The sequence below is a fragment of the Pinus tabuliformis genome, chromosome 4_2 (genome assembly GCF_031772625.1).
Source record: "Pinus tabuliformis cultivar Carrire ecotype Pingquan chromosome 4_2, CPIR1, whole genome shotgun sequence".
Lineage (NCBI taxonomy): Eukaryota > Viridiplantae > Streptophyta > Pinopsida > Pinales > Pinaceae > Pinus > Pinus tabuliformis.
This window is the reverse complement of record NC_142304.1, coordinates 359566936-359639024: the sequence shown is the minus strand read 5'-3', so window position 1 is coordinate 359639024 and position 72089 is coordinate 359566936. Positions and strand designations below refer to the sequence as shown.

General features: G+C 35.2%; 1 protein-coding gene and 1 pseudogene across 1 annotated transcript; both read left to right on the top strand.

The window, feature by feature from the left end:
- Window positions 1–28360: 28360 nt before the first annotated feature.
- On the top strand, window positions 28361–30212 carry LOC149169428 (peroxidase 49-like). Its single transcript, XM_089427093.1, has 4 exons — window positions 28361–28775; window positions 28866–29057; window positions 29204–29369; window positions 29495–30212. The coding sequence occupies exons 1-4, from the start codon at window positions 28518–28520 to the stop codon at window positions 29908–29910; spliced, it is 1032 nt and encodes a 343-aa protein (XP_089283219.1). The 5' UTR covers window positions 28361–28517; the 3' UTR covers window positions 29911–30212.
- A 23812-nt stretch (window positions 30213–54024) lies between these two features.
- On the top strand, window positions 54025–61131 carry LOC149169427 (peroxidase 15 pseudogene; annotated as a pseudogene).
- Window positions 61132–72089: the final 10958 nt, after the last annotated feature.

Here is a 72089-nt window from a genome sequence, read left to right as displayed (position 1 = left end):
TCAATGCACATTGTTAATCCAATCACCTTAAGTTAATGTACCATCATACATTGAGTTACATCAAATCAGAAATCATCATCTACACTAAAATCAACATCTAATGCACGCAATTAAATAAGATTACAAAACATCTACAATAAAATCAATGAATCTAATGTAAGTAATCAAATAATATTAGAAATCAACATCTACACTAAAATCAATGCATCTAGTGCAAGCAATCAAATAAGATTAGAAATCAGCTTCTACACTGAAATCAATCCATATAATGCAAACAATTAAATACGATTAGAAATCAACATCTACACTAAAATCAATGCATCTAGTGCAAAAAGTCAAATAGGATTAGAAATCACCATCTACACTAAAATCAATGAATCTAGTGCAATATATCAAATAGGATTAGAAATCACAATCTATACTGAAATCAATGCATCTAGTGCAAGCAATCAAATAGAATTAGAAATCACCATCTACACCGAAATCAATGCATATAGTGCAAACAATCAAATAGAATTCGAAATCAACATATACACTAAAATCAATGTATTTAGTGCAATAAACCAAATAGAATTTGAAAACATCTACATTGAAATTAATGCATCTAGTGCAAGAAATCAAACAGGATTAGAAATCACTATCTACCATGAATTAAAATAATTTAGTGCAAGAAATATTATTCCCTCTCTCCCCCCTCCATATATATCTATATCTCCCTCCATCTCACCTTCTTTGTCTCTCTATCTCACCCCAAAACATACACATTCTCTCCATCTCTTCCTTTTCACTCACCCTCTCTCTCTAGCTCCACTTTTCTCTTTGTATGTATTTCTTCTTATCTCCCTCTCTCCCCTTCCAAATCCATCTCTTTGTCCTCCCTCTCTCCTCCTCTCTCTCCCTCCCTCTATCCTCCTCTCTCTCTCAAGTCATCTCTCTCCCTTTCTCTCCCAACTCCCTCTCTCTCTCTTTTCCCTCCAACCTTGTCACTATCTCCCTCCCTCTCTCATTCTCTCTCCTTTTCCTCTCTCCTTCTCTCTCCCCCCCCCTCTCCCCCCTCCATCTTTGTGTCTCCCTCTCTCTCTTACCTTTCTCTCCCTCTCTCACTCCTCTCCTCTCTCTATTCATTCCTCCTCTCCCATGTCCTTCCGTTTGTCTCCTTCAATGCCAGAAATCAAATAGCATTAGAAATCACCATATACAAAGAAATCAATGCATCTAGTGCAAGAATTATTCTTACATCTATCCCCCCTCCATCTATATCTATATCTCCCTTCATCTCTCCTTCTTTGTCTATCTAACTCACCTCCCCTCCCCAAACACACATGCTTACTCCCTCGATATCTATATATCTCTTCCTCTCTCTATCTCTCTCTTCTTCCCTCTCTTCTTCCCTCTCTTCGCCTTCCATCTATATATTTATCTCTCTTTGTATATCTTCTGTCTCTCTATATCACCCCCAAAACATACACACTCTTTCTCCATATTTATCTATCTCTCCCTCCCTCTTCCTCTCCCTATCTCTCTTTATTCCCCTTCTCTCCCTCTCTCCCCCCTTCTATCTCTCTTCCCACTTGCTCTCCTCTCTTCCTCTCTCTCTCCATCTCCCTTATCACTCTCTCTCTCTTTCTCCACCTTTATCACTTCGTGTCTTTCTTCTTACCTCCCTCTTTCTCTCCCTTCCTCTCTCCTTCTCTCTCTCACATCCAAGCTCTCTTCATTCCTCTCTCTCTCTTTCTCTCCTCCCTCCCTTTGTCTCTCCCCCTTATCTCTCTGTCTTTGTCTCTCTCTCTCTCTCTCTCTCTCCCTCCACCCTCCAACTCTGTCACTATCTCTCCTTCTTTCCCCTCTTCTCTCTTTCTATCCTTCTTTATCTCTCTATCTCACCCTAAACATATACAGTCTCTGCACATCTCGCCCTTGTCAATATCTCTCTCTCTGTCTCAACTTTTAGAAAAACTCTATGTGATTCCTCTTCCCTCTCTCTCTTTCCTTCCAACTCCATTTCTCTATCCCTCTCTTATCTTGTCTCTCATGTCCTCTCTCATCCTTCCTTTCTCTCCCTTTCTCTCCCTTCCTCTCACTCCCTCTATCTCTCCACCTCTATCACTTTGTCTTTGTTCCTCCCTCCCATATATAGAGTTAATATATATCATGATATATTAATATATATTATAGTATAACAAATTTAATATTATATTAATACTAAGTTATTAAATTTATAATATTAATATTATAATATACTAATATTAATATTAGATTTAATGATATTTTTTGCATACCATGATAACAAAATTTTCAAATATTACAACTTTGATGTGGAAATATTTATATCTTTAATGATTTTAATATATCCATAGGATATGGTTTTCCTTGATTCATTTTACAAATATTTAATTAAAAGAAATATCAAAAGATTTTGGAGCAAGATTTTCAATTCTTTGTGTTGAAATAACCTTTTTACTTTATTTTACGAAATAGTATTGAATTTAGTAAAGAGTAAAGATGTTTAAAATTGAACCTCTTTTGGAATTTTAATGTGGTAAATTTTTTTGTTGAAGGTAAATTTATGATCCATTCAAATTCAAAGTATATGATAAAATAACTATTAAACACATAAGATAATTGTATTACAATACAATTATCTTATTCCTTTAATAGTGATTTTATCATATACGTTGAATTTGAATAACTGTATAAAACATTTAAATTAATTATTTTTATTTTTAGATTTTTTAAAATTTTTATTTTGGCCCACATGAGGAAAATTTCAACTTTGATGATGGACGGACATGCTTAGACATCATACGGGGATGTAGAATGTGCCTCTCGGTGAAATAATGTAATATAAAGAAAATGTGCATTATATATTTAAAAAAGCTTAAAACACTTCGAACACATGTGAACTAAAGAAAAATAGTGCATACGACACATGGTTCAGCCCTATGATGTAGTTTTGCAAGTTGAAGATGGATGTGCATGTCACACTCATCATAAATCTCATAGCAAAATAACACAACGAACTGACACAATTAATGGGTAATACAACCAAGAAAATGACATGGATATTTGATCATCAAATGCTAAAGTGTATAAATAATAATAGAATAAATAAAACGCATTGGCACAAGTGTTAATCTTATAATATCCAGAGAAAAATTTGGTGGTCATAAGGATTATTTCCTGACAATGTCTCTTTATCCTTCCTTGTTCACAAGCCAAATGTGGGTGAAAATGTGTCAGGTGCAAAAATACTTCAACAAAATTGGTATGTCTTCTCCAAATACCTTTCAGAGGCAAGGTTGCTTTTGTTGACGTGCAGTGTTCTTGATAGAAGGTGATTATCAATAAGGGCTTTTGTTTTTCATCTTTTCCCCTATTTTTCATATATATATATATATATATATATATATATATAAGTTTATTATTATGTATATATTCTTTTATTTTTTGGTATTGGATTTTTTAGAATTTTAATTTAATTATTGATATTTATTAGGCGGATAGTAGGCATATAACTTCTATGAAATATTTTGTAATATTTTTATAAGTGAAAAATCAAAAGTTGAAATTTATCTTACAAATAATTATGCACAGTTATCATCTTTTGAACACGTGGTATGAGTGAGTCATGGTATTGTAACAAAGTTTATTTACAAAATAGATTAAATAGTTAAGAATCTTGCAACATGTTTTTTAAATATATATATATATATATATATATATATATATATATATATATATATATATATATATATATATATATATTATTTATAATTATTATTATTGATGATGATAATTAACGTCCACTAAAATTAGTTAATTGATTTTGCTGGGGGGGAGAGCGGGAGTTTCCTGGAAGTGCTAGGGTTAGCAGGGTTCATGGAAGTTTCCATGGAAGTGCGCAGAGGAGAGAGCTCCACTCCCTCCTATAGGCAGGCAATGGCTAGTCATGGAAAGAAACCAATAGAGAGTGTCAGAGGTCCTTCAAGTGAAGGGATAAGGAATATAGAAGAGGGAAAAGATTTAAACAAGACAAAGGAGAATAACAACAATAAGGAAAATGAGGAAGAACGCAAGGAACAGGGAGCAAATAACAAAGCACAAAAGGGGCCATGTAGACCCAAAGCTGAGGTCACTCCCAGAATAGTTTTAAATGATCCTTCTCTGTAGGTGTACAGGGACCACATGCGGACTTATATTAATCATTTGTAAATTCATGGGATTATGGCCCACTGAAAAGGCTTTACAGACATGGATTAAATATAACTGGAAACCAAAAGGAAGCATTGACCTACATCTTGGGTCTAAGGGTTTCTTTACGGTAGTCTTCACAAATATTGAGGACAAAGACAGGGTGTTTGAAGGAGGGCCCTACTTCTATGCAGCAGCAGGCCTTTACATGCGACTGTGGATGATGAATTTTTTCCTTGAGAGAGAAACATTCACTTATGTCCTAGTTTGGGTAAGACTCTACTCGCTACCCCTTGATTACTGGCAAACAGAATCGTTATCTGCTATAGGAAACAAATTAAGGCATTTTGTTAAAGCTTCTGAGGCCACCAAAAGGGTAAAGTATACTTCCTTCACAAGAATATGTGTGGAGATGGATCTCTCTGGAGCTCTACCAGATGAGGTCATTTTAGAAGTTTTTGATGAAGAATGGGTGCAAACAATAGACTATGAACATATTCCTTTCAGATGTTGGAAATTCCATGAGCATGGGCACCTATTTAGAGACTTCCCTCTCAGTAAAATAGAGGACAGAAGTAAAGCGAACACAATGAAAGATACTGAAGGCTTTCACAAAGTAGCACATAGAGGAAAAGGGGGCAAAAAGGAGCCAAAGCAACATCAAACAGAAGGACCACAGACTAATCTGAATAGGTTCCAAGTTCTCAAAGAAGAAGAAGAGATAACAAAGGTAGATCAGGTAATGGAAGGAAGCCCAGAGGAGAAGGAGAAAGAGGAAGACACAGTACAAATACAGGATATTAACAAATAGAAAGAGACTATGCTGAGCGATGCAGAACTAGAGATGGACCAAGAAATGACCCAGAGCGAGATGGAAATGGAGGATCATGAATTGCAGGAGATTCTTGACAGGGAACACCTAGATCTAGAAGGGTTCTTGAAATAGGGGACCATGAGTGGGGTAGACTCACTACTGCCAAACGAGTTTAATAGGGTACAATAGATGTTCCTATGGAAAACTCAGGCTAAAGGGCTGGACAAACAAAGGAAAAATGGAAGATAGGGCAACGAAGGTGTGAAAACCACGAAAATCACACCAAGACTAGCGCCCAGAAATCCAGGAAAGAAAAGAAGCAGGAAAAAGTAGAACGAGTTATTGATGGAATGTGGAAAGCTAATGATAGATTCAGGTAAGATGAAAGATCTAACCAGCTACTCCTTTACAAATCTTTAATAATGAAGTTTACATCTTGGAATATCAGAGGTCTAGGTAGCAAAAGAAAACAAAGAATTCTTAGTAATTGAATGAAACAAGAAGCTCTGGATATGATCTTTATCCAGGAAACTAAATGTTCCATTCAAAAAGTAAGAGAAATTCACAACAAATGGCTCAATCGATTTGAGTTTCTAGAAGTTAAAGTAGATAACACAGCAGGGGGTATACTCACTCTTTGGAACCCCCAAAACATTGGTATAATAGATGCTGAGGCTTCTAGAAATTATTTATCAATGGTTATATAGCCGGTGGGAGATAGGGAGACCTATCTGGTCACGAATGTATATGGTCGTCAAAGAATGGATGACAAAATAAGGTTTCTAGATTCTCTTATTTAGCTCAGAGACAGACATGTTGATGTACCATGGATATTGTGTGGGGACTTCAACATGATCAAATCACTTTCAGAGAAAAAAGGGGGAACCAGAACTTTAAGCAGAGACTCTACAACTTTTCAAACTTTTATAGATAATATGAAGCTTGTTGACACTGACATGAGTAATGGTCGCTTTACTTCAAACAATAAAAGAGGAGGAGAGTCTCAAGTAGCCTCAAGGTTAGACAGATTCATAATCTCAAAGGATCTTATGCTCACCTACAAGGAAATGATAGCGATAATTCTACCCTTTGCAGGCTCGGACCATTGGCCTGTTCAACTGGAGGTTTAGAGCATTGGTACCCCCAAGAACAAACCTTTTAGATTTGAGAATATCTAGCTCACCCACCTGGACTTCATCAGCAACATTTCAAAATGGTGGACAGAAGACCTGCATATTCAGGGTACAAATATGTTCCTACTACACAAAAGACTTAGGCACATCAAGCCCAGACTTAAAGATTGGAACAAGATTGAATTTGGTGATATTTTTACAACAAAAAAAGATATGGAGGATAAAATGCCAGAACTCAATCAAACCCTTATCACATATGGCTTTGATAAAGATAGAAATGACCAAATCACCAAACAACATCAAGAATGGGAGAATTTATGTCAACAAGAGGAAATATTTTGGCGACAAAAATCTAGAGTTCAATGGTTGAAAGAAGGGGAGCGTAACACCAGATTTTTTCACAGATATACCATAACGAACAGATTTCATAATAGAATCTCCCCAATCAAGGATGAGGGCTGTCATTTTCATAATTCCCATGAAGAAATAGAATAAGTGCTCGTTCAACACTTTCAAGGAATAGCACAGGAAACTATTTCAGACAGAGAGCATTTTATCAGGGATTTAACAGGGCATATTCCTAGAATGGTTACAAGAGAGGATAATTTTAATCTCAATAGGCCAGTGATAGAAGAGGAGGTTAGTAAGGTCATCAAAGAAATGTAGAATGGTAAAGTGCTAGGCCCTGATGGTTTCAATGTAGATTTCTTTAAAGCTTGCTGGAATATAGTTAAATAGGATATTCTGAACGTAGTGGAAGACTCCAAGTTGAATAGAACTATTTTGAAGGCACTCAATACTTCCTTCATTGCCCTGATCCCCAAATAGGATAATGCTGAGACTCCAGATAGGTATAGACCCATAGCCTTGTGAAATTTGGTTTATAAGATAATATCCAAGATTGTTGCCAATAGACTCAAACCACTTCTTCCTTCTCTAGTTTCTGTGGAGCAATCTGGATATGTGGAGGGCAGACAAATTCTCAATAACATCATTCAAGTGCATGAGGTGGTGCACTCTTTGACATGCAATAGGAAGGCTGGTATGATTATGCAATTGGACCTAGCCAAAGCTTATGATAAGCTGAATTGGACCTATATAAGGAAGGTCCTTATTGCTTTTGGGTTTGATCATAACTGGGTTAGATGGGTCATGGCCCTAGTAACTTCTTCCAGCTTCTCAATTCTGGTTAATGGTTCTCCTTCCAAGACCTTTACTCCTTCTAGAGGCCTCAGACAAGGTGATCCGCTCTCACCCTTTCTCTTCATCCTCATGATGGAAGGACTGGGTCGGTATATCAAGCATGCCAAAGAAGATGGTAATATCAAAGGCCTCCAACTTTCAGAGAATGGTCAAGCTTTGACCCATCAACAATTTGTGGATTATACTATTCTACAAGGAATCCCCACGATTAAAGAAGCTTTAGCGTACAAGCATATCCTATCTGATTTTTCCATGGCCACAGGTATGGAAGTTAATCTCTCCAAATCTAAGATATTTTTCTTTAATACCAATATTGCTATTCAGAAAAATATCTCCAGGATTCTAGGCTTTCAAAGGGATGTCCTCCCCTCCAAATATTTGGGAGTTCCTCTTACTAATAAGCCTTTGCATAAGGGCATCTAGGAGCCGGTGATCAATAAGATGCAGGATAAAATCAGGAAATGGGCCTTTAGATCTTTAAACTTGGCTGGTCAGTTAGTGCTTACAAAATCTATTCTCCAATCAATTCCTGTCTTCATGCTATCTTGCCCTTCCAGCTCCAAATGGAGTTATGCATCATTTTAGAACCATTCAAAGAGACTTTCTTTGGGGAAAGGGGGAGGAAAGAAAGAAATGGGCCTTGGTAGCCTAGGAGAAGATCTGAAAACCTAAAAATTATGGGGGTCTTGGATTGGATGATCCGGAAGCACTGAGTAAAGTTTTAGGGGCGAAATTATGGTGGTGCTGGGTAAAAGAACCAAAGGCACAGTGGGCTAGAATATGGAAAGAGAAATATGCTAGCAATTGGCAAGATAATGATCTAATAAGAATGTCTGGCATCATTAAGGTCTCACATACCTGGAATAAGGCCTGTGGAAATAAAGGTTTAGTACAAAATAACAACTTCTGGGAAATCAGAGATGGTGATCTTGCTTTGTTTTGGGAGGACAAATGGCAATAAAAACCTACACTATTAAGAGAGAACCTTATGGACTTTAAGAAAGAAACAGATACCAAAAGATTATTTAAGGTAAAAGATTTTTGGGATCAAACCAACAGTGAAGGAAAATGGAGAACCTGGAAAAAGATGGACTACAGGGAAGATAGCCCACTAAAAGCCAAAGCTGAGGCACTTCTGATAATGTTGGAACAAAGGAAAACATTAGTGACAGGGGGCCAAGACCTAATTAGATGGGGAAACAATTCTGCAGGCACCTTCAATCTCAAGGAGGCAAAACACATACTCCTTGAGTTGGATTCCAATGAACCGGATAGGGTTTGGCAGAACATATGGAGACATCAAGGTTGGATGAAGATTAAAGTCTTCATATGGTTGGTGCATCATAGGAAAATTCTGACTTGGGATAACATTCAGAAGAGGGAAGTTTTGGGCCCTTCCAGATGCTAGCTATGTGAAGCCCAAGAGGAAACAATGGAGCACCTTCTCAATAATTGTTTTTGGACCTATTGGTTGTGGGATACTTTGTCCACTATCTTCCAGTAGACAAACAGAGACAAAGGAAGCATTATCAATACCCTAATGAATTGGAGACGCAACTTCTCTGATTTGGAACTTCTAGGCTCTGCCTAGGCTTTAACGCCAAGTTTCATAATATGGACTGTCTAGAAAGAAAGGAACAACAAAATCTTTAAGAATGTAAAAATTTCCTCCCATCGCCTTCTCGAACAAATCTTAAGACAAATTAAGGAGACAATAAGCACCATTGTGCGAACTGTACCTAAGAATCCACCTTCTAAAGTTGAATCGCAAATACTTCTTAAGTTAGGTATGCAGGGGCTTATTCCACAAGGCCTGGACAGGAAGGTTTTGAGGATGGATTCTAAACAGGATCATTGGCATCCTCAACCTCAGGTTTTTTTGAAATTCAACATTGATGGGGCTTCCAAAGATAACCCAGGTATTGCTGGCTGTGGCGGGGTGCTAAGGGATGAAAATGGCAGTCTCCTTTTCATTTTCCATTGTCACTTGGGAAGAGCCACTAACAATATGGTGGAATTAATGGCTCTTGAGCAATGTTTAGAATTTCTGAAGCAGGATAATCTCCAGAATGTTATAGTCGAAGTTGACTCTGAGTTAATCATAAACTCAGTCAAAAGAATAAGCTATGGCACGGAGCCAGAAAAAGTCTCTAAACAATGGAGACTGCTCCAGGTCTTTCAGAGGATCCAGCTTCATCTCCGGGGATTACGCACGGTGAGTTTTAACCATGTGAGAAGAACAACTAACAAATTGGTGGACATATTGGAAAATCAAGGAGTACTTAGTACTAAAAGTAGGGTTGCGCTAAGGTGGCCTGAGATGCCTCTGAATAGATTGAAGATGCAATGTCACGACCAGGTGGATGAGGATTTAATGGTGTTTAGACACGGGGGTGGTGTCTAGTTGATTTGGTTTCTTTATGCAGTATTTTCTCCAAAGTAAGATCATTCTGGGGAGGCAGCTTACTGTCAACCTCCCCAGCCCTCGACAATACATTAAAAAAAGTGTCAGATGGGAGTTGCTGTGAAGATGCAGTTTAGCGGATGGTAGGCCGACCAGATGGGTTCTCATTATGCACGAGTTTATTTGACCGCGGAGAAGAGTTGTTGAAAGGGATCGGATTTCTGACTTTCTCGGCAGCCTGAATACCCCCGTTTTCCTTTCGGCGGCTTCAATACAGCTCGGGAGGTGGTTTGGCATCCATCGCATGCCCTTAGCACAGGAAGTGGTTTTGTGGAGTTAGGAGCGATTCCACTCACCATGCAACACGTGGCATAGCACGGGGATGGAATACCGCCCTCATCGCGTGCTATTCTTCAGTGTGTTAGTTCCGTGCAATATGATCCTCAGTCGTCGGATCATGCAGGACAGATCTACAGTCAAGAACAAGTGGGCTTGTTTGTGGGTTCAGGTTGGCTATCGCGTGAGTAAGCAGTGGTCTACCTAGTAGTGCGATATTATTCTCCATCGTAGGATCTGGCAGGGAGGATCGACGGTCAAGGCTAGTTGTGCGGATCAAGAAAAAATACCTTCTAGGTAGGTTACGTGTCTAGATGGAAATTGGTGGCTTTCATGCACTCCATATGCTCAAGATTTATCCCCCCTTCCGGACCTGAAATCCATTTAGGGGTTTCGCTATTGCATCACTAGGTCCGTCTCCAAATTTTATGGGTTGATTTGTTTACTTTTTGTGGACCTAGCGGCTTTATGGACTTTGTAGGTTATGCCTTTAGCTCAGGGCCATAGGCTATAAGCGGATGATTGTTCTGTGGCCCACAGTTCCTTTAGGAATGGTGTATATTATGTAATTTGTTTTAAGATTTAATGAAATAGAAGGTACGACTCTTGCTTCAGCAAAAAATAAAAAGATAATTAACGTCCACTAAGACCAATGTGGCGTATCAGACATTTAAAAAGTAAGAGATTGATTGCAATTTTTAATATTTGATTTCTATGATCAAAAAGAATGGAAAGAGGTGCTCCTAGATCACTGTAGTTTTGTTGACTTAACAAGTCAAAAAGATAAGTAGTGTGGAAAATGTTTTGAAACCGACCATCCAAGAGAGTTTTTTTCATCTTCAACCTTATTAGTATCACAAAGGTGACAAATTATTTTATCTCAGGATGTTTTGGGAATAGACCAACCTTTGGTTTCACTCCAAAGCTCATGAGAATTAATTATTATCTTTGTAATGCTCATTTTCGTTTTAGCACAGGTCAAGACAAAAAGAGAATTTTCATTAGCAAGAGTGGGGTTGATCACCTCCTTACTTCCTTTTCCCTGTAGCTCCTTTTTTGTTTTTTTGTTAAGTTGTTAGTGATCCCCTAGGCTTGACAAACACTAGGCTCATTTGAAATATGAAATATGAAATATATATATATATATATATATATGGTGCTCTATGAAGGGATTCTTTGATGTGAATTTACTAGTTCAATTCCCCAGCTAATTGGGGTGATATATTGGAAATGTTGAATATATATATATATATATATATATATATATATATATATATATATATATATATATATATATATATATATATATATATATATATATATATATATATATTAAAAACCCTAAAATCTAATATTATCATAGTCCCAAGTATCGACCCATTCTGCCTTTTAGTCTTGATCATCACCTCCACTCATGCATAGTTTACAACACACTCCCATCAGTCATAATAACGCAACTTGTAACTTAAAGTCTTGGCTCCCGATTATCACCTCCATAGCACAAATGCATATCAACTACATGCTGAAAAATGTGTCATCATGGCATGCCCTTGATGACAATCATGGACTGCTCAGACTGAGTTCATCGTGTCGCTGGTGTCATCACATGAACAGTGAGATTGTCAAAGTTTGAACAATGCTCAGAAATCGTCATTGGACTCTGGTGTTGGGCTAAATCATGAGTTCGAGGCTCCAAATAATAAGACACTATTGCAAACTAGGGTTTATCTTTTCTCCTCGATTGGGGTTTGGGACCCAGATATTACCATAGTTCGAGGTTGGATGGGAGACCAAACAAAGTTTTAATATTGATTGTTCAATACAGTGGAGGCTTGAGTGAATAGTAGACAAGAGGGTGAGAAGAGAAAACCATAGGCTAATCAGGGAGCAATAGGGTCAACTAAGAGCTAAGCACTTTTAGGATTCATTGTTCACCGACAAATATATTTTTTAAACTAAGTAGAGCAAACCCTACACGAAGCAGCATAATCGACTAAGAGCTTTTAGGATTCATTGTTCACAAGAAAATTTTTCTTTTAAATCAATGTTTGGGTTCAAGTTATGTTTTAGATCTTAAAGCGTCCTCAAAAAAAATTAATGAAAAACAATGAAAATGAAAGAAAAAGAAGAGGAGGAAAAAATAAAAATGTAAAACCTTCATTGAATTGTATTTTCAAAATCAATTATTATGGCATGGAAATATGTTAAGAATTTATTCATATGTGGAAATCCATTCATTAGCTCATGGAGCAATGGATTATTGCTTATTTATTATTACTAATAGAAGTAGAGGTAGTGTTAAAGGATGCATTAAAATATTTCACATAATATTATTAATAGAAGTGGAGGTTGTGTTGAAAGATGCACTAAAATATATGTGGTAGAAAATGTAGTCGAAAAAGACTATTACAACCTAAAGGAAGAAGCAATGAATTATATGGGAGATTGCCATGTTTTCCTCAAACATCATTTGTTCTACTCAAACATAAAAACAAAAGTGTCCTAAGACAGAAATTTTATTAATAAAGGAAAATAAATTATATAATATGAAAGAGTGTACAACAATCACTCATTTCTCTTGGGAGAAAAACAAACTTTAAATAAGCTTATGTTCTGAATTAATTTAGTTATGGATAATTTATTTCATGTGACAAGTATCCATTTACATTTAATGTGATTCTAACAAATTTCCAAATTTGATTCCTAAATAACCACACTTTTCTAGATGTCAAATCTATTAGAGAAAATAAATATTCTAAAAAGACTCAAAGACTCTAAATAGTTAAATATTAAACTATTTAAATAATTAAATACTAAACTATGTACTTCGGATCATAAATCTAACATTCCCCACTTTGATCCGGAAGTACATTACAAAAAGTATCAATTTCTTCCCTAAACTTAGTGAATTTGATCTTGCCAAGTGGATTGTGAAAATATCTAAGATCTGGTCTTTTGAAGGACAATATATCAATTTGACGATGTTGTTTGCAATGAGTGCCTTGATTTAATGATACTTTGTGTCAACATGCTTTGTTTTAGAATGGAAAACTAGATTTTTTGCAAGCTTTATAGCTGACTGATTTTTGATGAATAATGATGTTGCTTCTGCTTGACGAACACCCTATTATTGCAAAAAAGTGTGTAACCAAAAAATCTCACATTTTGCTTAACATGCTAATATATATTCTGCTTCTATCGAAGAATTTTCCACTATGGCTTTCTTTTTTCAACTCCAAGAAACTGTTGACAACCCCATGTTCATCAAATAACTTAAGATTGAAGCCCAATCATCAATAATTCCAGTAAAATATTCACCTGAGTATCCACCATGCACAAAATTCTTAGTCCTTTTGTAGAGAAGACCAAAATCTTTCATACCTTGGATATATCTAAGAACCCTTTTATTTTTCCTTGGTCCATGCATATCGCAAGAGAATAGTAACTAATAAGTTTGGACGAGTGGTTGTCATAGAGATCAACCTACCAATCAATTGTCTGTAAGTAATATTGTTTACCAATTCTTCCCTTCAAATTTTGAAAGTTTTAAGTTTTGCTCCATTGGGGTGAGAACATACATGCAATTTTGCATTCCAATTTTTTTAGTAGTTTCGATGAATATTTGTTTTGATTAATGAAAATGTTGTTTAGATGTTGAAATACTTCATCTCCAAGATAGTAGCGAAGTAGTCCCAGATTGGTCATTTTGAATCCAATTCATAATTCCTTCTTTACCTACACAATATTATCATTGTTGTTTCCAATGATGATTAATTCATCCACATACATAACTAAAATCTCCATATTTTTACCCTTTTGTTGCACATATAAGATATCATCTGATTCACTATGCTTAAATCCAACCTTGCAAAGATACTTGTCCAACTTTCCCACAGCAAGCTCGTGGAGCTTGTTTCAACCTATATAATGTCTTAATTAATTTACAAAACTTTGTGTTCTTCTCCTTCAAGTTCAAAACCAGGAGGTTGAGTGATATAAACTTCTTCTTGCAAGTTTCCATTGAGGAAGACAATTTTGACATCCATCTGATGTACATTCCAAACTTTTTGAGTTTCTAATGCGAGCATCAATTTAATGGTGTTCCATTTTTTCATAGGCACAAATAATTCCTCATAGTTTATTTTGTCTTATTGTGGAAATCTCAGTGTTCCGTTATATTTTTCGATTTCTTTGTCTAGATTATACTTGAATTGGTAAATTAATTTGCATCCGATGGGTTTCACATTTTAAGGAAAATCAACAAGTTTCCAAGTATTATTTTCCATCACTGAATTATATACGTCTACCAATGTTTTTTCCATTCTACATGTCTTACTCCCTCTTTGAATGTGCAGGGCTCGGTGAAATCATTGGTTACTAAGGAAAAAATTTCTTCATTTCTTTTTGAACTTCTTATGGCTATTTTGTTCTATTGATCTGGTCTGGCATCCTTCAAAACTTGAATGACCCTCTAGGTAGTTGATGTGACTTGATTGTGGATATGAATGATCACCATCATTATAATCATATTGATATAAGCAGAGGATCATCGATTATCTGAAGGTTCAAGAGGTGGAGAGTCACTATTGGATGAACTACTTCCTAAAGATTTAGATGAACTTCCAGAAGATATAGATCAAGCAGGTGAACTAGATGAATCATTTTTTGAAGAAAGCCATTGAATCTCATACCAATGTTGTGTACTTGGTTGATTTTTCATTTTTATTTTCTTTTTATCACCATGACTTTCCAATTTCTATAGAAGACTTTCTATCTCTATGGCACTCTTTCTTTATGTTTCATCAAATATAACATCTCAACTTATATTAAACTTTCCATTGGACATAATAATACATCCCTTCTTTTCATCGGAATATCTGATCAATATTCACTTCAAACTTCATGAATCGAGCTTAGTTCACTTTTCTTTTAGACTAAGGCATAACATATTGAAAAAAAAAACTTTGATATGTTTGAATCAATGTTTGAGGCCAAACCATGCTTCATATGGTGTAATTCCATACAAATAAGTAATGGAAGATATGTTCCTTAAATAGAAATCAAAATTTATTGCTTCTTCCTTGTATGAAGGACTTCAATTCCTCTTCCCAAATACTTTCTCCCTTCCTACAAACTTCTCCACAAGAGTGTCAAAAGTAAAATTCTTAACTTGGGCACTAGCTTGTAAGGATTCATGATAGTGAGAATATGTGGGATAGAGAGCCTTGACGATAGTTGTGAGAGTAATGTCCATTTTAATTCCAGCAGCTTCTACATCATGCATGATGGCTCTAATTTGATAGGCTAGGGCCAAGGGATCATCATCCTCAAACTCCAAGTTGAATGTTTTGATTATCAACTAGACTACCTCAAGCTATGAATATGATTCATATAAATCTTTCAACTTATTTAATGCATCAAAAGCATTGGTAATTGGAATTATGTGAGGACTCACCTCTTCATTTACAGATGTATCAATCAGGGCATAGGACTTGATGTTCATTTTCTCCCATATGGTGAATTATTTATCGTATGTGGGCTTGGAAGGAATATTGTCACCTTCTCCTTCACAAGCACCCTTCCATAGGTCATTAAATATAAGAATGTCCCTATTCGTTCTTAGCCATTCATGGGAGTTTTCTTTTCCATTCAGCACCACACCAACAATGGATATGAGAGAATGCATCTTCACCAATCTATGATCTATTCTCTAAGTTGAGGCATTAAACACCTTCTCCAAAGAAAATAATCATTCTCCCCATAAGAAAAAATATACAATGGACTTATAAAATGACTTCTCTATGCTATGTCAACAAACAACAAGTTTATTGGAAGAGTTTGAGGTGTAAATGCAAATTTATTAATTGTGTCATTCTGGCATAGTGTAATACCAATGCAACATCATTGCATATTGTAATATCAACATAAGTTTTCACTTGAGTTGAAACACATGTCCTTAGTGAATCTATGGAACTAAAGTCTAAGTGATCTCCCGCAATGAGAAGACACAAATCTTGGTGATCGTGGTATACAAAAGTGACTTCTTGATCACAATTTAAACATTTTAAGGAAAAAATAACTGCACAATGTACATGACGTGCAAATCTTATATTTGAATTTTTTTTTTACTTTCTATAAATGAAAATCTAGTGAGCTAAAATCTAGTGAACAATGTTTAGAATATTAAGCAATGATCTCAAACATTAAACAATGTTTAGTATATGAAACAACGGGCTCAAACATTGAACAACATTTAGGATATGAAACAATATGCTCAAACATTAAAAAATGTTCATTCTAGTAAGCTATTTATGAATTAACGACAAGAGTTCAATCGTTAGTGCCACATCAGTAAAAGAATTGCAAGGCTTAAGTTATTGGAGATTCCAGGTTGCTTAAATTCTTTTGCATGTAATATGATTTTCATGCCATTTAAGGGTTGTATGAACTAACTGAGATACCTCTAGATTGTTTTCAATGAGAGAATGGGTTTGATCAAGTAATTTAGAGGACCATGTGAAGCCTTGGGCTTAATTACATCAAAGTCAATGTTTTGAATCTCAGATAGCTCGAGAGCATGGAGAATGAACCACTGCAAATGAACCAATATGGTCAAACTTGTAATATCAATATTGGTAGAAAATATTGTTGAGTTATGTAACAAAGAGGCAAACAATGCAGGGTGTACATTACGATCAAAGAAGAACTATTGCACATGTGTGAAATAACTTGCAAATATGGTAATGAACACACATTTAACATGCTAAGAGAGATAGATATGCAAAGGTGTTTCTCCCAAGGCAAGAAATCAACAGAGTTACACGGGCAAAGGAATGCCAACATTAGGACATGTTTGCTAGGATGGTAACTCGTGAAATTTATTTTTCCATTAGGATAGGAATTAATATATAAAATAGAATTATGACCCTTGGGATTCATATTCCCAAGTCTTTTCCTATTGTAGGTTCACTATTTACATATTTACATAAATTCATTCAATCTTGGAGGATTAGGTGTCCAACATTTTAGTTAACATGCATATTCAAATATTTAATTTATAATCCACATTAAAAAAATTATTGTTATTAATATTTTTTAAATATTATATATCAAGTCCATGTTAAGAATGGAATAAATTACACATTTTACAATGAAAAGTAAAAAATACAAGAACTTTTTTAATTTAAATTACTTCATTTTTTCTTTACAAAAATAATATAAAAGTATGGACATTGAAATATTTCATTTATGACTAACATTAGAATATTTTTTTGTTATTAATATATTTTTATTTTAAATATTACATGTCAATGAACATTAAATGAATTACACATCATGTCATGTTGATATTCATATCTGTCTCATACTAAAAATGAATCACATATATTTTTAAATGTAACATTATGGGACAACATCTCCCTCATAGACACAAGAAGCACTTTATAGACTAGTATGGGAGAGTTCTTTTTCATTATATCAAAAGAAATAAAATAATGCTTACGTAAAAAAAAGTTAGAATTTTAATAATAAAAAAGTCTATCAATATGGAACATATTAATAACAAAAAAATATCTCAATGTCTACTATAAATAAATAAAATCAATTTTCTCCTTAAATACATAACTTTACACAATTTTATGTATGAACAAAGGAAATAATTAATAATAATAAAATTCTAATTTCTTCCCTAAGTGCTTTTATTTTCTACTTTTTGGTGTGATTCATATGCATAATTATTTCATTGTCCATCTTAAATATCACAATTTTACAACAACTTTCTATAGTGTGATGAAGTAATTGAAAAGTAATTGATAGTAAGAAAATTCTAATTTCTCCTATAAGCTATTTCTACCTTTTAATATCAGCAAGGTATATAATTCTTTCATTGCAATTTTTAATTATTTCTCACTTCTTAGTAATTGGAAGATGTGCATTTGAATATGTACATTAAATTTTATATGTGTGTACTTATTAAATTTTATTTGTGTGTGAGTGAATATAGATATAAATATACACTTAGATCAACTATGTTTGTGCGTCTATTTGTGTAGAGAAATATCTTTTATTTTATTGAAAAGTTTATTTATTTATTTATTTATTAAGGAAATCACATATAGAATTTTAAAAAATAATAATAATAACGAATATATATATATATATATATATATATATATATATATATATATATATATATATTAAGAGAGAGTTCATATTCTATGAATATATGCTCTCTATTTTTTAATATGAGAGACATATATTTAAAAATATACTAATAACAAAAAAAACATTTAAACGTGGATAACATAAGCAATAAATAAAATATTTCAATGTTCACTGGGTATATATTTTATTAAACAATTAAAAAAAGTCTTTATGATTTACTACTTTCTTTTTGTATTACTCAAAATTATATATATATATATATATATATATATATATATATATACATATAAAACTAGAGCCTGCTTTCAAGATGCATTCCTTTTTCCAAATTTTGCACCCAATTTTTTTTTACCTTGGAAGATTCTTTCTAGGTACTTAATAGATATTAGATCAGGAATTTATATACTTAAATAATATATATTGAAAAATCAGCTTGATTTCAAATGTGTGTAAAGCTGGAAGGTAGAACATTGAGAATCTAATTAATGAGGATTTGAAGATTTTCTTGAAGTCTAATAAAAGATAAATAAATAATTTCTTTCATGAAAAGATTAATTAAAAGGAAAATTATGTTTTGGTTCAAATATATTTAGTTTGGAAAATTTCAAAATTTAGAATGAAAGCCAAGTGACAATTAATGAGCTAAGATTTATGGAGTTTCTATGAATTTACAAGGATTTGTAAAAGTCAAAAGAAAATAAACAATATTCATATTTTTATTTTTATTTTTTATATTATTTTTACAAATAACAGTTTTGTGTGTGGAAATAAGTAGAAAAAGGGAAAAAAATGAAAAGTGAGCAAAAAAGAGGAAGTGCTTGGCACAAAATTTCAAGAAGAACTTGCAAGAGATTGGCAAATTTATGCCAATAAGTTGGGTTTATTGATATTACTATGTTGGATAAACCATTTAAATTAGAATAGTTGAATTTGGTATAACTCTTATGGTCGCCTAAAACCATTTGTAATCTAAATGTGAATGTTACATGAGAGATGGTATAATTTAATGAATATACCATTACGGAATTTATTGCTCCTTGTATTCTTGTTTTATATTTGTTTATTTTTCTTAATATGCTTTTGTTTCAAATTTATTAAAAATAAGTTTGTCAATTTACAATTTTGTATGATGGTGATGTTTGTCATTATACAACCTAGTATGATGGCGATGTGTAAGTTTGTCATTCTACAATCTAGTGTGATGGTGATGTTTGTCATTCTACAACCTAGTATGATGGCCACATAGAGTTGACACCTATGATTATTAAATAATATAATTTCATCTAAAGAAATTAGAAATAGAAAACATATGTGAGTAAGATGATTAAGCCTTATATTTTTCGAAAATATTTCAACACTCCATTTAAATATTCTATTTGAAGATCTATATGAACTAGTTTATATTGATATCAATTTATTTACATATTGTATTTTGCATTTTTTTAAAAATTCCACCTCAAGAAATTTGATCCTCTCACCTTATATTAGACCCAGAATTAAATGAATCCAAACAGATTATATCAATCCAAAATACAGTAGCAATGCTATCCATATATATAACTAATCATGAAATAGAATCAAGGACCATTCGAGTAGCAATCCTATCAATATATATAACTAATCATGAAATAGAATCAAGGACCATTCGAGCTCCCTTATTTGACTCCTCTATCAGAGTTTCACAAGCTTACTTATTTGATTTTTCTATCAGATCTTCAAAATATTTTGTAATCTGCAATTATTTGACTTCCCTCGAATCCTTGTATTGTTCTTGTATTATTGCTCCTCGTATTCTTGCTTTACATTGGTTTACCTGTCCTAACATGTGTTCGTTTCAAATTATTAAAACCAACAATATTTTTATCACCGAGTCCAAGCTAATTGATACCAGTGGCAATCATATGAATATGTATGACTAATCATGAAATAGAGTGAGGAACCATTCGAGCTTCCTTATTTGACTTCTCTATCAGATTTTCCAAATATTTTGTAATCGGCAATTATTTGACTTCTCTGGAATCCTTCTATTGTTGGACCATGGGAATCGTGAGGGGGCTGAGGATAGGATAGGATAATGCAAATGAACAAAGTAGCAAAAGAGAGATAAGAGGGACGAAATGGTGATGGCCATGACGTTAATGTTGAACAAAAAGATCATGGAATTCAATGGAAGAGAGTGTTCAGCTGCTACGCGGGACGATGATTGATTCGTATCTTTAAGTTTTACTAAATAATTGTTAGATATATTGCAGAAAGGAGATTTTCCTGTCAGTTACTCAAGTTTGGTGTTACTCAAGAAAGCGAGACCGACGAAAGTTTCAGGTACGAAGGGACACGGACCAAAGTTTCAGGTAGCCGCCATTGTTATTGTTTTTATGTTTATTTAGTTTTACGTAATTCGCATTCCTTTCGGGTGTTGGTTGCCGCGAGTGTCTCGCCACCCCTTTTCTAGCAACGACTCGCGAGTGTTGTGTTAGAGCTTCTCATTGAGTAGAGAGATAGGATATTCACTTGCAAGTTGAGCTCAAAGTAAGCAAGAAATTGTAATACATTTCTATTCATATGATTCAATGCAAGCAGGATTAAGGGGTTTTCAGCAGTTTCTTTCCCCTTGAAAATTATTGTGCATGTGTGTTATTTCTTACTGCATGTCTGAGATTGTTGTTCTAAATTGTGAATTAATGTCTGCAAAATAGTAGAGTAGAATTATGTCTCTTGATTTAGATTAAAAATTCTTGAGCAATTGCAATTCTACACCAAATTTCTACATGGTATCATAGCATGATTCACATTAGAGCAGGAATTTCAAAGTTGTTTCTGAGGAGGTTCGAATTTGCAACTTTAGTGTAGCAGGATATCTTCATATTTGGGAATATGACCTTCAACGGATTGAGATTATAGTATTCCTTGAAAGGAAGCTCTAATTTCATTGCATGAAATTATCGCATGGAGGCAGTGCTCGATGAAAATGGATAGCTATAATATGTCAAGACAAATATTGAAAACCACGGGAATATGATGCACAAAACCTAGCCTAATGGAATAAAGATGTAGCCAAGGCGAGAAGAATAATCTTGCAGGGAGTGTGACACCACATTATCTCAAATCTCCATGGGAAATAAACTCCTTACACAATGTGGAAGGAATTGATAGAGTTGTTCGAGAATAACAACGATCATAGAAAACTGGCCCTCAAAGACAAACCTTGAAATATCAAGATGCAGAAAAATGACATTATCCTACAATATCTCACCTGATTTACCCAAGTTCATGATGAGCTTAGAGGGGTTGGTGTGAATGTTGCAGAAGATGACCTTGTGAGCCTAACTCTTCTAGGTCTTCCCAAAAGCTGGAACAACTACCAAGACTCGGTGAATGGGAGGGAGAAATTACCAAATTGGGAATGCTTATAGTCTAATCATGTACAAGCAAAAATTAGGTGGAATACGAGAGATGAAACTTCATCAAAGGGCGAGGATGAAGAAATTTTTGCATTGGTTGGAAAGGGAAATAAGGGAGAAGGAAATAAATCTCAAACCAAACTAGAATCCATCCAAGGGGGAAAGAAAGACTTATCCAAGATAGAATTCTTCAATTATCATGAATTCGGGCACTATGCTACAAAGTGTCCACATAAAAAGTATGGCAAGAAGAACTCAAGAGGAGCAACAATTGAGGAATTGGCTTCACGATTTGAGCTAGACATCATACTTATTGCATGCATGGCTAACATTGTGATGGGAAGTGTGTGGTACTTGGAATATGGTTCCTTGTTCCACATGATAGTGTGTAGAGAGTTTTTCAATGACCTAGAGGAGAAAGATATCCAAATGCATATTGAGCTTGGAGATGAAAGAAGGTATAGTGATCCTTAGATTGGTATAGTAACCTTTCAGAGGGAGTCTGGATCTCCTCTTCACCTCAAAGATGTGATGTTTGTTCTAGGCCTAAAGAAGAATCTCATCTCTATAGTAGTTTTGGAAGACTGTGGTTATGATGTGATCTTTAGCAAAGGGAAAGCATTCCTTAGATACATAGCCACTGGACAAGTGAAGTAGATCAAGATTCATGTGAAGAACCTGTACAAGTTATATGTGGAAGATTGTTTTACATTAAGCAATAAGGCATAAAAAGTGTAGAGTCGCAATGTAGATGAACATTGGCACAGGAGATTGGGTCATTTGCATCATGGCACCCAGAAAATTATGTAGAAAATAACCACTGGCCTCCCTAAAGGAGCACTTGAGCAGTACAATGTCTACAAAGGTTGTACCTTGGGGAAGTATGTGATATCCACATTCCATGAGCGAGATAGCATAGCACATGTAGTCTTGGAAAGAGTCCACTTTGATGTTTATGGTTCTTTCTCGACAGCCTCCAGTGCCAGACACAAATATTTTGTTATTTTTATTGATGATTTCTCAAGTGTTGGATCTTCTTCATGCGGAAGAAGGATGAGACATTCTCCAATTTTGTAGAGTTCAAAGGCACTAGTTGAGAAAGAGATCGATAAGAAGGTGAAGTCTCTAAGGAGAAACAATGGAGGTGAGTATGTTTCTAACCATTGCAAGGAGTTATGTGTGAAAGAAGGTATTCGAAGACAAATGACAACACCTCACAACCCAAAGCAAAATGGGTTAGCTGAGAGAAAGAACCAGAGAATTGTTGGAGTTGCAATATCTATGCTACATGACCAAGGCCTACCACTGCATTTGTTGGCAAAGGCATGTAACACAACATTCTACTTGTAGAACTAGAGTACTCATTAGATTTTTGGTATGATCACAACAGAGGATGCTTTCTGAGGGAGAAATATGGATGTGTATCACTTCAGAATTTTTGGAGCCTCTATTTATTGCCATGTCTCCAAAGATTTGAGGAAAAAGCTTGAGTTGACAGTAGATTTTGGAGTTTTTGTGGGTTACATCGAAACTCCACACACTAAATTGTTTTAACAGCTACCTTAAATTGTCTTCAATGTGTGGAATTTTTTACATTAACATTTTCATCATTTCTTTATTCGAAATATTTTTTCCTTCATTCTATGAATCTCTCTTAATTTATCAAACTTTCTCAAGTATAATAAAAATATTAAATATTAATTAATTTTTGTAAGCAAATTTTATTTTGATTGTTTCTTGCGATTTTATTAAATATGGATATTCACTCCATATCCTTACTCTTTCATTCATTGAATACCTTCTTTATTAACAAAATATTTCTTTGGTCATAGTAAAATAGTTTTATAAATCTACTTCATATAATTAAAATGTATAAAACCCTTATGTTGCACACAAGGCTCCCTTATATTTTGGTTTAATTAAAATTAATACAACATGTTACTACCATTGAACCAACCAAAAAAAAATGCATCCCCATATGGACTTCTTTGCTTCAATACATTCGATCCATTTAGAATCAATATGTTCTAAGTAGCATAAAGTTTCCTTTTCATTTTAGAATTTCACTCACTCCTCATATTTTCTAATCAACCCATTAAATGTGCACAATGCACCATATAATTCTTCTAATAACTTTATAATGACTTATCTTCAATTATTCTATATATTTCAAAATTATTATAATAACACAGATAAGGTTAGGTTAATTAACTTTCTTATAATGTGTTATTATAACTCTTTTATTCAATTATTTGCATGTTTAGTTTGATATAAGAAATCTCTTCAAATGTATGTTATATTTCCACTCCAAATTAATAATCCAATCTTTTTTACTATAATAATTATAATCTAATTTTAAAGTCACCACCAAGACAACACCAAATTGGTGTACGAGGTCCCTTAAGACATGAGATCTACCTCATGTAAATACTTTAATTAATAAACATATAAAAACATAATACTTATAGTAAAATCTTTCTGAGAACCCCCCATGCACACACATGTACATTACAGTAAAAAAAACTAGATTATAAAATTATAAAACACGTCAATGAAAAATGACAAATATCTAACTATATTTACTATCGGGATATATATATATATATATAAACCAACATAGATCCATTTTAATTTTGGATCTATCAATCTCCCAAACAAAATAATGTCTTTGGAGGTGTACATCTTTTCTCATTTTTAACACTAAAAAAAAGGTCTTGACAATTTTATCTAGAATCAATAAATATTTTTGTAATTAAAAGTTTAAGATGTGTAGTTTAAACAATTCAAGTGTCCAAGGGAATTTTCAAGGCATTCAATTCATTTTTGCATTCAAAAATACAATTTAAAAAATGAAAAATTATACATGGCATTAGTGTGTGTGTATCAATCTTAACCATGAATGTACCAAGTGTGGAAAGAGATCAAGTCTCATATGGTGCAAATATTCTTTTGTTCTAACACTCTAAAAGATATTTTCACCTCAAGAAACTTACCCACCTCAATAAACTTATCCATTTCTACACTTCATAGACTTGTAATTAAGATTGATCTATGCTAGTTGGTACATAGAAAATTAAGATGAATATATGTCAATTCTTAATAATACTATTTATATTTTTGTAAAGTTCATATTTTATATATTATTTTTATTATTTTTTGTATTTTTTTTTGGTAAGTAAGCACCCATGGGGGATTTGAACCAGTGACCTGTCACAAGGAGTGCCTTAACAATGCACCCATTCACTGTCAATCCAAAGCCCTGTGGGCTGGTTTTTTTTTTTTTTCTTTATATTTAACTGTGTCTAGAAGAATTTTATAGTTTAATCTAGAATTAAATTTAATTAGTTATATTGTAATTTTATTTTTATCAATAAAAATTACAAACAATTATATATTTATTTCTTAAATTAAATTCTATTAAATAAAAATATATATAGTTGTTTTTTAAATTAAATTCTATTAAATAAAAAAAAAGAAAAAAGAGAGATTAAATCAAGAAGTGAGAACTTCAAAGAACATCTTCAACATTTCTAGTTTTACACACTGGAATTGTTAATGGGTTTTTATTTTTTCATTTTTCTCCTACAGAGATTCACCCAACCTATATAGTTATCAGTTGCAATTGTTTGAGAGAACTCCATCACTTCCATCTTAGCTCAGCACGAAATTTCTTTCTCATAGTCGGAGTGGTCAAACTCATGGGTGCACTTAAGCTTGTTGATTACTAACATGAATTGCTAATGTTCTATCACTACTCTTTGACAAGATATTCTCCATTGTTGATGGATGAGGCATTGCCACTAGGGTCTCCTCTGCATCTTGAGAAGTCGAGATGTCTAGGGTTGTCTTTTGTTGTTCTGAACAAATATTTTTGCTTGTCAATATCTTAACACATGTTGTCTTTCGATCACACCAACCACAACTGGTTATTCTTGTCTCCAAGGTGTCACATGAACCTTTTGAGAATGGGCATGCATTTTGAGGATGCCTAAGTTGCTGATAAACTCTACACTTGAAAGAAACATTTTCATAATCAAAGGGTTGAGAATGTTCCTTTCCAGCCAACTTGGGAGTAATTTTATCTAGTAATCCTTCACTCATGTCCAGTTCAACCCAAATACAAACAAATGAGATGAAGCCTTTAGCCAATATTTCACTGTCTATTTTGATGAAGTGACCAATTGAATTACTAATTTTTCGGAAGACATCTAGCCAAATCCATTGGAGGGGTATGTTTGGGAGCCTTACCCATATTAGAGTAGTAAGAGTTTTCATGGAAAGAGGGTTAATCTCTAGAGACCATGGTTGAATTGAAAGACCTACACAACCCCAAAACTAGGGCCTTTGGTCGAAAACACTCTTCTGGTCTTCAAGATCCTTGAAGACTACCACAAAATATTCTTTCAAACAAAATAGAAAATCTAAATTCTCAGATCGATTATGATGAACCCAATCCCAAAAGGCAAAAGCCGAGGGCCAAAAACCATTGAAACAACATATAATGGCTTGCCATTTATAATCTACTACCTTCATCATAGTTAAAATATCATTCACCTCAAATGTTGGGGTGTATGGTGAATGCTCCACCCTGAAAGCTTGACATGAGAGATCCTTTAGTGACTAAGAGTTGGAATCTAACTTAAGGGAATCTTTGAATGGAAGGGGATTGCATATTGAAGATGCCTCGCCTTCTCGGGCACCTCCAAACAAGCATGCTACTATAGAGATAGTGGAATCCCTCTAAATCCCATAGTTTCACATGCCTTTTTCCATCTTTAGTTTCCTCCCTCTGCAGAGGAGCCTCATCTTACCCATAGGGATACCTGTTTGTTGTTGAATATTGTCAGCCAATGCCCTGACAACATTTGATTCTATGACCGTAAACAAAGGGACTCACGAGACATGGACTGAAGAAAACTTGGAAATTTTTTATGATCTAAGTCCCCAACACCTTTCATTTCTAGATCCAACACTAGCTGGAGAATTTTGTCAAACACTTTGTGTGCATTACCATACTCTCAGTGAGTATCTCTTTCTGACATTTTAGAAAACATTTTGCTGACATCCTTACCACTATTGCAATTGCTAAGTCCAAGAGCCTCCTCTAGCTCAAGGATCCCAAAAAGTTCATCGACATGCAGACCATAAGAATTTGCAACAATACATCCAGTGGGCATGCTAAGATATGTTGCTTCGCATAGTCTGTGTAGCTCTGCGAAATCCACCAACGCCAGTTAATAGACAGGGGATGAAGGGGGGATAAAACCCCTCTTATCCTTTCAGTTGGAGGATCCTTCAATAGAACTCCACTCCAATAACCATTTTATCAACTAAAAGGCGACGAATCCACAAGTTCCTTCAAAACAAACAAGTCTCTCGAAATGGTCATCAATCTCTCAATTGTCACACAAAATATTAAATATAAATTAATCAATACAAACAATTCTATATTTCATATAAAAAGAAATAATAATAGTAATTCATATTGATTACCATATTATTTTAAAATTTCAACTAATTAAATATATAAAAAAATTAGCTTTACAATTAAAAATAAATAAATTTACAAACAATAAATAATATAAAATTGAAAAGATAAAACATGCCCATACCTAACAATTTATTGTATATTAAACCACAATTACATGGCTAGTTTAGATATTAATTTCACATGAGGGTAAATATTAAATTGGCTATGTAACTGCGATTTTTGAATATTTAATTTTTGTACAATTTTTTTATATTGGTAAATTTTAGATAGATAGTTTACAGAGATTTGTTCACCACACTTATTGTATTCCAATCTAGGTCTAATTCATAACAAAACTATGTATAGTCCAAACTTGAGACACGATTTTTTCATTTGAGAAAAAAAAAAGTAAAGTGGAGTGGAAGTAAAGTGGAGTGGGTGATTGGGAGTTGGTGAAATGACAAACACACCATAAGTGGAGCAGCCGTGGAGCAGCCGTCTCTCTCCGACGCTCATAAGAAAATCCGTTGAGATGCGGCTTCAAGGAAAAAGGTGGCATACGCCTGTATGCAAGTTTCTTGGGACAGTGTTTATATTTTGTTTCAAACTTTTTTATATAAATTTATAAATAAGTTACGCAATTAGGTGGTTAAAAAATGCAGTTTCTAAAGTAGACGAAAGACAAATTTGTTGCTTTAAAGGGATTTTATATATATGAAGATCCCTGAAGAGGAATTACTTATTTTGAAGCTTCCGAGAGTTGGAACGGTGGTTTATTGGGACAAATATTTTTCTTTCTGCTTCCTATTTTATATTGGAAAAAAAAAAGGGAAAAGGAGGTACTTGCGGGTTAAAGGAATTTGAATTTTATATATACGGAGTACAAGAACAACAACAATGGCGGCTACCTGCCCTTCAAACTTTCGGCCGTCCTTTCATGCATGGGACAACCACTATTCGTCTTTGATCATTGACTTAGTCGGACACGCGTATTCTTCTTCAGGTTTTGAATAGCCAACCGACAGGAAAATTTGCGTTCTTGTTGACTTTAAAATTCTTTAGTAACAATTAAAGATATGAATCAACCATGCCGCGTAGGTTGTGGTAGAGTGGAGTAGCTGAGCAGTCTTCTTCCATTGAATTTTTCAACACTTGAATTCAACGTTAACGCGGCGGAGTACTGCCCATGCCTTTATATAAGGAAGAGTCCACATACCCAAGACCTACAGCATCTTCTTTCTTTCGTGTTTCTTGGTTTCATTCATACATCCAAATCTCAGTTCGTTCATTCATGACAATGATGGCCATATCTATGTAACGCGTCCACATACCCAAGACCAACAGCCTCTTCTTTCTTTCGTGTTTCTTGGGCTCATTGATCCAAATCGCAGTTCGTTCATTCATGAGAATCATGACCATATCTATGTCGCCCCGCCTCTCCCTTATCCCTCTTTTGCTACGTTGTTCGCTGCAGGCGTTCGTAATGTCATTCCCGGTGTCGTACCCTCAGCCTTCTAATAACTTGATTCCACATTTTTATGACCATTCATGTCCCATGGCCGAACAAATAGTTCAATCGGTCGTAGAGAAGGCGGTGATGAAGGAAGCTCGAATGGCAGCATCCTTACTCAGGCTTCACTTCCATGATTGTTTTGTTCAGGTCACCATTATTTTCTTTATGCACATTGATCTAATTGCTATTAGTAGTAAAATGTATGTATTTATGGGTGAAATTTTCATGGCATGACAGGGGTGCGACGCCTCTTTGCTGCTGGATAACAGTTCAACCATTGTGAGTGAGAAGGGATCAAATCCCAACAATAACTCTGCCAGAGGATTTGAAGTCATTGATCAGATTAAGAGTGAATTGGAGAAGGCCTGTCCCAAAACTGTATCCTGTGCAGATATTCTTGCTATTTCAGCTCGTGACTCAGTGGTCCTGGTAATAAATCATATGCTAATCTCTTTACTAGCCAGTATCTTAGTATAACATATATACATCTCTTTGCTAGCACTTGATTTCCATGACAATATTATAATCTAGTAACTAATAGTTCCTAGTGATATGTTATAAATGAATAATATCAGAGTGGAGGCCTGGGCTGGGAAGTTTTACTGGGGAGAAGAGACTCGAGGAGTGCAAGTTTGAGTGGGTCCAACAACAATATCCCTGCGCCCAACTCAACTCTCCAGACTCTAATTACTAAGTTTAAACGCCAGGGTCTGGATGAGGTAGACTTGGTGGCCCTTTCAGGTATTTATATATCGTATTTACTTGCAGCGTCATAATTTGCAGTTCATTCATTTCGTTTTGCAGCATCCAATATTAAGTGGAGATTATTAAGTAATGACATACAAATGCAAATGCCAATTAATCAGGGAGTCACACGATCGGCCAATCTCGATGCACAAGTTTCCGGCAGAGACTTTACAACCAGAGTGGAAATGGGCAGGCAGACTCCAGCCTGGACAAATCTTACTATAGTCGGCTCATATCTGGGTGCCCGAAATCGGGAGGAGATAATAACTTGTCCCCATTGGATTTTGTAAGTCCTACCAAATTCGACAACTACTACTTCAAGAACTTGCTGAGCGGGTATGGATTGTTGAATTCAGACGAAGAATTGTTCGCCAAGGGCCAAGGGACGACGATGGAAACAGTGAAGGCTTATGCAGAAAATGAAGAGCTCTTTCTCCAACAGTTTGCAGAATCGATGGTGAAGATGGGGAATATCAGCCCTCTTACAGGCACCATTGGAGAAATCAGGGTCAACTGTCGTACTGTTCTCAGTTGATCAGAACTTGATTTTAGTTATTTTTCATTCTCATGCATTGCTTCATCTTACGTTCCCCTTCGTAGCTGTGATCAAAATGTATTACTAAATAATTCTTTCGAGCGAATTCACATCTATAATAATTATGCCATCAGTAAACTATTTTGTTTCAAATAGGGTCAGACAATCTACGGAAATTAGTTCAACCTGCACATGAAATTTTCATGTAAAAGTATCTCCACATAATCGAATCAATGGGGGCTTAATGAGTTGTTCATATCAAGATCTTGAGATTCATCATATTTGATTTCTCTGTACCTTTTTCCAACTGATCGTGTTTTCCCAAAAAATTAAAATTAAAATAAAATGGAAGTTTGGGGTTTCGTGAAGGTGGTGTATGTCATTTGAATATCAAAGTGATGATACTCTTTGAATGCTTGCCTGCACTGTAAACATCGTGATTATTATGAATGTTAATCTTGGATAACGAGAGTAGTCCAACATAAACTTTCAGACATAGTCCCCATCACATATTAATGATGTAATCTCTTACTCATAGAGTAATGGCAGTGCAGATTTATATGTTTGACAAAGCTTAAGACAGATTTATATGTTTGACAAAGCTTAAGATTTATATGTGAAATAAAGAAAAAGTGTGCAAGCGGCACTATGATCTAGTGCTGGAAGATGAAGATGGATGTCCACGTCGCACTCATAGTAAATCTCATAACAAAATAACACAGCGAATTGGCACAGTGGTTAAAACTTAATACAACCAGAAAATGATGTGGATATTTGATGATCAAACGATGACGTATATAAATAATAACAGAACAAAAAAATGCATTGGCATAAGCGTTAAATCTTATAAAATTCAGACGCGTATAAATAATAGCAGAAAAAAATAAATTGCATTGGCATAAGCGTTGATCTTATAAAATTCTGAGGAAACTTTGATGGTCAAATGGATTATAATAATAATGGATTCTAGGATGGTTATTTTCATCCTTCCTGATTCACAATGCAGATGTGGATGGATTCACATTGGTAGGCCTTCTCATTGATTCACATGGATTCACATGTTGAAAATATAATTTCAACTATGCAACAGTTGAGCCATGCAGCAGCATGAAGACTATAGCGGCGCACTTCACCAAGGATCGGGAGGCAGAAACACTCAAAATTTAAAATTGCAGAATAAAGGATCCACTTTAAATCTCAACCGTTAAATCTGGCCGATCAGCGGTCCAGATCGTGTCGGCATATCGGCAAGTCGGCATATCGGCGGGTTGGAGCATCGGAGGCAGTCAGTGGCAGCAATATGAAACATCGCCGATGAGCGATCGCCGATATCGCATCAGCACATCGCTATCGGCAATGTCATAGGGTCGGGGTCTTTAACATGAGTAAAGTTGCGATGCGATGAAGTGCGGACCCGATGGCTTCCCAAAACCAAATTGTATAATGTTTGTCTTTTCGTTGACCGCCGTGGAGGAAACGCTGAGGCCTTTAATGCATTTACGAAGGTTGGTGGAGGCCCGTCTTAAATGATTATGGGCACATACGTAATTTTTGGTGGAGTCCCATTAATATGAGCATGGGCGCATAGTTTTAATTTTTTTTTATATGTTTTATATTTCTTATATACGGCATGTGTTAAATATATAATGTATGGCACACGGGAAGTTTTTTTTTAAGGGTGTGCTCACAAAAATATGAGGGTGCAGTAAAAGAAAAAACACACAGCAGTGTGTAAAATGTGAAGAACCAGGTGATGTAATTTTTGGTGTAGAGAAAAACCATGTGTGGTTTTGCACAGCAGTGCATAAAGGAAATGGTGGAGCGATTTTTGTAAACCTGTGTTATTTTTATTTACAGCAGTAAACTTATGTAAACTTTTATTACAGCAGTAAGTTGTTGTTTTTCACAGCAGTGAATATAAAAGGGATTTTACAGTGGTAAATCTTTGCATCAGGTTTTAATGAATAGAATGTTTTAATGGTGGTGAAATACTCTGTTTCTCAGTGAATTTTTAAAAGTCTTCTGTGTGCACAAAAGATCCTGGAGTAAAGTAAAACAGAGCATTGCCTCTGTGTGTTTGAACATTTGGTTTTTGGTATTTTCCCCATTAAAAATACCCAACAGTGGTATCAGAGCAGGCTCAGGCTCTTTAAAGAGGTTAAAGAAGCTGAAGGGAGAAGGTTGTTGCTGCAGCAAAACTTCTCAGGCAGACAGAAGACTCAGACAACAAAGGATTCAGGTATTCCAAAAGTTTTTTTTGTGTTGCTGAAGAAGCAGTGATTTGTTTTAAATACACAGTCAAGGAATGGCCAGCACAAGCACTGGTATGGGTTTGTTTAACACCCAGCTCCCACAGTTTAATGGGAAGAACTATGACTATTGGTCAATAACTATGACAACCCTGCTTGCCTCCCAAGACTTATGGGAAATAGTTGAAGATGGCTTTGAAGAACCAGCAGATGACACTGAGTTCAATGCATTAACTCAGGGAGAGAAGGATCTGCTTAAGAACAATAGGAAGAAGGATTCAAAAGCCCGAGTGTTGTTGTATCTAGCAGTAGACCAGAGTATGTTTCCAAGGTTAGCAGCAGCTAAGACAGCCAATGAAGCATGGCAAACCCTCAAGACAGCCTATCAAGGCATGGAGAGAGTGAAGACAGCAAAACTTCAATTGATGAGGAAGGATTTTGAGAATCTGAACATGAAGGAGTCAGATAACATTGACTCATTCTTCACTCATGTGATTGGTGTAATCACACAAATGAGAACTCATGGAGAAACCATTGAAGACAGAAGGATTGTGGAGAAAATATTGAGGGTCTTACCCTCAAAGTTTGATGCCATTGTCACCACCATTGAAGAGACAAAGGATCTCTCAAGATTTTCAGTTGATGAGCTACATGCATCACTGATAACACATGAGCAGAGGTTGAGTAGGAATGAAAACTCATCTCTAAAGCAAGCCTTCAAGACCCAGATGTCCTTTGGAAGAGGAAGAGGTCAAGGTAGAGGAAACAAGAAAGGAAGAGGCAGAAGCCAGAACAGAGGAGGAAGGAACAGCTCATCAAATGCACAAGGAAGAGGCAGCAATCCAAATCAGAACCAAGGCCAAGGCAGCAGCCAACAAGGAGGACAATATCATGCTCAAGGACAAAGGTATGATAAATCTAATGTTCAATGCTATTATTGCAAAAAGTATAGACATTATGCAAGTGATTGTAGAAAGAAACAGCATGATATGAACACTAGACAAAATGCAAATGTTACTAGAGAAAACAGCAGTCAAAGTAATGTGTTGTTAGCCTGTAACATGGCTGAAACAAACAGTGAGGAAATTTGGTTTTTAGACTCAGGTTGCAGCAACCATATGACAGGAAACATAGCCTTCTTTTCTGCTTTAGATCAGAATATGAAATCAGAGGTCACACTAGGAACTGATAGCAAAGTGTCTGTTATGGGAAAAGGGGAGGTAAAAATATTTACAAAACAAGGAGAAAGGAAAACCATAGCAGATGTCTACTATGTCCCCGGAATGAGATGTAACCTATTGAGTGTTGGACAGCTTATCCAAAAGGGTTACAATGTTTATTTTGTAAATGATGTGCGCACCATCATGGACATACCACCCAGCAAAAGATGCATTGCTGAAGTAAAGATGACAAGGAACAGGATGTTCCCTCTCAGGATCCGGGCAGATTTGAAAAACAAAGGAGAAATTGCAGCAGTTACCCAAGAGGCTTTCCAAAGCGTGCCAAAGGATGAGAATTGGTTGTGGCACTTGAGATTTGGACATCTCAATTTTGGAGGTCTGAATTTGTTGAGTAGGAAAGGAATGGTGAAAGGATTGCCATTGATAGAGAAGCCGGACAGCCTTTGTGAAGGCTACATATTGGGAAAACAACATAGAGAAAGTTTTCGATCAGGGAAAAGCATAAGGGCAAAGGCACCCTTAGAGATTATCCATTCAGATTTGTGTGGACCAATGCAAGCTCCATCATTAGCAGGCAGCCTATATTTCTTGACATTCATTGATGATTTTACAAGAAAGACTTGGATATATTTCCTTAAAAACAAAAGTGAAGTGTTTGAGAAATTCCAAAATTTCAAGGCATTTGTTGAAAACCAAAGCGGGCTGCACATTAAAGTTTTGAGAACTGATAGAGGAGGTGAGTATATCTCCAAGGAATTCCTAAGATTTTGTAGAGAAAATGGAATTCATAAACAGTTTACAGCAAGGTACACTCCGCAGCAAAATGGAGTTGCTGAAAGGAAGAACAGGACCATCATGGGGATGGCAAGGAGCATGTTGAAGGCAAAGCATTTGCCAAATGAGTATTGGGCTGAAGCTGTACATTGTGCAGTTTATATACTGAACAGGTGTCCTACAAAAGCAGTCATGAACAAAGTGCCAGAAGAGACATGGAGTGGGAGAAAGCAAGGAGTCACCCACATGAGAGTTTTTGGATGTGTGGCTTATGCACACATTCCAGATCAGCTAAGGAGGAAGTTGGACAGCAAAGGGGAGAAATGTCTATTCATTGGATACAGTGAGGAATCCAAAGCCTACAGGCTGTATATCCCATCTACCAAGAAGTTTTTTGTCAGCAGAGATGTTCAATTCATTGAAGAGGAAGCTTGGGATGGAAGCATAGAGAAGACAGTTAATGTCAAGAACTGTTTGTCTCATGATGAAGATGAAGAGGAAGTGGCTGAAATGAATCCCCAAACAGCAGCGCCAACACAAGGACAGCAAAGGACACCATTGAGGACAACACAAGGACAGCAAGGTACACCATTGAGGATAAATGAGAGTGCTTCTCCAAGCACACCACAAGGAGGAAATTCAAGTGCATCTTCAAACACTTGCACACCAAGTGAACGAGGTAAGAAGTTTAGAAATCTAAGTGACATTTATAATGAAGGAATGAATTCCTTATTTGCCTTGTATTGTTATGTTGATGATCCTATTCATTTCGAAGATGCAATTAAAGACAGGAAATGGATAGAAGCTATGGATGAGGAGATGAATGCCATAGAGAGAAACAAAACATGGGATTTGGTAGAGTTACCAAAAGGCAAAGAAGTCATTGGTGTGAAATGGGTCTACAAGACCAAAAGCAATGCTGAAGGCAAGATTAAAAGGCATAAAGCAAGGCTGGTTGTCAAAGGCTACAAGCAGCAGTATGGGAGAGATTATGAGGAGACTTTCACACCGGTTGCAAGAATGGAAACCGTGAGAGCAGTGCTGTCCATAGCAGCACAAAACAAATGGAAAGTCTACCAAATGGATGTGAAATCAGCATTCCTAAATGGAGTGTTAAAAGAAGAGGTTTATGTTGAACAGCCTCTCGGCTATGAGAAGAAAGGTGAAGAGCACAAACTGTGCAAATTGAAGAAAGCTCTTTATGGGCTGAAGCAAGCGCCAAGAGCATGGTACAGCAGGATAGACTCATATCTATTGGATAATGAATTTGACAAATGTGAAGGAGAACCCACTGTCTACATCAAAGAAAAAGATGGTAAAATTTTAATTGTTGTCTTGTATGTTGATGATGTGATTTTCACAGGTAATGATGATCAGCTCATTGAAAATTTTAAATCAGTCATGAAGGATGAATTTGAAATGACTGACATGGGTTTGTTGAGATACTTCTTAGGCATAGAAGTAGATCAAAATGAAAAAGGGATTTTTATATCTCAAGCAAGATATGTAAATCAAGTTTTGGGCAGATTTAAGATGGAAGAATGCAAGGCAGCAATCACTCCCACAGTAATGGGATTAAAGCTCAGCAGAGAGGACAGCAGCAAGGATTTTGATCCTAGCTTGTATAAAAGTATTGTAGGCAGCCTTATGTATTTAACAGCAACTAGGCCTGATTTAATGTATGCTGTTAGTTTAATTTCCAGGTTCATGGAGAGGCCAAAGGAGGCACATTGGCAGGCAGCAAAGAGAATTTTGAGGTATGTCAAAGGTACCAAAATGTTTGGCATATTATATAGTGTCTCAGAAAGTTCAGATTTAATTGGTTACACTGATAGCGATTGGGCTGGAAGTGTAGATGATCGGAAGAGCACTTCCGGTTATGTTTTTCATATGGGTTCAGGAGCCATTTCATGGGCTTCTAAGAAGCAGTCCATTGTAGCATTGTCTACAGCAGAGGCTGAATATGTGGCAGCTACAGCAACAGCATGTCAAGCAGTGTGGATGAGAAGGATGTTGAGAAGTCTAGGCCAAGAGCAGGCAAAAGCAACAGTAATTTATTGTGACAATAGCTCTGCTATTGCATTGTCAAAGAATTCAGTGTTTCACAAACGAACGAAACACATTGATACAAGGTTTCATTATATCAGAGAATTGGTAAGCAATGGAGAAATCAGTTTGCAACATTGCAGCACTCAGGAACAGGTTGCAGACATCTTGACAAAGCCATTGGATCAGAAAAGCTTTGAATTTTTGAGGAAGTGTTTGGGTATGATTGAATGCCCGACAGTTGAAATTAAAGGGGAGTGTTGAAAATATAATTTCAACTATGCAACAGTTGAGCCATGCAGCAGCATGAAGACTATAGCCGCGCACTTCACCAAGGATCGGGAGGCAGAAACACTCAAAATTTAAAATTGCAGAATAAAGGATCCACTTTAAATCTCAACCGTTAAATCTGGCCGATCAGCGATCCAGATCGTGTCGGCATATCAGCAAGTCGGCATATCGGCGGGTTGGAGCATCGGAGGCAGTCAGTGGCAGCAATATGAAACATCGCCGATGAGCGATCGCCGATATCGCATCAGCACATCGCTATCGGCAATGTCATAGGGTCGGGGTCTTTAACATGAGTAAAGTTGCGATGCGATGAAGTGCGGACGCGATGGCTTCCCAAAACCAAATTGTAAAATGTTTGTCTTTTCGTTGACCGCCGTGGAGGAAACGCTGAGGCCTTTAATGCATTTACGAAGGTTGGTGGAGGCCCGTCTTAAATGATTATGGGCACATACGTAATTTTTGGTGGAGTCCCATTAATATGAGCATGGGCGCATAGTTTTAATTTTTTTTTATATGTTTTATATTTCTTATATACGGCATGTGTTAAATATATAATGTATGGCACACGGGAAGTTTTTTTTGAAGGGTGTGCTCACAAAAAAAATACGAGGGTGCAGTAAAAGAAAAAAAACACACAGCAGTGTGTAAAATGTGAAGAACCAGGTGATGTAATTTTTTTTTGATGTAGAGAAAAACCATGTGTGGTTTTGCACAGCAGTGAATAAAGGAAATGGTGGAGCGATTTTTGTAAACCTGTGTTATTTTTATTTACAGCAGTAAACTTATGTAAACTTTTATTACACCAGTAAGTTGTTGTTTTTCACAGCAGTGAATATAAAAGGGATTTTACAGTGGTAAATCTTTGCATCAGGTTTTAATGAATAGAATGTTTTAATGGTGGTGAAATACTCTGTTTCTCAGTGAATTTTTAAAAGTCTTCTGTATGCACAAAAGATCCTGGAGTAAAGTAAAACAGAGCATTGCCTCTGTGTGTTTGAACATTTAGTTTTTGGTATTTTCCCCATTAAAAATACCCAACATCACATTGCGTTGTTGTTGGATTGCTTTTCTGTTACATTGAGTGAAGAGTGGAATCGATTGGATAAAAAATATTTTACCGTCCACATTTGGACAAGTCACATGATGATGAATTGGATAAATATTTTCTCATCCACGTCCAAAGATTGGAAGTCACGTGATTATTCAAACTCCAAATGAATGAGATATGAGGTGTCTATGATAGTACTGCAAAGCTAGTATTCCGAACTGCAAATGCTTAAACGGTTTTACTGTATCTCAGGCCGAATCAATGAACCAGCGGAGGAAACATCATTACGCAAAAAAATATAAGCTCAATTAATCCATCAAAAACTTAAATAATAAAAATAATATTTTTTTTTATTTTATAATCTTAACGTTACGAGTTGAAGTTTGATTTTTGGTCAGATAAAAAGTAATTAAAGATCAACGCATTCATCGATTACGTTATATGTGCTTGACAGGGATAATAATTAAAGATTATACTTTTATTTACAAATATATCTTTAAATTTCCGGAAAAAACATAATAATTAGTCTAAACTATTTTTAAAGCTAAATTTAACTTTTTTTAACTCTTTTTTATATTTATATTTTATAATTTATTATTGTTATTTTTTTTAAATCCGCTAGAAATTTGGTCTAAATAGAAGTTTGAGCCATAAAATTTGAGCAGAGTACTCTAAAATCACCAAAAATTATATCCCAGAAAAGAAACCTTCAATGAATTAAACTTAAACAATAGTAATGACTCAAAACTTAACTAATAGTAAATAGTGACTGAGATAAGTGGGTTTTGTGGAATAAGGCTGGGATACCATTTAGATTATTACGACTGGTTGGAAATTTAAATTTGAAATATTTTGAACATTGATAAACTTAAAATATCATGCCCTTGGAAATGGGATTTCACCACCATTGTTAAAATATAATGTTCGTGCACCTAGGATTTTGACGACGTTATTATATGTATTAGGATGTAAAAGAATTCAAATTCAATTGTGTCGGAGAAATTAATTTTAACTATTTATTATGAGTTATAACTGTTTATCCATGTGTCATAGCAAATTAGAGTTTAGTCTATTTCAGTTGATTATTCGTAATGTCTCCTATGTAATATTATTTAACTGTTTGATAATATTGAGAAGAGCATTCTATTCCATTTCTCTCAATTATTTCAATTCTCTAACTTGGTATCAAAACACACCTTGCATAAGACTCTTTGAGAGAGCAACACAGAATGTGAGAGAAAACTCAACTGGGCTCCTCTCACCAAATAACAGTTCATCAATACGATGTTTATGTTGTATCATATGCAACCATTCATCATTAGCTAATCATTCCTCATCAAAGCTAACATCAAAAATCTTAGTTGTTGAATTCTCCATACTATTGGTTGTTCCAATCACAACTTCACTCTCATCAGCATGCTCTGTTGTTGGATTCACCAAAGCTTCATTCACTTGTGGGTGAGCAAAGTGGGATTCACCAAAATCTTCGTTTTCAACTTGATTACTCCCCCTTTCACCAAAATTGCTCTGAAGAGTGTCCCAAGCCTGCTTGGTTGTCTTTGCATCTATAATGAGGGGAAAAATGTTATCATCTACACATTCTTTTATGCATTTCAACGTGAAGGCATTCTTTTTCCTTTTGTCTTCTACTTCTCTCAAATAAATCTCAAACAACACTTGTTGTTGCTTGAACTTTCTCAACGTTTGGGCTTTTCCCATTTGTTGAGTGTTGGTTGACTATGGCTCAACAAAAAAATCGATGTGCAGATATAGCAACTGCCTGCAATAAAAATGTCTTTGTGATAGCTCCCACTCCTACCAAGAAAGTGACTAAACCTAAGTCACCCAAAGACTTCATCCTAGGAATTGCGCAAGAGATTAGGGGCTTGGAGAGCTATAGAATAGGCTAAGGACTTAGCTTCAGCTAGCTTGTGAGCTAAGAGAGTTGAGCATACTTGTTCGGAATTTTTCTAGTGAGAAAAATCTTTGCATGAGCTTATGAAACTACAGGATTTTCTACATGGTATTGGAGTTGATAACAATATACTAGAGGAGATTTCGAAGTTTGAGTTTTGGGTTACATGTGAAATTCGAATTTGCAATACATACTTCAGGATCGGTAAATGGCGTTCTATAATTTGCGGCTCGAGTATGACTAGGAAGGCAGCATGAATTTTATAGCCTGGAGGGATAGAATGGAGGTTGTGCTGGAGGATAATGCCTTGAAGGAATTCGTTGATCAATAAATTCCTAATCCAAAAACATCAGATGCACAAAATTTGGCCGAATGGAAGAAGTGTGTTGTGAAAGCGAGGTGGATAATCCTTGAGGGAGTCCGAGACCACATTGTCTCGAGCCTCCATGGTAAGGAAACTTTGTATGCTATAAGGAAAGCATTGACAGACTTGTATCAGAACAACAGTGACCAAAGTAAATTGGCACTGAAGGACAAACTTAGAAAAATAAAAATGGAGAAAAGTGAAACTGTTTCAAAATACTTGACCAAGTTCACTCAATGTCTTGATGAACTTGGAAGTGTTGAAATCACGATTGCCGAGGATGATATGGTGAGTCTTGTTCTTCTAGAACTCCCAAAGAGTTGTCATAGTTATCAGGACTCTGCCAATGGTCAGGAGAAGTTGCCAAATTGGGAACGACTCTGGTCAGATTTGATGCAGGAGGAGATCAAGAGGAACACCAGGGATGGCTCTTCATCAAAGATTGATGATGAAGGGAATTGTGCCTTAGCGATAAAGGTGAAGAAGGGGAAAGGGAAAGCTTCCCATTCCAAATCAGATTCTTATCATGGAGGTAAGAAGAAAGACATGACAAAAGTTAAGTTATTTAATTGTAATAAGCTGTGCCATTTTGCTACAAATTGTCCACTCAAGAAGTCCAAGAAGAAGTCCTTAGGAGGAGTGGCGCGTGAGGCTTTGGCCTCTCAATTTGAATTGGACTTTTCCCTCATTTCATGCATGGTGTCATCAATGATGAGAAGTGTATGGTACTTAGACAATGGATCATCATTCCACATGGCGACAAAGAGTTATTCAGTGACCTGGAGGAGAAAGATCTCCAGATGCATATCGGGATGGGTGACGATGGGAAGTATAGTGTTATTGGATTGAGCACGATTATTTTTCAGAGGGAGCATGAGGCTCCACTCACCTTGAAGAATGTTATGTATGTTCCCGAGTTGAAGAAGAACTTGGTATATGTTACCATGCTTGAGGACAGAGGCTATGATGTGATCTTCTTGAAAGGAAAGGCGTTCCTTCGACACATAGCTACAGGTCAAGTAAAGAAGGTAGGGATTCGGGTGAAGAATCTCTATAATTTAGAGGTAGAGGAGTGTGTTTCTTTGAGCACAAAAGCAGAAACATGTAGAGCCAATACATTGGTGAGTTCTAGCATGGGCGATTGGGCCACTTACATCATGGGGCTTTGAATATATTGCAATAAATCTCTCTCTGTCTTCCCAAAGGTACGCTTGAGGAAGTTGATACATGTAAGGGGTGTACTTTGGGAAAATACACCAAGTCTTCCTTTCGTGACAGAGACAGATGAGTAGAGGCTATTATAGAGTGAGTCCATTTAGATGTGTGTGGACCATTCTTGACAGCATCCATGGCAAAACACAAGTATTATGTTATATTTGTTGATGACTTTTCTTGAAAATGGTGGATATTTTTCATGCAGGAAAAGGATCAAACTTTCATAATTTTTTGTGATTTTAAATCATTGGTGGAGAAAGAGTTAGGCAAGTTGGTTAAAGCTCTATAGAGTGATAACAATTATGTCTCAAACAATTTTAAGAACTTATGTGTAGCAGACGATATTAAACGAGAGTTGATGTCACCCCATAATCCTCAGCAGAATGGGATGGTCGAGAGGAAGAACAGAAGCATAATAGGAATTAAGAGTGCGATGTTGCATGATCAGGGCCTACCACTTCACTTGTGGGTTGAGGCATGCAACAAAACAATTTATGTTCAGAACCGTAGCCCACATTAGATACGTGAGATCAAGACACCACACGAGGCTTATTTCGGTAAGAGGCCTGATGTTGGTCACTTCAGGAATTTTGGGCCAACGGTATATTGTCATGTGACCAAAGATGCACAGAAGAAGCTTAAGCCGACAACAGAGTTGGGGATATTTTTGGGGTACACTGATACACCTCACAACTATTAGGTGTACTTGTCGTACAGTAGGATGATAGTTGTTCGCAGGGATGTCAGATTCAATAAGAAGAAGGCCATGTGAGTTTCCCTTTAGAGGGAGCTTGAGCTACATGCAGATGAGGAGCTTTTAGCTCCTAAGGTTGAGTAGCCTCAGATTGATGTGGAACGGCCACCAGGATAGATAACTACTTCACCGGGTTGAGCTTCACGAAGAGTGAATGGGATGCGAACTTGTACCACATAGTGGTGGAAGGTAAATTGTTGATCATTATACTTTATGTTGATGATCTCATACTAACAGGTGATGATCAGTTGATCTAGTCTTGCAAGGAGGACCTTGCAAGAGAGTTTGAGATGAAGTACATGGGGCTCATGCATTACTTTCTTGGCATGGAGGTATGGTAGGGATTTGGGGAGTTGTCTGTGTCTCAAGGAATGTATGCGAACGAGATACTCAGGAGATCTCGCATGGACAGTAGCAAACCCATGGAGACTCCTCTAGCAGGTGACTGGAGGAAGGAGGATGTTGCTTTAGGGGAAGTAGTGGAAGCTACTGTTTACAGGCAGCTTGTGGGTTCACTCATGTACTTGGTGAACACGTGACCAGATATGTGCTATGCAATTAACCAGCTTAGTCAAGCGATGGTTAGGCCTACCAACCTGTATTGGAAGGTGACAAAGCATGTGTTGAGATACCTCAGGGGTACTTCTCAGTATGGATTATGGTACAAAGAGAGGGAGTGAAGCTTCAAGGCTTCACCGATGCAGATTGGGCAGTGAGTCCATCCGACTGGAAGAGCATATCAGGAGGGATCTTCAGTATTGGGTCAGCCACAGTTTCTTGGTACAAAAGGAAACAGAGATCATTTGCACTTAGTTCAGTAAAGGCAGAGTACATGGCTGAGAGTCAGGCAACATGTGAAGCCATTTAGATGAGGAAGATCCTGGTTGGTTTGTTTGGTCAGCAGATGGATCCAATTGTGATTTACTGTGATAATAAGAGTTGTATCAAACTCTCTTAAAATCCATTTTTTCATGATCGGTCCAAGAAAATTGATATTTGATATCATCATCTTAGAGATTTTGTATTGAGGTGGGTTATGTTGTTAGAGTACATACCCATGTAGGAGAAAGATGTTGACATTTTGACAAAGGCATTGCCAAGATGTAAATTTTAGTTTCACGTAGACAAGATTAGAGTAGCAGATAATCCCTTTCTTGTTGAGAGGGAGTGTTGAGAAAAGGCAACAAGAAATTCCAGTTTAATTTGTCCTTGAATTAAACTGAGAATTAAAATCGAATTTTATTCTCATAACAACTTGTAAATAGTTAATTAAGTTTAATTAACTTAATTAACTTAGGAATTTTGAGTTGGAAGTCTTTCTGAAGTCATGTATATGTTCTCCCTAAGTTTGAGGGGTCCAACATGAGTTTAAATTGAGTTGGAAATTAGATCACTCAGTTTACTAAGTTAAGTTCAGTTAAATTAGTTCTAAAATGTTTTTGGAACTAATAGAGGACTAATAGTTAGTTGGTGCACTAATGCATCCACTAGTGCTACTCCATTTAACTGAAGATTTCCTCATGAGAAGCTCATGCATGTCTGTTCAGAGAAAGACCTAGTTAAGACTAGAGTACAGGGATAGTGTACTATCAATGGTATTATTTACTGGAGTCTAAATATCATGCATGCATCAGGGATTGATCCTATGTTTGGATTGTGTTGTTTTGGAAGCATGAATTGCCTTTAAATATGGGCTATTCATCCTAGGCATTACGCAAGAGATTAGGGGCTTGGAGAGCTACATAATACGCTAAGGATTTAGCTTGAGCTAGCTTCTGAGTTGAGAGATATGAGTTTACTTGTTCGAAATTGTTCCAGTGAGAACAAGCTTTGTATCTTCACTCATATTTTTGATATATGCAATACATATAGCGGGGCTTTGAGCAGTGGATTTCCATAGATACATATTGTGTTATGTGTCATTGATTTATATTCTTCTTGTTCATATTGTATTCATCGATCTATTGGCTTCCACTAGTTGAAAGTAGAAGTATATTCTTGTCATGTGCTTTAGTACATTGCATGAGCTTGTGAATCTAAAGTATTTTCTATAGAAACAAAGCTCACAGACAAGTATGATGGTCACAATGATCCTAGAGACCATATACAGCTCTGTATGGAAGCTTGGAGAGAAATTTCGTGAGAAGAATGGGTACATGGTTTTATCCATACCCTAGAAACCATCCCTCGAAATTGGTATTTAGAAACTGAACTTCTACATGGCACTGCTAGCTAGGCAGAAATGGTAGATGGATTTGTGATTCCATTTAGATTTGAAGATGACTTTCCATATATAGATACAACGTTGAATATAGCTAAGAAAAATATTTTTGAAAACAAAGTTCCAGTTATCTAGCAACATGATTGGGTTGTGTAGGTCTGAAATGTGATGGAATGCTATAACCTCACTACAGAAGAGGACAAATATCCTCGTAACATTAATATCAAAGAGTCAAAAGGACATCACAAAGTGAACGGACCTGAGATAGAAATGATAGATATAATGCAACCACTGAAAATGAAGAAATTAAATATAGGGATAGAAGCTGGACTGAAGTATGCGACCATAGGAGATTACTAGGACGACGACACTATCGACAAGATAACAAATTTGCTGCACGAATACCAAGAGTTGTTTCCCTCTAAATTTTCAGATATGAAAGGCATCCTAGGGGATATGGGATTTATGAGGATTCCTTTAAAGGCTTATGTGAAGCCCGTTAAGAAGAGGTGTTATAGACTGAACTCAAAATATAAGGAAAAGGTAAAAGAAGAATTGGACAAAATGTTAGCCGCGGGGATAATTGAACTTGTCGAAGAGTCTGAATGGGTAAGTCCCATGGTAGTTTAGGAGAAGAAGGCGAAAGGGGAAATTAGAATCTATGTGGACTTAAGGAATGTAAACGATGCATGCATGCATGAACCCTTACCCACCCTATTTACAGTTGAAGTGTTGGATAATGTTGGAGGACAAAAGGATTACTCTTTTATAGATGGCTTCTTAGGGTATCACCAGATCAGAATTGCACCAGACGATAGACGTAAGACAATGTTTGCCACAGGATGGGGATCCTAATAGTACATAATAATGCCTTTTGGGTTGAAGAATGCACCTACCAGTTTTTCCACAGTTGTAATTGTAGCTTTCAAAGAGTACATACACAAATTTCTAGAAGTTTACTTCAAAGATTAGACAATATTTGGGCTATTAAAGAAGCATGTTTCAAGCTTGAGGTTGATGATTGATACATGTAAACAGTATTAGATATCGTTGAACCTGAATAAGTGCATCTTTTGTGCGCCATATGGAATATTGTGGGGACATGTGGTTTGTAAACAAGGATTGATGGAAGATTCGATGAAGATCACACTCATTGTAAACCTGCCAGCAACAAAAATAGTAAGACAATTGCGTACTATGCTAGGACACACTGGTTACTATAGGAACTTTACAAAAGAATATGTGTAGATAACTGCACCGATGGAAAATTTGTTGAAGAAGGATGTGACCTTCCAGTGGGATGAAGACTGTTGGAAAAGCTTAGATGTGCTAAAAGAAAAGATGGTAATTGCACAATTCTAGTTTTTTGGACAGGAAGAAAGAATTTCATGTGCATGTTGATGCCTCTTGCATAGCTTTTGGAATAGTACTATCGTAGCCGAGTGAAGGAGATATTGATCATCCCATTGCATTTGCAAGTAGGAAGTTGTGTAAGGCAGAAAACAATTACAACATGACAAAAAGTGAGGGGTTAGCCATGGTGTATGCACTACAAAAGTTCAAACATTACTTATTGGGAGGACACTTTAAGATGTTCACATATCACTCCACGCTGAAGTATTTGGTAAATAAGCATGTCTTAGGAGGAAAGATCTATTGATGGCTGTTATTATTCCAAGAATATGACTTCGAAGTTATATTGAAGCTGGGAAGATTGAATGTTGGGCCGGATAAAGTTGTAGATGATCACTTCCTAGATATTATTCAGTTTTTGTCCACAGGAATGGCACCCGCGGAGTACACAATAAAGAAAAATAAGGAATTGGTGATTCGAGCAACTAATTTCTCGCTGATTGCGGGACACTTGTATAAAATGGAACAGGATGAAGTACTACGCAGATATGTCTGTGAACACAAAAGATAGAACATTATGACGAAATCTCATGGAGGAGTCGCAGGTGGGCATTATTCAAGTAAATCAACTGCGCAGAAGATTTTGAGAGTCGGGTTATGGTGGTCTATGGTGCATAAGGAAGCAAAATATTTTTGCCAAGCATGTGATGTATGCCAAAGGAAAAGAAATCCATATAGAAGAGATGAAATGCCACTAGTACCCAAGGTGCCCTTACAAGCTTTTGATAAATGGGAAATTGACTTTTTTGGACCGATCAGTCCACCCGGGAAAAAGACTGGTGCAAGATATATCATCACTGTGACAAATTATTTGTCAAGATGGGTTGAGGCAAAACTCGTAAAGGATTGCAATGCAGAAACTATTGTGAAGTTCACTTTTGAGTATATGTTGTCTAGATTTGGCTATTCGAAGATCTTGATGAGCGATTAAGGGACACATTTTTTGAATAAGACGATTGAAGCACTGATGGAGGAATTCCAATTTTACCATAAGAAGACCACTCCCTATCACCCTTAGGCAAATGGGATAGTGGAAGCTTTCAATAAGATTCTTGAGAACACATTGACCAAGGTGTGAACAGAGATGATTGGGACTTGAGGATTCTAGTGGTGTTGTGGGCATACAAAAAGACATGCAAGAAGTTGACTGGGCAGACACCTTTCAGGTTGGTACATGGAAAAGAAGTATATATGCCAATGGAATACATTGTGCCAAGTATGAGAATTTCAGCTGTCACAAATATCGCAGACCTCAACATGATGAACGAGAGAATTTCACAGATACTAGCTTTAGAAGAAGACATATTCATAGCAAGATTCCATCAACAGGTGCAGAAAGAAAGGGAGAAAGCCTGGCATGATAGGCACATCAAGAAGAAGATATTTCACGAAGGTGATATTGTATTATTATATGACAGTAAGTTCTCGAAGTTCCCAGGAAAATTTAAAATGCATTGGTTAGGGCCATATATCATCAAGAGCATTACAGATAGTGGTGTTGTTCAGCTCGCGAAGTTAAATAGTCACATAATTCCAGGATGAGTGAATGATAGTTTATTGAGAATATATAGGGATGATTATGCTCCTAGACTATTGCACTGAAGAATGAAGGGAAGGAAGTCTTAATGCCACCTGTAGCTGAAAGTGGGCACACGACTATAAACTACTCTGTAGGAAGGAAATTCGCCAAAGGAAGATTGTTGTATGATACTTAGAAGTATGAAAAGGTCCATAGGAGTTGTGACTAAGAGTAGGTGACTATGATAAAAAGTAATTCAGACAAAGTTAGCTAGAAATATGACCATTGGGCACTGTTAAAAGAAATTACCATTGAAGGACATGCAAGAAAATAATTTATGAATCACAACTAGGTGTATCTAGCCCATACTTGCATTAATGAACCAAATCTAGAGCCAATCATGAGCCTGGAAACTCAAAATTATTATAAAAATTACATCCCGCACCACATTTGACACTTTGTTGCCTAAGAGAGATTAGAAATTGCACCTAAGTGAAGAAGAACAATTGCAACTAAGTGAAGGGCACTGACTGAATCTGTGTGGGACTTGGACCAATGATTCAAGATTTTGATGCGTCAAGTGAGATTTGAGATACCACCATAGAAACATAAGGAATGGTTCATAGCCACAATCGCAGCCACATAAGATACAGGAGAAGAGACCAGCTACGGCCTCTGCATCATAATTAAGAACGTCACCATGGAAGAAGATGCAAAAAGAAGTGCGATTTAGGAACACGAAGAACACCGCAGTGATGCAGAGGCATCAGAAGAGTCGCCCTTTGTAATAAAAATGTGGCCAAGAAAGAAGCATGAGGTAGATAAGAGTATGGGTCTAGTGCCACTTTTCCTCATTGATGAGGACATCGATGAGATAACAGATAAAATCAAGGAGATTAACAAAAAGGTTGGGGACAAGACTGATGATCGTTGCAAAGCGATCTTCGCTGAGGTACAGCAGGGCATCGTTGAGCTGAAGGCGTTGCCACAAGAAATGAAGCAACCAGAGGAGGAAACCAGCCATCGCAACAGGAACAGAGACTGGAAACAAGCTTTAGAATGAGGAAGTTAAATGTGCCAGCTAGGCCCCTGAAATTTGAAGTAGCAGAAGATAAAGAGTGAGCCAAGCCGTGGCGTAGTGTCCACATGAATGTCGCTACACTACCCCTCTAGGTGTTGCGTGAATTTCATTAAGGAATCACTGCAGAGATGCAGGAACGAGAGCAACGTATGTCGTCGTTAAAAGAAAAGGCATAGTTGGAGAAAGAAGCACTACAGAAGGAGCTAAAGAAAGTGGCCATGGAAAGGGAGGAAGCAAGGTAGCAACACGAACAGTTGGAGAAGGCCATTACTGAGACTTGTAGAATAGTTCTAGATGTGAAGGTCCATGAGGAAAAGGAGCCAACAAAAAAGGTCGCGAATCTCGCCTTCACGATCAAGGACTCAAATAATGCTATAGCTAAGATGAAATTTGATTATGAAGTGAAGATATCAGAGCTATAGATAAGGTTGCAACCAGGTACGCCACTAGAGGTTTGGGAGTAGAGACAAAGGGACCTCATCACAACATTAAAAGGCATAACTGATATGGTGGCAGATTGTGGGAAGTTGCTTGACGACACAATGCAGATTTGGACCTCGCTGCAGGAGGATCCAAACATATTGAAGATTGAGGAAGAATTGTAGGCTAGTCAGAAGGAGTGTGATGAGATCTTAGCAATTGTGAAGACCTTACCAGTCTTGCAGAGGCTTTCCAGCATTTCTGAACGAAAGAACCTCCAAACACAAATAGATGATCTGCAGAGGAAAGCACATATCTTGTAGGAGAGGACTCAACCATGGCAAGAGGAAGCCCTAGAATGTTCGTAGGCCATAGATGAATGACTGACGGATTTAAAGAAAAGGGAAGCGAAGCTATTGCAGAAGACCGATGGCCGTATTACAAAAGCTTTGTTGAAGGAAGCGCATAAGGAAGAAAAGTTGATGGTAGAAACAATCCATTATTACAACGCAATATACAATAGGATCACAACGAAGATCAAGGGCATTGAAGCTGAGTGACTCAGGATGAGTCACGGGTGAGTGTTGGGAGCCTGTTGGGTAGGGCCCAACTTGGTCCAAGTTTTGGGTAAAATACCTCACGAAAGAAGGAGCACACCGTGTGAAGTTGGTGAAGAGATATTCATCGTGCAGACTTTTAGGAATTTTAGGATGAGATAAAGCCCTTATTTTGTAACAGGTATTGGGTAGTAGTCCTTGTTTTCTAGATCCATGGTATGTGGACCATGGTTTTTGTTTAGATGAATTGTATAAAATGATACATAATACCTTAGCAAAAGCAATCATAAGAGATAGAAGGCAAGTAATGAAATATCATTGAATCTTTGTTTTCACATCTGTAGTGTGTATTTTTGGGAGAAGATTATGTAGTTGAGTGCACTGAGACCTTGAAGAGTCTGCAACTGGGTGCGTAGGTTAGAAAAAGAGAATGTAATTGAAGATTTGTTTAATAAAAAAGAAGTTTTGGTGAAGTATTGTATCTCTGTATTTGTTTACTATTATGCATCGGATTATGTATGCTTTAACTGAGTTATGTGAAGACCCATAAGATATACTATTAGGTGTTAGAGTTTATGTGGTTCTGTAAACTAATCATCTGCGCAAAGTTCTTATACATGCGATGTTATAAGATTGATATATAACAGAATTAAATACACAACGACACTTTGTGGATATCACTTCAGTTGTGGAAACCTGGTTTTGCAACCTCCCATAATTGATTTGAGTGAGACTGCAGCCTGCTTGCGGGTCATTACCAGAAGGGCCAGTGGTTGAAGTTTTTGTTAGTGTGTAACACACTTTGAAAATGGATCAAGCCTCCTCAAACCAACATCCATGGAAATACATCCAATGATGTGCCTATCCATTAACTAGTTAAACTTTACCCTTGAGCTTTACACTAGTAATACATACTAATATATTTAGATCATCTAGATAATTCAATTCAAGATAATCCAAGAGTCGAAACCAAGTCATTACAATTCCCCTACCTAAATAAATTATGAAAGAACGCCACATTTTTTTAGCCTAACACCAATTTACACACAGAATTGTTATCTCAACTGCTTAAATCCATATTTGTATCTCACAATTGAATGGAAAAAATACTTCTACCAAGTTATGCAAAACACTTTTTTTTTTATAGTTGAGGCACGAAGGAAATCTTAGATATCCCCAATTTCAAGATGCAAAGTGGATCTTTGTGTAATGAATGTTAGGAATGAATTAACGAATTTTTCCATAGCAATGAAGCTATTTAAAGTCAAGTTGTAGAGCTCACTATTATGTAATAAAGTGATTATTGAATCATCATTGGTGATTAAGCTCGAAATTTACTTGAAATTTGTGTTATAGGAAAAGTTTGTCTTTTGTTTGCATTTGCGCTAAACTAATGACACACATCTGCACTAAATTGTCTTTACATCTACCTTAAATTGTCTTCAATTTTTTGCATTAACATTTCCATCATTCTTTATTGGAAATATGTTTTTCTTCATTCTATGACTCTCTCTTAATTTATCAAACTTTCTCGAGTATAATAAAATTATTAAATATTAATTAATTTGTGTAAGTGGATTTCTATTTTGATTGTTTTTTACGATTTTATTAAATATGCATATGCACTCCAATATCTTTACTCTTTCATTCACTGAATACCTTCTTTATTAGCAAAGCATTCATTGAAACTTATCTCTCAAGAAATGTATCTTTCGTGACACTTCATAGATTTTTAATTAAGAGAGATTTATGCTGGTTGGTACATAGAAAATTAAGATATATATATGCCGATTCTTAATAATACTATTTATGTTTTTGTAAACTTCACATTTTATAATATATATATATATATATATATTTTTTATCTTTAAATGTGTCTACAAGAATTTTATAATTTAATCTAGGATTAAATTCAATCAATTCTACTATAATTTTATTTTTATTAATATATATTAAAAAAATCATCTAGTTTTGCATACCAAAATTGTTCATAAGTTTTTTTTTTCCATTTTTCTCATAACCCCAGAGTTATCAGTCTCAATTTTTTTGAGAGAACTCCGTCACTTTCGGCTCTGCCAAGCGTGTAATTTCTTTATCATAGTCGGAGTGCTCAGATTCGTGGTACTTGAGCTTGTTGATTACAACAATGAATTGCTAATGTTCTATCATTATCCTTTGTCGATAGATTGTCCACTACTCATGGATGACATATTTCCACCGAGGTCTCCTCTCGATCTTGAGAAGGCGATATGTCCAGGGTTGTCTTCTGTTGTCGTGAACACACCTTTTAGCTTGTCGAGATCTTAACGCTTGATGTCGTTTTTTCTTGTCTCGAGTGGGTCGCAGGCCTTTTTTGAGGATGAGAATGCGTTTCGAAGATAATGTTTAGGTTGTTGACAAATTCTACACCGCGAAGTTTTTATAATCAAAGGAGTCAGAATATTTTTTTTAAGCCAATTTGAGGGTAATTTTATCTAGTCATTCTTTACTTAGGTCCAGTTTAACACAAATACAGACAAATGAGATGAAACTTTTCGCTAATTTCTCATTGTTTATTTTGATGAAGCGACCAATTAAATTACCAATTTTTCGGAGGACATCTGGTCAAATCCATTAAAAACGTATATTTGACAACCGTACCCATATCAGAGTAGCTAGAAATTTCATGGAAAAGGAGTTAAGCTCTGGAAACCATCGCTGAATTGAAAGACCTACATGACCCCAACTAAATACCCCTGTCGAAAACACTCTTCTGGTCTTGACTACTGCAAAATATTCTTTCAGTGCTAAAATATTCTTTCAAACAAAATAGCAGATCTAAATAGCGGATCTAAATTCATACAAGACTATGTATACTTCAGCTGCTCCAAACCTGAGACACGATTTTTTCATTTGAGACCAAAAAAAAAAAAAAAAAATAGTAAACAGTAAAGTCGACTCGGTGATTGGGAGTTGGTGACATGACAAACACACCATAAGTAGAGCAGCCGTCTCTCTCCGACGCTCATAAGAAAATCAGTTGAGACGCGGCTTCAAGGAAAAAGGTGGCATACGGCTGTATGCAACTTTCTTGGTACAGTGTTTATATTTTGTTTCAAACTTTTTTATATAAATTTATAAATAAGTTACCCAATAAGGTGGTTAAAAATGCAGTTTCTAAATTAGACGAACGACAAATTTGTTGCTTTAAAGGGATTTTATATATGAAGATCCCTAAAAAGAGGAATTACTTATTTTGAAGCTTCTGATGGTGGGAACCAGTGATTAAATTTGAAGGGCAGGACTTAATTTCATTTAGAAGGGCACATATTCAGGTCGCACTTCTATAATGAAAAGCATAAAAAAAAGAGCAATTCAATTGACAACAGTAAATTATTTTCAAATTTCTTTTTATGTTTTCACAAGAGAATGGTGGAACAACAACAACCCCATGGATGTTGTGTATAAGGCAGGTCTGATATGAGCCACAACTAATATATGAGATGCATTTACCATTAATGGATAAACATGAGACCTATATTCCTGCTCCAGTTCAGATAAGGATTAATTTTGTAGGAAATTTTTGTGACCAGAACGTTCAAGCCAATATACAAGTAGCTCAATCAAATTTAAGTTTATTGCATGAATTTTTATACAAGTAGCTCAATCAAATTTAAGTTTATTGCATGAATGAAAAAATTCAGTAAAATTCTAAACAGGTTTAGGATTCAACAAAAGAGTGTACAAAGGTGTATATGTTTTTGGTATCTTCTTTTTTAATATGAAAATATACCAGGAATTGGGAATCCGCAAACAAATCAAATCCAGTATGTTAGGAAACCTGTTGAATACCTGTTGAATGCGCTCCTCTCCAAGCATAAATCGTGCTTAAACCTTGCTTGACAGGCGTTTGCTGAATGGTGAATCCATGCTCCTTTCCAGCTTAAATCATCGTCAAACCTTTCTTTGGGCTGCCTTCCGGCACAACCCAGTGAAATTACAGACCTAATACATGGCCCATATTGACGTCTAGTCGCTCTCAATTGAAACTACCAAATGTAATGGTATCAAAGGGTAATTGTGACAATAATTAATAAGAACTTCCATCATATGCACAATTAGAAAAAAACAACTCAAAAAGAAACTGTTGTTTTTGAAATGGGAGCAACTCAGAAACTGCCAAATGTAATGGTATCAAAAGGTAATTGTGACATAATAATTAATAAGAACTTGCATCATATGCACAATTAGAAAAAAAAAACTCAAAAGGAAACTGTTGTTTTTGAAATGGGATTTAAGTTTTAACATGAAAAGGAATTTACAAATTCAACATTCCTAAAATTCTAATTTCAGAAAAAATGAAATTTAAAAAAATGTTGACAATTTGACAGCACTTCTTAAAAAATTTTAAGATATTATTCTAGTTTTTTTTTAAATGACAAAAATAAATTTTTAAATTTTTTTTGACTGGTAAAATTTTCTCCCTACTTCTCTGACGTGCCAGAGACCCTTTGAAGGGCTGTGATGTGTTCAATTTTGATCCCTCGTGGGAACGGTGGTTTATTGGGACAAATATTTTGCTTTCTGCTTCCTATTTTATAATGGAAAAAAAGGGTTAAAAGAATTTGAATTTTATATATACGGAGTACAAGAACAACAACAATGGTGGCTACCTGACATTTAAACTTAGTGGGACATGCGTATTCTCTTCAGGTTTTTAATAGCCAACCGACAGGGAAATTTGCGTTCTGGTTGACTTTAAAATTCTTTAGTAACAATTAAAGATATGAATCAAGCATGCCGCGTAGGTTGTGGTAGAGTGGAGTAGCTGAGCAGTCTTCTTCCATTGAATTCAATGTTAACGCGGCCGAGTACTGCCCATACCTTTATATAAGGAAGCGTCCATATACCCAAGACCTACAGCCTCTTCTTTCTTATGTGTTTCTTGGGTTCATTCATACATCCAAATCTCAGTTCGTTCATTCATGAGAATGATGGCCATATCTATGTCACCCCGCCTCTCCCTTATCCCTCTTTTGCTACTTTGTTCGCTGCAGGCGTTCGTAATGTCATTCCCGATGTCGTACCCTCAGCCTTCTAGTAACTTGATTCCACATTTTTATGACCATTCATGTCCCATGCCGGAACAAATAGTTCAATCGATCGTAGAGAAGGCGGTGATGAAGGAAGCTCGAATGGCAGCATCCTTACTCAGGTTTCACTTGCATGATTGTTTTGTTCAGGTCACCATTATTTTCCTTATGCACATTGATCTAATTGCTTAGTAGTAAAATGCATGTATTTATGGGTGAAAATTTAATGGCATGATAGGGGTGCGACGCATCTTTGCTGCTGGATAATAGTTCAGGTTGAATTAATAATTTCAATTGCAGCTTTATTTTACTTTGCGATGCGATGTTATCGCAAATTGCATGCATGCTCACTGCCTCCATCTGATCACTTGAATTCTTCCGATGCGATGTTGCGATGCAATCCGATCACACCCATATGTGTCGTGCCTCCCTCTGTTTTGCGCCGAATGCGATTTTGGGATGCGATCAAATCACAAATCGCATAATTCAATGATTGAAGTACAGCCTGCAACATGAAATTGACGTAGAGTAAAAGTTTCATTTACAGTAAAATAGTAAATGTCAGTAAAACAGTAAATGTAATTCACTGTGGGTTGGTAAATGTAGGTAAGTTTTTAATTTTATTAGTTTTTAATCCACGGGTGTAGTTTTTGGTTTTATGACACAAGTAAAACATATGTATTGTCATGTTAGTTGTTTTTTTTTTTTTTGAGACATGTAATGAAATGCAAGGGGAAGCACACGCACTAGTGCGCATGTGAAAAATACACAACATTGTAAATGTAATCTTTATTGTAATGCACAGCAGTGCAAGAAAGTTTTTTGTTGGTTAATATGAAATGTAATGAGCAACACCAGATGTAAAAAGAATTTTTTTTTCTTACACAACAGTGTGAAGATTTACAAGGTAAAACAGAGCATTATCCTCTGTTCATTATTTGTTTTGGAATTAAACAGAAAATTTCCAACAGTGGTACCAGAACTTGTCCAGGCTCTTTGAAGGTGTCAAAGAAGCTGAAGGGAAGGATTTTCTTGCTGCAGCAGCTTCTCAGTAGAGTGAAGACTCAGTCAATAAAGGATCCAGGTATTTCTCAAAGTTTTTTTTTGTTGCTTTTAAAGACATTCAGTGATTTTTAAATACACAATCAAATATTTGAAACATAGCTGAGAGTGCAAGGAATGGCTGGATCCAGCACCAGCACTGGCATAGGTATTTCTAATACTCAGCTCCCACAGTTTAATGGGAAAAGCTATGACTATTGGGCAATAAACATGGGAGCCCTGTTTGCCTCACAAGATTTATGGGAACTTGTTGAATATGGGTTTGAATAACCAGGAGATGAAGATGAGTTTAATAGATTAACTCAGGTAGAGAAAGATCTGTTGAAGAGAAATAAGAAGAAGAACTCAAAAGCCCTCATATTTTTGTATCAAGCAGTGCATGAAAGTGTGTTTCCAAGGATAGGAGCAGCTAAGACATCCAAAGAAGCATGACAAACTCTCAAGACAGCCTATCAAGCTATGGAGAAAGTGAAGACAACAAAACTATAGTTGCTGAGGAGAGATTTTGAGAATCTGTGCATGAAGGAGTCAAATAGTATTGACTCATTCTTCACACAGGTGATTGGTCTAGTCACACAAATAAGATCTCATGGTGAAACTCTCGAAGAAAGGAGGATTGTGGAGAAACTGTTGAGGGTCCTACACTCAAAGTTCGATGTGATTGTCACCACCATAGAAGAGACAAAGGATCTCACAAACTTTTTAGTTGGTGAACTTCATGCATCACTGATAACACATGAGCAAAGGTTGAGTAGAAATGAAAACTCATCTCTAGAACAAGCCTTTATGACCCATATGTCATTTGGACGAGGAAGAGGAAGAGGTCAAGGCAGAGGAAACAAGAGAGGAAGAGGCAGAAGCCAAAACAGAGGTGGAAGGAACAGTGCAGCAAATGCTCAAGGAAGAGGCAGCAATCCAAATCAGAACCAAGGCCAAGTCAGCAACCAGCAAAGTGGACGACATCATGCTCAAGGACAAAGGTATGAAAAATCCAATGTCCAATGTTATTATTGTAAAAAATATGGGCATTATGCCAATGAATGTAGGAAGAAGCAGCATGATATGAATAATATATCTAGTGCAAATATCACTAGTGAAAATATCAACAAAGATAATGTGTTGTTAACTTGTAACATGGCTGAAATAAACAGTGAAGATATATGGTTTCTAGATTCCGATTGTAGTAACCATATGACAGGAAACATAGCCCTGTTTTTTGTTTTAGATCAAAATCTGAAATCACAAATCACACTTGGGACTGATAGTAAAGTTTCTATTATGGGAAAAGGAGAAGTAAAAATATTCACGAAGAAAGGTGAAAAGAAAATCATAGCAGATGTCTATTATGTTCTTAGAATGAAATGTAACCTCTTAAGTATTGGACAGCTTGTTCAAAAGGGTTACAATGTTTTCTTTGAGAATGATGTATGCACCATCATGGATAGAAAACCCAGCAAACTATGTATTGTTGAAGTGAAGATGACAAGGAACAGGATGTTCCCTCTCAGGATAAAAGCAGTTTTAAAAGATGGAGGTGAAATTGCAGCAGTTACACAAAAGGCTTTCCAAAGCGAACCAAAGGATAAAAAGTGGTTGTGGCACTTGAGATTTGGGCATCTCAACTTTGGACGTCTTAACATGTTGAGTAGAAAAGGAATGGTCAGAGGATTACCATTAATAGAAAAACCAGACAACCTTTGTGAAGGTTGTATATTGGGAAAACAACATAGAGAAAGTTTTCCAGCAGGAAAAAGCATAAGGGCAAAAACACCCTTAGAAATTGTCTACTCAGACTTATGTGGACCAATGCAAGCTCCATCACTTGTAGGCAGCCAATATTTTCTAACATTCATTGATGATTTTACTAGAAAAACTTGGGTTTACTTTCTAAAGAACAAAAGTGAAGTGTTTGAAAAATTTCGCAATTTCAAAGCACTTGTAGAAAATCAAAGCGGGCTGCATATCAAAGTTCTAAGAACTGATAGAGGAGTTGAGTATATCTCCAAGGAATTCCTACGTTTTTGTAGAGAAAATGAAATCTATAAGCAGTTTACAGCTAGGTACACCCCACAGTAAAATGGAGTTACTGAAAGGAAGAACAGGACAATCATAGACATGGCAAGGAGTATGCTAAAGGAAAAGCATTTGCCAAATGATTATTGGGCTGAAGTTGTACATTGTGCAGTGTATATTCTGAATAGATGCCCTACAAAAGCATTGATGAACAAAGCGCTAGAAGAAGCATGGAATGGGAGAAAGCAAGGAGTCACCACATGAAAGTTTTTGGATGTGTGGCTTATGCACATATTCCAGATCAGCTAAGGAGGAAGTTGGACAGCAAAGGGGAGAAATGTATTTTCATTGGTTACAGTGAGGAATCCAAAGCTTACAGGTTATATATCCCATCTACCAAGAAGTTTTTTGTGAGTAGAAATGTTCAATTCATTGATGAGGAAGCTTGGGATGGAAGCATAGAGAAAACAGTGAATGTTAAAAATTGTTTGTCTCATGATGAAGATGATGAAGAGATAGCTTAAATACATCCCCAAACAGCAGCGCCAACACAAGGACAGCAAGAGACACCCTTGAGGAGAAATGAAAGTGCTTCTCCAAGCACACCACAAGGAGGAAATTCAAGTGCTTCTTCAAGCACTTGCACACCAAATGAAAGAGGTAAGAAATTCAGAAATTTAAGTGACATTTATGATGAAGGTATGAATTCTTTATTTGCTTTATATTGTCATGTTGATGACCCTATTCATTTCAAAGATGCAATTAAGGATAGGAAATGGATAGAAGCTATGGATGAGGAGATCAATGCCATAGAGAGAAACAAGACATGGGATTTGGTTGAACTACCAAAAGGAAAAGAAGTCATTGGAGTCAAATGGGTCTACAAGACCAAGAGTAATGTTGAAGGCAAGATAGAAAGACACAAGGCAAGGCTGGTTGTCAAAGGATACAAGAAGCAGTATGGGAGAGACTATGAGGAAACTTTCACACCGGTTGCAAGAATGGAAACCGTGAGAGCAGTGATGTCCATAGTAGCACAAAACAAGTGGAAAGTTTACCAAATGGACGTGAAGTCCACTTTTCTAAATGGAGTGTTAATGGAAGAGGTTTACATTGAACAACCTCTAGGCTATGAAAAGAAAGGCCAAGATCACAAAGTGTGCAGATTGAAGAAAGCTCTTTATGGGTTGAAGCAAGCGCCAAGAGCGTGGTACAGTAGGATAGACTTTTATCTACTGGAAAAAGGATTTGGGAAGTGTGAGGGAGAACCCACCCTCTACATCAAAGAAAAAGATGGTAAAATACTGATTGTTGTGTTATATGTTGATGATGTTATTTCACAGGTAATGATGATCATTTTATTGAAAATTTCAAAACAGTCATGAAAGAAGAATTTGAAATGACTGACATGGGTTTGTTGAGATACTTCGTAGGAATAGAAGTAGATCAAAATGAAAATGGGATTTTTATCTCACAGGGAAAATATATTGATGAAGTGTTGGAAAGATTTGACATGCAGGAGAGCAAGGCAACGATCACTCCCACAGTGATGGAATTGAAACTCAGCAAAGAGGACAGCAGCAAGGATTTTGATCCTAGCTTTGTATAAGTTGACAGCCTAATGTATTTGACTGCAACTAGGCCAGATATACTGTTTGTTGTTAGTTTAATTTCCAGATTCATGAAGAGGCCAAAAGAAGCACATTGGCAGGCAACAAAAAGGATTCTGAGGTATGTTAAAGGTACTAAACGGTTTGGCATTTTATATACTGTCTCAGAATGTTCAGATTTAATTGGATACACTGATAGTGATTGGGCTGGAAGTGTAGATGATCGGAAAAGTGCATCCGGTTATGTTTTTCACATGAGTTCAGGAGCCATTTCATGGGCTTCTAAGAAATAGCCTATTGTAGCATTGTCTACAGCAGAGGCAGAATATGTGGCAGCTACAGCAACAGCATGTAAAGCAGTTTGGATGAGGAGAATGTTAAGGAGCTTAGGCCAAGAGCAGGCAAAAGGAATTGTAATTTTTTGTGACAATAGCTCAACTATTGCATTATCCAAGAATTTAGTGTTTTATAAGAGAACGAAACACATTGATACAAAGTTTCATTACAACAGGGAATTCGTAAACAATGGAGAAACTGTCTTAAAACGTTGTAGGACTCAGGAGCAGGTTGCAGACATTTTGACCAAACCATTGGGACAAAAAAATTTTGAATTTTTGAGGAAATGCCTGGGTATGACTGATAACCCAGCAGTTGAAATTAAAGGGGAGTGTTGAAATAATAATTTGAACTGCAGCTCTATTTTACTTTGCAATGCGATTTTATCGCAGATCGCAAATCGCATGCATGCTCACTGCCTCCATCTGATCACTTGAATTCTTCCGATGCGATGTTGCGATGCGATCCGATCACATATCGCAGATCACACCCATATGTGTCGTGCCTCCCCCTGTTTTGCGCTGAATGTGGTTTTGCAATGCGATCAAATCGCAAATCGCATAATTCAATGATTGAAGTACAGCCTGCAACATGAAATTGACGTGGAGTAAAAGTTTCATTTACTGCCAGTTTTGTCAGTAAAACAGTAAATGTCAGTAAAACAGTAAATGTAATTTACTGTGGGTTGGTAAATGTAGGTAAGTTTTTAATTTTATTAGTTTTTTATCCACGGGTGTAGTTTTTGGTTTTATGACACAAGTAAAACATATGTATTGTCATGTTAGTTGTTTTTTTTTTTTGAGACATGTAATGAAATGCAAGGGGAAGCACACGCAGTAGTGCGCATGTGAAAAATACACAGCAGTGTAAATGTAATCTTTATTGTAATGCACAACAGTGCAGGAAAGTTTTTTGTTGGTTAATATGAAATGTAATGCATAGCACCAGATGTAAAAAGAATTTTTTTTCTTACACAGAAGTGTGAAGATTTACAAGGTAAAACAGAGCATTATCCTCTGTTCATTATTTGTTTTGGAATTAAACAGAAAATTACCAACAGTTCAACCATTGTGAGTGAGAAGGGATCAAATCACAACAATAACTCTGCTAGAGGATTTGAAGTCATTGATCAGATTAAGAGTGAGCTGGAGAAGGCTTGTCCCAAAACTGTATCGTGTGCAGATATTCCTTCTATTTCAGCTCGTGACTCGGTGGTCCTGGTAATAAATCATATACTAATCCCTTTACTAGCCAGTATCTCAGTGTAACATATATAGATCTCTTTGCTAGCACTTGATTTCCATGACAATATTATAATCTAGTAACTAATAGTTCCTAGTGATATGTTATAAATGAATAATATCAAAGTGGAGGTCTAGGTTGGGAAGTTTTAATGGGGAGAAGAGACTCGAGGAGTGCAAGTTTGAGTGGGTTGAACAACAATATCCCAGCGCCCAACTCAACTCTCTAGACTCTCACTCATTACTAAGTTTAAACGCCAGCGTCTGGATGAGGTAGACTTGGTGGCCCTTTCAGGTATTTATATATCGTATTTATAACTTGCAGCGTCATAATTTGCAGTTCATTCATTTCGTTTTGCAGCATCCAATATTAAGTGGAGATTATTAAGGAATGACATACAAATGCAAATGCCAATTATGCAGGAATTCGCACGATCGGCCAATCTTGATGCACAAGTTTCAGGCAGAGGCTTTACAACTAGAGTGGAAATGCGTAGGCAGACTCCAGCCTGGACAAATCTTACTATAGTCGGCTCATATCTAGGTGGCGGAAATCGGGAGGAGATAATAACTTGTCAGCATTGGATTTTTTAAGTCCTAAGAAATTCGACAACTACTACTTCAAGAACTTGCTGAGCGGGTATGGGTTGTTGAACTCAGACGAAGAATTGTTCGGGAAGGAACAAGGGACAACGATGGAAACAGTGAAGGCTTATGCAGAAAATGAAGAGCTCTTTCTCCAACAGTTTGCAGAATCCATGGTAAAGATGGGGAACATCAGCCCTCTTACAGGCACCATGGGAGAAATCAGGGTGAACTGTCGTATTGTTCTTAGTTGATCAGAACTTGATTTACATTGCTTTATCTTATGTTCCCCTTTGTAGCTGTCATCAAAATCTATTACAAAATAATTCTTTCGAGTGCATTCACATCTATAATAATTATGCCGTCAGTAGACTATTTAGTTTCAAATAGGGTGAGACAATCAACGGAAATTAGTTCAACCTGCACATGAAATTGCCATGTAAGAAGTATCTGCACACAATCGAAGCAATGTGGTTCAATCAGTATATCAAGATCTTGAGATTCACCATATTTGATTTCTCTGTACCCTTTTTCAACTGATTGTGCTTTCCCAAAATAAAATTAAAAATAAAATAAAATGGAAGTTTGGGGTTTCATCAAGGTGGTATAGGTCATTTGAATATCAAAGTGATGCTACTCTTTAAATTGTTTAAAAAACTAGATAGTATTTTAAATAGAAGTTGCCATCACGTTTTAGGGAATTCATCATTTAAGTTTAAAAGTTTACCGAATTTTATAGATGGAGTTCATAAAACCTGACGTCCAAATTGAAGTCGTACGGAAGTAGTCTTGGCATGACAATTATGGAAATGAATGATTTGTTAACATCTTTCTTTGTAGGGTTGTTTAGGTCATGCAAACAATTTCGATTATTATTAGTAAGTGCGGGATGAATCATGAATGTATCATGTGTACTAGCAAGCGACAATAAATGCTCTAATCTATGGAAAAACATTCTATGAATTACATCTAAAGAGGTCATGAAGAAAATGAACATAACCACTAACAGTACATGTTGTTGGAAATTTATGTAGCTTAATGTCAATAAAAATTACAATAGAAAAATATGTCGATCCACTTGTGCCAATGGTTACAATTCCTGTCAGCAATATTTTTATTCTAAAAACTTCAATTGATTTAGGTGCAAATATTAATGTAATGACAATGGAATGAAACTTCAATTGATTTAGGTGCAAATATTAATGTAATGACAATGGAATGAATGAAGAATTTGAATATATCTAATCTTTGACCTACACCTATAATATTGATTTAGTAAATAGATCTAGGGTAAAGCTTAAGGGTGTAGTTGATTATATTATTGTATCTTTATATTCATGGGAATATCTTACTGATTTTGTAATTCTTCAACCGAAGGATATTTTTGGAAAGCATCCCTTAATCCTTGGAAGACCTTGGTTGGCCATAGTTAATGAATTCATTATATATATATATATATATATATATATATATATATATATAGATAGATAGATATATATATATGGCCATTTCAAAAGGTTAAAAAAGGTAAATAAATTACACTTTATCATCGTATTAATTGTTTAAGTGAATTGGAAACATATGTCATGGTTTGAAGAAAAAAAAGTTCGAAAGAAGAAATTATTCAACCTCTTCTAGCTATTCCTCATTTTAAAGAAGAAAATGATGAAAATTTACTTGATCACTTTATTTCCAATCAAAATCAAATGAATCAATTTAGAACTTTTCAACAAGTCTCCATTAATAATTTGTTGAGGAAATTTTTTCAGGAAACTTGTATAATGAATTCTTTACAATCTCTATTTCAAATAATGTTTCGAGTAAACTCGGTGTCATTTTCTCATAATAAATTCATTGAAATCTACTCTAGAAAATTTTCAAACAATAGTTTTGTCTTGGAAGAATCCCAAGAACAATAATTAATTCAATTATTATGAAAGTATTCCAATGCATTTTGATCCTATGACTACACATATATGCAAATTGTCCATCCAGATACTTGTACACATCATATTTATATAGAGGGTAATGCTAAAATTGTTAGAAAACCACAGAGAATAATGAACACAATGCTGGAAGAGATAGTCAAAACATAACTTCCAAAATTATTGAAACTAAACTTTATATATCCAATCTTTGATCATTAGTGGTTTTCTCTTTTAGTAGTGCTACCTAAAAAGAATGGGAAATGTTGAGTAGTTGTAGATTATTGGGAAAAAATCATTTCTAAAATATAATTTTTCTTTATCTTTTATCTACCAAGTCTTGGATACATTAGCTGGAAAGAATTTATTCTCTTTCTTGATGGATTTGGTGGCTATATTCATATTAAAATAGTTCTAAAAGACCATGAGAAAAAAAATTCACATGTCTTTGGAGAACATGGGATTATAAAGTACCACCATTTCGATTTCCTAATGCACCTGCTACTTCCAAAGGGAAATCGTGGCTATTTTTGTTGATTTAATGCATGAATGAGTAGAGGTATACATGGAATACTTTTACGGATATGAAGAGTCTTTTAATATGATTTAGTTAATTTGGAGAAAGATTTAATAAGATGTTGGGAAACAAATTAATCCTTTAGTAATGAAAAGTTCTTTATGTTAATAACTTAGTGAATTGTATTAAGCTATCATGTGTATGTTATAGGGATAAAGGTAGATCTGGGAAAAATATAGGTTATTATCAAATGGCCAATTCCATCAGCCTAATGAAAAGTTAAAAAAAATCTAGGATATAAAAGTTATTATTGTTATTTTTTTTGTAAAATAGCTTTACACTTTTTTAAATTACTTGTTAAAGACATCAAATTTTATTGTGATACTAATTTTCAAACTACTTTCCAAACTCTTAAGGAAAAAATCTCAACAACGCTAGTATTGAGAAGTCAAAAATTGACCTTATCATTTCACATCTGAACAAATGCATCTCATAAAATAGTAAGAGTAGTCCTAGGTCAAAAGGAAAACATTTAAACCTATGATATCTACTTTATTGGTAAAAATTTAACTTATGTTAAACTCAATTATTCGATTACAGAAAAGGAGATGTTAGTAGTTATATGATGTTGTCAATAAATTTTGACACAATATTACTGACTACAAATTCTTTGTCCATATAGACCATTCTATTGTTACGTATTTAATGGATAAACCTATTGCTAAAAGTAGAGTCACATGAGGGTTATTACTATTGTATGAGTTCAAAATTACTGTCATAGATTGACTTATAAACAAAATTCAAGTGGCATAATTTCTTTCTCACATTAATGATCCTAGTGAGAATGTTCTAGTAGTAGATTCTATCCCATATGATAATTTATTCGATATATTTATTATAGCTCCATCGTTTTCAAATATAGCTAGTTATTTTCCACATGGAAGTTACCATTGAATTTTTCTCCCCAAGAGAGAATAAAATGATCAAATAATGTGCTAGATAGTTTTATATCAAAGGATATATTTTCTATACAAACGTAGTTATACTAGTTCATAGATGTGTTAGAGAAGATGAAATATTTGGATTTTTGAAATCATATTATGATGAACCATGTGGTGGGAATTTTTCAAATAAGAAATCTTCTTACAAAATATTTCTCCCTATATACTATTGGCCAATTCTCTTTAGAAATGCTAATAATAATTTGAGAAGTTGTGATAGTTGTGAATGAATGGTCTACCAATAGTAGCAAATCAGATTCCCCTTTATTCACAACTTCTTGTGGAGCATTTTGACGAATGGGATCTATAATGTGTACTATCTACATATCCTTCACTTAAAGGAAAGAAATATATATTAGTTTTCACTAATTATGTGAACAAGTGGGTGGAAGAGAAATCCCTAACCTCAATAATAGAAAACGCCGCAATAAATTTCTTATTTGAAGACATTTATTTCATATTTTGGGTCCCAAGAGAAATGAATACTAACTAAGGAGTGAAATTTGCAATTTACCTCAAGGATCATGAAATGAATTATTTAAAAGCACAAAATTAAGCATCGTAAGTCTTCTCCTTATCATTTGTCAGTCAATAGTCAAGTGGAGTCAGCATAAAAGTCTTGGAAGCAATCATGAGAAAGACAATCCAACTTCATTGGAAGGACTAGGTAGATCAACATCCAAAAGATTTATGGACCTATAAGACAACATGGGAAAATATCATTGTTTTTATTTCCTATGAATTGATATATGGTATGTAAGTCCTTATTCCTACTAAATTTCAAATTCAAAATATTAGAATTGTTGTTGAATTAAGAATGGACTTAACTTAAGCTCAAAAGCAATTAATAGTGCAATTAAATGAGTTAGATGAAATTCAACTTAAATATCTCCACCAAAATATTTTGGTTCAAATACAAAGAATGAAGTGAGATGATGAGTTCATTAAGATAAATCAGTTCAAAGTCAATGACTAGGTTTTCCTCTTTGATTCCAAATTTAAGGAATTTAATGTCAATTCACCACTCATTTGCATGGCCCTTATGATACACAGGAAGATTTGATAATATTTCGACACAAATAAATGAAATTTGCAGGGAAGGAGTTTCATCTGTGGTCAATGGTCATAGGTTAAAACTATCCAACAGGCCCATCATTCAAAATGATTTTATTTCCCTACACTATCATCAATATGAGATGTAAGTTTTAATTGAAAGGAGTATACTCTACGCCTCTTCCATCTTGAATTTAATTTTTAAAATATAAAAAATAGCAAAAAAAAAAAAAAAAAGACACACACACACACACACATATATGAAAAAAGGGAAAAAATAAAAGAAGTTCACTTGTGAAAATAAAAGTTAATGGCATAATCGATACTTTAATTTTCATTAGAAAACCAAGAAATCGGCCAACTAAAATTCATAATAAAATTAACTTCCAAGTGGTTGCTAGATTCATCTATGTCTTGTAATCAACGTTCAAAATTGTTAGTGATTTCCTATTAGGATCAAATATTTATCTAAATAGGATACATACAAACAAGAACATGTATTGTATTTTTCAAAAGTTCAGTGGCTATTATATATAAATTTGTATAAAGCATTATAGTTGTCAACTAACGAGGTTGAACATTCTATTTTAAGTCTTTAGGAGACTTATTTGTTATCCAAATAAGAAATAAGAAATAAGAAGGAAATCATTTGAACATCCACTCCATAAAAGTGTAAGTTTCATTATCCATTCAAAAGGGAACAAGATCTTATCATCATCCATTTCAAAAGGAATGGAGTTATAGTCATATATGGCAACATAAAATAATTTAGCCTACAATTAAAGCCTTCAAGGATAGTCTAAAAAGTATGCAATTAGAAGCTCCAATCAATAAATGAAGACTATTAACTAACAAGTGAAGAGTTCAAGACTTTAAAGCAACATTATTGAAGATACCAACAGTTATTTATATGGTATCAATTATGCTAAGAATAATATTTCAATACTTTGAATTTTGTTAATAATCAAAATTGAAATCAATAATGATACCTTTTTATTTATCAGTTACCTTTTTATAAATACCTTTAAAAGTTTCTTCTAAAACTCTTTTGGTCATTTTTGTCTACATTAACACTTTTAGATCCCAATTTTATACTTGAATTGGACTTTTAGTCATTGTACAATTTTTTTTTATCTACATTACCTATCTATCCTATCCATAATTACTATTATATAACCATCATTTCAATATCCTGATAAATATTTCATCTAATAATTATCACAATCTATCCCACTACTTCTCTACAATTACATCCTTATCATACACTTGAAATGAATCTCATTACCTCTATATACACATATCCTGATAATAATCCTTGAATTGACTCTTAACCAATAGCAACAACTTCTATATTTTTGACCTCTTATACTTAGCAACAAATGTTTGTTCCATATAATTTGTTGTCAAAACATATGCTCTATTCTAAACATTATACTCTGCGTCTCTAACTTTTACATTTGAAATTACCCTACCATGCCACTGTACATTGTAAGCACCATACACTGCTATGCTTTGGAACACTGATATGCTAACCTCCTCTCACAAAGTAAAAGTTGTTTTTCAACAAAGTATGTTCAAGGCTCATACAGAGTATATTTTCATCAAATTTTCCATGAGAAACATCTTGATTTTTATTCTTCTCACGAATGAGTATTGACATAAAAATGTTTAAAGTTCAACAATAGGATTTTTTTATGATCTTTATATGTTATCAAATTATTTTCTAAGAAATTTGAGTGACATATACAACATGTTCTTCATACTTCTTTTGAATTAGTGATGTTACCGACATAGATGTTTTCAAAAACTGCAATTTCCCCACAATATAGTATCTATTATAAATGTTTTAAATACATTCTCGATAACTTAATATCGACATATGAGTAATTGGTTACTTATGATACTCATACAAATTTGAAGTGCACATACTCTAATAATGGAAATGACAGCCAAAGATGAATCTTATGATCTTGAAGTAACTTATTTACACCAAGAGTTTCAACCAATTCTTCAAAATACAGGATGGATTTATTTTTTATCTAAGTTTCAAGGGCATAACATGGAGGTCACAAAATGGTGCTCAAACTTTTGATGGTGAGAGTGCAATATTTGGTAACCTAATTATTCATCTTTTTTAGCACTAACTATCAAAAATCACTTGTTTTCCTTAGAAAGGGGAAATATGGTTCAAAATAAACCCATAGAAGAGAAATCATGGAACCCTTTCCTCAATATACGAAGACAAAAACCCAATAGGTCCATGTATATCTCAAGAAACGTTTGGTTGAAAAATCCATGGAAAGCCTTATTTTTTCTCATCCAAAAATACATAACCTATGAGGGGCAAGGAAAATTTTAAGGATGGAAAATATTCTTGAAGTTTAAAAACATTGATGAATATCACTAATCCCTAATATGAAATCTATAAAATGTTTATTGATATATTTGTAAAATTATTTAAATTTATAATAATTTTATATATAGTCTCTATATAATGTTGGCGATTTTTAACGTAAAATAAATTTATATTTTAAAATTTGGGTGAATTGTCTTTTATAAAAATTGGAAATTGGCAAATCTTTTTTGTGGAAAAATCATGGAAAATTAGCCCACTGGGTGAACATTAGCCCCTAAAATGTTCCATGTTGAGGGGAGATACAGTGTTATGTTTTTATACCATATATGCTTGTTTTGCATCTAAAAAATGTAAATCTTATCAATGTGCCTTACTATTTGTTGAATAACCTAACAAAAATTGCCAAGGCCATCCAAAGGAGACTAGGAAATGTAGATTGACATGCTTCCTATCATGGCCTCATTAAAATGATTTTCAAACACGAGTTATAAAATAATAATAAAAATTGGGAGTAGCTTCTTATTGATAATGGGTTTGTGGAAGAGATAAATGAAGAATATGCCCTAAGTAAATCTAAAGATGACCCATGGGATAACTTTGTTTAGCAAACAGAATCAGGGAGGGCAGTTTTTAAGTGTCAAAGAAAGATGGAAGTGGAAAATCCTACAAAAAACAAGTTACATATCAAAGAAGGATAACTAGAGTGATGCTCGAGCTCAATAAGGAAGGTAAACAAAATGGTTGAAAAGAAAAATAAGAATTTGCAAATATTACTAAAAGTCTGAGAAAAAAATTGTCTACCTCTACAACATCACCATTGGAAGTTGATAAGGATCAATAGATTTTATATGATTATAGTGAATCATCAAAGGAGGAGGAGGGAGAACCATCCACATTTGTGAGAATGGAATAAGAACACTTTACATTTGTAGTGCACAAAGAGGAATGATATCATCTCAAGAGAAGGACTTTTCCACCTTTACCAAAAATCATAAATGTACTCCTTAAGATTCAAAAGGAAAATATCCTATGTAATTTTCAAAGATATATATGTAAAATAATAAAAGGAAAAAATAGAAGGCTAAAAGAGAACTCAAAGGGATTACAATGCTAAAAAGCTATATTAAAACTCAAAATCAAATGCTCACTAGGAAATGTATGAACAACACTAAAGAAGAGAGCGAGAGAAAGGCGCAAGAGAATGAGAGGTTACAAAAGAAAAAAAAAATTCCTCATATCAAGAAATATTGCCAATGGTACAAACAAATAAAAGCATTGAATCCTAAAAAATAAAGTTTGAGGGTCAAAGTACTCATCCAAAGACCAAGGAAACCAAGACGAAGATGGTCTACATCTAATGTGGATATCCCCTTGAGAGAAACAGGGGCCTTTTAAAGATGAGAGGAACAAATTTTGATTTCATGAGGACATGTAGTACCCTCTCCTTAGGGGAGATGTTTCTACTCAAATATTTCAGCAAAAAGCCACAAAAATAATCTTCATTTCAACCATATTTACCCCATTTTCATTTAATTTTTCTTCATTTTACTTAAATTTGTCCAATAAATCCAAATAAAACCATAAAAATGCATTTACAATATTTTCTTTTCATTTTTATTATTGATCAATTTTTAGGTGTTGTTACCATTGTTACCTATTGTTACAAGAAATAATTTGATTTGGTAAATTTCCATTCATTAAGATACTGGCAAGCGGTTTGGAGAAAGTTGTGAACAAGGGTATTTTTCCCAACATTCACAATAAAGACAACATCCTCTTGGATCCACAAAATTCCACATAGAGATTTGACATCAATACTTTGCCAATGCTACCATGAAGAGGAAAATCGTGCTATCAGAGCAAACAAATCTTCCCAGGTTTCTACAATCTATGATTTGGCACAATTTAAGCTACCATAGAATTAGAATCTATTGATGATGAATTCTAAATAAATAACTTAGTTATATTGTAGAGGATTATTTCCATTTTAGTTTCATTATTGCTTTATATAAATACTCATAAATTTGAAAGCATGTTTAATTTAAAGTTTAGGTTTCTAGTTTCGTGTGCATTGTGTTGCTAGTGAATATTTTTTTTTTTTTAATATCCTATTACATATGTTTAATATACCCTCTACTTATATTGAAATTAATGGTTCCTTTGATCAAGTGTAGAATTTTCTTTTAAAAAAGGTCTAAATATTGCTTTAAGGGAATGGTTGAAGCGGTACATAGAGAATTTTTGCTATCCTCTCTCACACATGGGATTGAAATAGAGGCACTAAAACATAGTTTTCTACCTGTTGAGGCCCGATTATGCACTTGATTACCTAGCTAGACATGAGTAAATTGATTTCCTTTGATGGGATCTAGAGTATCCTTTCCATATAATTTCTTTCCCAAACAACAATATCAACAGGTGAAGTGACTATTGTTGCATGATATTTTGAAAATTTGATATCCCACAAACTATATTTTACCTATACAAGATTTCATATCCTAGATTGGAAAATATTAGTTCAGATTTTGTCTTGAAAATTCCGTTGGTAACATATAACTTTATTTTACGCTGAAATAGTTGAAGTATTCTTGATATCAAGTTATAACTTTTATTGTATCCACCACAATGACTTGGTGTATTTAATCTCTTTAATTATATATGTTAAGCTTAGTCAAAGCTTGTATTCCATTATTAGATGTTAATCTTGAATTCCATTCACATTTAAAATTTGAACTTTATTCTCATTAAAAGTTTTTTTTGAGATTTGAACATCTTTCATATGTTCTTCATTTTATCTTGAATATCATCCTTTACTTAAGCCTTCAATTAACATTCTTTAGTAGCCTTTAAATCTCACAGCTCCTTTGAAATTTGATAAAAAAAAACATTTTAGTTAAGCTTAGTATTTATTAAAGTGACATGTTAGGAAACTAAGCTAATTATTTCACATATAATGAGTGTGATTCATCAATTTATGAATCCGAGATTGATATGATAAATTTCTTAATTTACACAAGAAAATTAATCTTCCCAAGTCAAACCATGGCCATAGAGCTTATTTCACAATGATGGCCCAAGTCCCTTTGGGTCCATCAATCCATCGAGCTTTTCTGTAGTAGTGGAAAACTACAAAATTGACCACTAATCATAGTGCCTCATACATTCCTCCATCGATCCACCAAAGGGATTAACTTTATGTCGCAAGGTGATCACTGCATTGCTTGCGTTAATGTTATTTTTATTACTAGAACATTTCACATATGTTCCACCCAACCATGGGAATTCAATGAGAAAGACACTCCCATGTTATACCATTAAGCCATAAGGGAAAAATAATAGTTCTCATGATTTTTTTGTATTAGACAAATCCATAATCTCTCATGCTAGGCCAACATTTTACATGAAAAGAATCCAAGTGACTATTTTATCTTTCATGTGATCCATGGTACTCTCTATCTCTATCCTTTGAAACCCCAAGGAAATTCCTATGCCCTTTTCTGCTTAAGAGTGCCTCAAGGATAGCTGAAGGACTTATTTTCTTTACTAAACATTCCCTTCAAAATCCTTTTGTTATTCAATGCTCTTCAATGTGTGCAAAAGAGTCCATCTTTTACTGACCTTATCAGTATTTTCTTTAGGATTCTTACTACCTTGGAATTGCATAGGTTTTTAGGTTCCTACCTTTCCCAACCACTATGCTCTCCCATAGCCTTCTGTTTTCTACCAAGATACACAATTTTTTTTTGTTTTTGGAAGCTTCATTATTTATTTATTTTTCTTAGTATTTTCTGTTTCATGGTTCACTATTATGTGTACAACAATGTACATTACCTCCCCCATCTCTTGAAATACCATATTTTCTAGTGTGAATTTATGCTTCTAATAGGAAGGGGAAAACGAGGAAGGTTATGGTTGGCATTACCTTTGTCAAATGGAATCATGTACTCAAACCATGCTTCAATACCTTCATGAAAGTACTTTCCCAACCAACCTCTTACATGCATAGAATAACTAGCTTAATGATTGAATGGAGATGTATGGTTTCATTAATCGAACATGGTGGAAAGGATATGATTTCATGGGTTAGGAATTGGCAGAAAATTATTCAATCTCCCAAAGACCCTCTTTCCTCTTCTCCTTTAATGGAAACATATCAACTCTTTTTTCTTGTTCTCGCATAGCTAGTATGAACTATCTTATATTATAATTTAAACATTAGTATTAACATTGCTTGCACCTACTATGATAAGCCTATCACATTGTCCATGGAAATATATCCAATCATGTGCCTATCCATTAACTAATTAAGCTTCACCCTTGAGATTTACACTAGCAATACATGCTAGCATATTTAAATCAT

What these genes read in the sequence shown, in the direction of transcription:
- LOC149169428 (XM_089427093.1), top strand. Translation starts at nt 28,518, where the DNA reads ATGAGAATCATGACCATATCTATGTCGCCCCGCCTCTCCCTTATCCCT. An exon ending in TCCATGATTGTTTTGTTCAG is followed by an intron (nt 28,776 to 28,865) that starts GTCACCATTATT and finishes ATGGCATGACAG; the next exon opens with GGGTGCGACGCCTCTTTGCT. An exon ending in AGACTTGGTGGCCCTTTCAG is followed by an intron (nt 29,370 to 29,494) that starts GTATTTATATAT and finishes CCAATTAATCAG; the next exon opens with GGAGTCACACGATCGGCCAA.